Source organism: Xenopus tropicalis, chromosome 2 (assembly GCF_000004195.4).
Source record: "Xenopus tropicalis strain Nigerian chromosome 2, UCB_Xtro_10.0, whole genome shotgun sequence".
NCBI classification, from domain to species: domain Eukaryota; kingdom Metazoa; phylum Chordata; class Amphibia; order Anura; family Pipidae; genus Xenopus; species Xenopus tropicalis.
In genome coordinates this window covers 137,767,251-137,830,684 of record NC_030678.2, presented here as the reverse complement: position 1 = coordinate 137,830,684, position 63,434 = coordinate 137,767,251, and the positions used below count along the sequence as shown (strand labels likewise).

At 41.1% G+C, this 63,434-nt stretch overlaps 2 protein-coding genes across 2 annotated transcripts; both read left to right on the top strand.

Moving 5' to 3' along the window:
* Nucleotides 1-10,438: 10,438 nt before the first annotated feature.
* Nucleotides 10,439-23,747, top strand: suox (sulfite oxidase). The gene is given in 4 exon segments (NM_001127099.1): nt 10,439-10,462; nt 17,490-17,556; nt 20,618-20,807; nt 22,028-23,747. Coding segments are annotated over 3 exon segments (1,707 nt in total). The 5' UTR covers nt 10,439-10,462; nt 17,490-17,500; the 3' UTR covers nt 23,489-23,747.
* Nucleotides 23,748-40,476: 16,729 nt separating this feature from the next.
* ikzf4 (IKAROS family zinc finger 4) lies at nt 40,477-62,109 on the top strand. Its single transcript, XM_002934532.5, is given in 9 exon segments — nt 40,477-40,771; nt 45,813-45,867; nt 46,952-47,035; nt 47,486-47,587; nt 50,973-51,233; nt 51,998-52,165; nt 53,795-53,944; nt 56,865-56,996; nt 58,086-62,109. Coding segments are annotated over 9 exon segments (1,686 nt in total). The 5' UTR covers nt 40,477-40,741; the 3' UTR covers nt 58,790-62,109.
* The last annotated feature ends 1,325 nt before the right edge of the window (nt 62,110-63,434 follow it).

Sequence of the window (63,434 nt, the reverse complement as noted above, 5' to 3'; positions counted from 1 at the left end):
GTCTTCATTTTTTGTTTTGTACAGGTTTTGAATTATTTGCCTTTTGACTCTCTCCAGCTTTCAAAGAGGGGTCACTGACCCCAGAAGCCAAAAAACTATTGCTCTGTGAGTTTACAATTTTATGGTTACTTTTAATAATCTTTCTATTTAGGCCCTCCTCTATTCATATTCCTGTCTTTCTTTCAAATCTCTGCCTAGTTGCTAGGTTAAATTGGAACAAAAAGCTAAATAATTTAAAAACTGCAAATAATACAAAATAAAGACCAATTGCAAATTGTCTCAGAATCACATTCTCTATATCATACTAAAGGTTATTGTAAAGGTGAACAACCCCTTTAAGATTAATTTTCAAGGCCAGGTGCAGGGAGTTATGTGAGAGATTGTGGCAGTTATCCCTTGTGCAGGCTTTTCAGCTGAAGATGCGCGCAGCTGGTATTGTATATTTTAGACAGTGACACAAAACACGAGTGTTCTTGCGACTGCATTATAAACTGTTTAGCATACTACACAAAACTGCCCATTTCATATGGAACCCTGAGTCACCGACTCCTAAAGATTAGTGATGAACAAATTTTTTCGCCAGGCATGGATTTCCAGCAAATTTCCACATTTCACCATTGGCGCATAGCTTTGCAAAACTCCAGCCAAAATCCGTCGCGAAAAAAAATTGTTGCACATCACAAAAATTTACGCAACAAACGTGTTTTGTGGATTTTTCACCAAAACGGGACAGATTCCATTATCACTATTAAAGATCAGTTCCTTGCTTTTTCCCTATTTAGGGGTATGTTGCTTTAAAAAAACCAAAAAAAAACCCCAGTCTTTACTTACGTTGTCAACAGACTACAAGATTTTGAGGCAAATAACGGGCATTGTCATAGAGTAGTCCATCATTGCCTCATTCCGCTCTGGTTATATGGATGATACCTGGACCAAGGTAGTATATTGCCACTCTACACATGAAAGTGCCCTTGTTTTTATCTGTTTGTATTTCTTTCTTTTTTTTTCCTGCATTGGATTAACAACTTCAGTTATGATCATATTGGACCTTCTACCGATCTACCATTGTATTTAATGTAAGTAAAACAAAACCTGCGTATGTATATTAAATTAACTTTGCTTCTTAATTATTGTTCTGTTCATTTTTTAAAAGTCAAAGGGGTCTGGCTAGAGTCATGGTTAGGTTTGTTTTCCTACTTGTTTCATGTAGTGGGTGATTTACCTGCCTAACTACCTACCTGTCATTGGACTAGATCAAGTTAAAATGCTGATGGTAAGAAAGACAAATGGAGCTGGGGGGGCCTCAAGGCTGGAGGCACATGGTGAGATTAGTCGCCCATGATAAACCTTTACTACCATTTGTGACTATCCCAACGGCCATTCACATTCTTGCTGGTGGGAAGGCTTTTTGGGGAGATTAGTCCCATGCAGTAGCGAAGATTTATCGCGGGAGACTATTCTCCCTGTCTGCCACCAGCCTAAATGTGTATGGAGATCCTTTGCTTAGGGGATTTTTATATGCCTTTGTAAGATGCCTTTACTGGGGGAAAGCAAAACAGTGCAAAAAATGGCCAGGATAAACTCAGCCTGTTCCAATTCCTTTTTCAAAGGAGAGAATAAACATGAATGTGGGGCTTTCAGTGGAGTTGTATTCAGTCGTAAAAACATTCCATTGTCTTGGAAGTCACGGCAATAAACATGGTTATAACTAAACTTCCCATTAATGTGGTAATTATTTATTTGCACTTGGTTTATTTATTTGCATTTGGTTCTGTGTTTTATATATTCTGAACATTCCATGTTAGAAAGCAGACGTAAGCCCTGCCTGGCTAGTTAGAAATCATATTGATGAATCATTGCTATAGGACTTTTCCAAAGTGCTAGTACAGATATAGGACCTGTTATCCAGAATGCTTGGGGCCTGGGGTTTTCCGGATAAGAGATCTTTCCATAATTTTGATCTCCATACCATAAGTCTGCTAAAAATCATTTAAATATTGAATAAACCCAATAGGCTTGTTTTGCCTCCAGTAAGGAATAATTATATCTCAGTTGGGATCAAGTACAGGTACTGTTTTATTATTACAGAGAAAAAGGAAATCATTTAAAAAAAATTAGAATTATTTGCTTATAATGGAGTCTATGGGAGATAGTCTTTCTGTAATTCGGAAATTTCTGGATAACGGGTTTGCAGATAAGGGATCCTATACCTGTACTTGCCTCACTCAGCAGCAGCAAACATGTCCCAGTGACACCTTGAATCTTATCAGCTGTTTCTGTTCTACGATGTGCGTGGGTCCTGAAATCAGCAATACTGAACCCTATTGATGTGTTACCATCCCAAGGTTTGCAGGTACTGAAGCTAGCAGCACCAACCTAAAGAATTATCCTTGGGTTATTTCTCCTCCACAGTGATCAGCTGTAAAAATTAGAAGGGCCTCCTACTGTACAGCGAGTTTCTACTACCAGATCATGTGCAGGAACAGACGGTACCATTTGTAAAGGGGGTGGATAAGGTAACGGCACAAAGTTTGAGCAGATCTAATCAAACAAAGCAGTGCAGCCTGGGCATGAAGTTTATGGATAATGCCTAAATAGTTTAGTTATTTATTATAAAAAATATTTACACAAAGTGAAAAATTATAGTTTCCCTTTAATTAAACTATTCACTGTCTGTATGTTAGTTTTTTCATTTTCATTGCTAGTCAAAAACTGCTAGTGATCTTGACATGTCAACACATCCTGTTGTATTGCCTTTACACAGCAGCTGGGAGGTTAGGCAATTGCCTAGATATAGATAAGGGTTTACATGTGAATATGACTTTTGTCTGATCACAAGAAATTTGGCTGCAAATGCAGCAGGCCTTGTTGCTCTGGTCTCACTTAGCCACCAGGATAAATCAATGATGTGCATAATGAGTAGTATTATGGTGCAGCCCCGGTGCTGGGCCAAAAAGTACCTGCCCCCAAGGCAAGCACCTCTTGACTTGACTCCCACTTGCCCATACCACCGCCACCCCTGCTCCCCCTGTGCAGTGCTCCTGCTGGGGCAGGTAGGAACAGAGCCTATTACACTAAAATCTTGTTCCCCCTGACAGCTGTGCCCTAGGCAGCTGCCGATCCTGCCTTCCCCTAGTTTTGGCCCTGGCAGCCCCTGTCACATTTGATTGGTTCATCACTGGCCACACTCACCAATGGAAGATATTAATATTTTACTAGTTTTTTTTAAGGTTATGTATCTCTCCCTTCAGGTTTGCAGTTAAATTGCTAGCCCTGGGTTCTGGCAAAAGTAATAATAAAGAAATTGCAAAAATTAAGTATTTTATTCTTTTTTTTATTCTAAGTCCCTGTGTGTGCAGCACTCTGCTACTTTAAAAAAATAAATAAATAAAATATATATATATTATAAAATACATATCAGTGATTTATCTAGCTTATTGCAATTATAAAATAGGAATATAGTTATATATTTTTAAAGGGAACATGACACCCTATGGGAAATGGTTTCTGTAAGTCATGATAAACATCATGGTTTCCTTTCAGTCTGTGGAGTCGAGTCTGCACAAAAAAAAAAAAAAAAAATTATATATATATATATATAACAGTCCACACGACAGCACCACACTCCAAAATCTGCTGCTCTGCAGCTGCCCCTGTGCACGGGATATCATATCAATATCAAAATAAAACAGCCAGCACCAAGGGTCTTTGTGTTTCAAAAAATCTCTCGTGTATTATAATTGCATGTACAACCGACGTTTCGGTCCCTTTGGGACCTTTTTCAAAAGGGACCGAAACGTCGTTTGTACATGCAATTATAATACACGAGAGATTTTTTGAAACACAAAGACCCTTGGTGCTGGCTGTTTTATTTTGAGATATATATATATATATATATATATATATATATATATATATATATATATATATATATATATATATATATATATATATATATATATATATATATATATATATATATATATATATATATATATATATATATATATATATATATATATATATATATATATATATATATATATATATATATATATATATATATATATATATATATATATATATATATATATATTCAAAAAGTTAAAATAAAGTTTTCTATTCATACGTAACCACAAAAGCATTAGTGAAGATATAATATTATCGTTTTCTTGTTCTTGGTATGTTGTGCAATTAAAAATGACAAACCTGCAACAGGCATATGGCCCAGCATGGCCACCCGCATCATGAGTGGGTGCAGAACTTGTCAGAGTGGTGCATCTTTGAACTTATATTATTGGTTCTTCCATCGAGGGTGCGGCTGCAGGAGTTGGAAACGATTTTCTCGGCAAGAGTTGCCCTTTAAGCTCCTAACTACAAGTTTTTTGCTTCCAGTGGCCTACTACTTTGCCATCAACTGTTGTTGCCCTTAGTTGTTTCCACTTTACTTACAGTAGACCAGGGAAAATGTAGAAGGGCAGAAAGTGGACGCACCAATTTGTTGGAAAGGTGGCATTCTCTCAGGCTGGGCAGGTGGATACTGGCAAATGCCAGGGGGGCTGCTGTAAGATGCCACAGACAATGACTATTGGGCTGGTGGGGGCTGTTTGGGACTCTGTGTACTTAAAATGCCAGGGCCTATTTTGAATCCCAGTCTGGGCCTGCATCTTATGATTTTTACAATGGTGGAATTCACTAGGGGCCAGATTCATGAAATCACGAGTTTGAATCCCAAATGGGATAAATTCGGATTGGATACGATAATTTCTTAAGATCGCAAATATCACAAATATGCTTACGAAAAAATCATATTAGTCATGATAATATCTTATTGGCGATCCAAAAGTCACAAAATTTTCGTACCGAACGATCGTAAAATGCAGGAAAACCTTTCTGACTTTGATCCTTCTGTGCATGATTTTGGAAGCCTCCCATAGGGCTCAATGGCACTCTGCAGCTCCAACCCGCCCCAAGGAAAGTCTCCCATAGGGCTCAATGGCACTCTGCAGCTCCAACCCGGCCCAAGGAAAGTCTCCCAAGGGTCAAGGCACTCTGCAGCTCCAACCGGCCAAGGAAAGTCTCCATAGGCTCATGGCACTCTGCAGCTCCAACCCGGCCCAAGGAAAGTCTCCCATAGGGGCTCAATGGCACTCTGCAGCTCCAACCCGGCCCAAGGAAAAGTCTCCCATAGGCTCAATGGCACTCTGCAGCTCCAACCTGGCCAAGGAAGTCTCCCATAGGGCTCAATGGCACTCTGCAGCTCCAACCCTGGCCCAAGGAAAGTCTCCCATAGGGCTCAATGGCACTCTTGCAGCTCCAACCTCGGCCCAAGGAAAGTCTCCCATAGGGCTCAATGGCACTCTGCAGCTCCAACCCGGCCCAAGGAAAGTCTCCCATAGGTCTCAATGGCACTCTGCAGCTCCAACCCGGCCCAAGGAAAGTCTCCCAATGGCACTCTGCAGCTCCAACCCGCCCAAGAAAGTCTCCCATAGGGCTCAATGGCACTCTGCAGGGCCCAAGGAAAGTCTCCCATAGGGCTCAATGGCACTCTGCAGCTCCAACCCGGCCCAAGGAAAGTCTCCCATAGGGCTCAATGGCACTCTGCAGCTCCAACCCGGCCCAAGGAAAGTCTCCCATAGGGCTCAATGGCACTCTGCAGCTCCAACCTCCAAGGAAAGTCTCCCATAGGGCTCAATGGCACTCTGCAGCTCCAACAAGGGCCGTCTCCCATAGGGCTCAATGGCACCCTGCAGCTCCAACCCGGCCCAAGGAAAGTCTCCCATAGGCTCAATGGCACTCTGCAGCTCCAACCCGGCCCAAGGAAAGTCTCCCATAGGGCTCAATGGCACTCTGCAGCTCCAACCTGGCCCAAGGAAAGTCTCCCATAGGGCTCAATGGCACTCTGCAGCTCCAACCCGGCCCAAGGAAAGTCTCCCATAGGGCTCAATGGCACTCTGCAGCTCCAACCTGGCCCAAGGAAAGTCACGATACCGAAGCTTGAATGAATCCAAAACTTTCGTACTCTGCGCAACAATATGATTTTGTCGCACAAATTTTGTCGCAAGGTATGAAAAAGTTGCGGAAAATACGCTTGGAGCATTCATGGATTAGTAAATGTGCCCCTAGGTGTGAGTCGGTGCCTCCATTGTACTGTGTTTGTTGCTGGGCTGTGTCCTTAACTGGATATCTGTGTCAGTACTCGGTGTGGCTTAAATGAACTATTCCACCAATTCCAGTACCACTAGGAGTGTCAGGATACTTTTTGCCCATAAATTGTATGTGGTTAATGAATTGGGCAATGTGTCAGTAAAATAGGGATAGTGTATGCATGATAAACATTCCGCACTAATTAACTTGTTTTTGGTAAAACAAAGGTTGTGTTTTTATATCAGTGTGTTATGTGTGTGCAGTGATAATACTTCTCAATGTGCAACTGCCACTTATATGAATTATATTCATATAGTTTCATTAAAAAGTTAATACACCTTGTGATACTGACACGTTCCTGTGAAAATCCATAGTTGTGACATGCAATACTTACCAGCGATACTTACCGAGGAACGTGTCGTTATTACTTTAATAAGTTTTTATATACTTATGCACATATTGTACAGAGGGAGCAGAGGCACAAAAGATAAAATCAAGAGGCATAATTTGGAGGTGTGTAATGTAATAGCAAAGACTTTTTCTTAAATTAAGAATATACCCCCTTTCTGACATGAGCTCATACAGTTTATACTTCAAAAAATAAATAAATAAATAAAAAAAAATAAAAATATATATATATATAAATATCTAGCTCTCTAATTTTTTTGTTTTGTGCACAGATTCCACAGATTGAAAGGAAACCTCGATGGAGTGACACTATTTCCCAACTGACAGTGTAATACAACCTCCCTCAACTTGTTTCACTGTGAAGCAATGGATTCTGGGACTTGCAGTCCCTCTGCTTTCCATCCATCACTTCACAATGTAACAAGGTGCATTACACTATAAATATAATTCCAACACAAAGTCCCAAATTCAGTGTTATTACCACTCCATGGACATGTCAGGTTCTCTTTGACCTCCAAAGTTCCAAAATTCAAATTGTCACTGGAAAAAACTCCAAAAATGGGAAACAGGAAAAACACAGAATATAGTGTAGCGTTCAAATAAAATACACATGCCCTTATGTTATACACTCGCACCAAGTCAGCATTAAAGATCGTCAACCTCAAAAATAACTTTTTGCCTAAAATAAAAAAAACACAATTCTAAGCAACCTTCCAATATCAATTTGTTTAGTGCTTTAAAAGTTATGTGTAAATGTAATTGCTATTGAAACCAGTATTTGCTGAACTCCTGGTTGTTTCTTTTTAAACAATGTTGCAAAGGTCAGTCTCCTCCAGCGAGTCAGGTCTGTCACTCTGCTGCTTGTGTTACGTTATTTCTACAATCAGAGCCACCAGACAGAGAAAAGGAAAAGTAGACACTGCTTTTGATAGCAATTATTTACACAAATAACTTAAAAATCATTACAAATTTGTAATGAATGTATATTGCAAAGTTGCTTACAATTTTTTTTTTTTTTTTTAACAAATTTAAGTTAACTTGTCCTTCAAAGCTGACATATTGTGTGAAAAACAATATTGGGCCAATGAATTGCACTCATCTAAATAATAGAAGGAATGTGCTTTTAAAAGTAGTGTATTGGGCTGATTTATTGAAATTTTCTCCCAAAACCCTACTAGTCCCTCCCACCTATTCCACTTCCCACTGCCTCCTTTCCCTGGCTGGCGTCCCACTGCACTGTAGGATAAGAACCAATTGGCAGCTAGGCTAACCTGATAAGGAACTGAAGCCTGCCATTGGTTATCCCCCCCCAATGTGCTTCTGGCAGGGACTGTTCGGACACGCCCACCCCTCATTTGAAACACAGACAGAAACTTAAAAGGATCTATAGGGAGCTCCAATAAAGGAGCCATTTTTACAGAGGATTCATTTTTAGCCCAGAGTGAAACCAGCACCGTATATTATTCATAACTGCCTACAAGGTGAAAGGTTTTTTCATTTATCCCAGGGGTCCCCAACCACCGGGCTGCGGTCCAGTGATGGGCCACCCGGCACTCCTTACACAGCGGCACACGGGCGCGTATATTGCGCATAACTCCACAGCAGTGCGTCATACATGTCGAACAGTGATCGTCTGCATGGTCTGCTAATTACTACCCCCCCCCCCGGTATTTGAAATGCACCCCCACTTATCCGTTGAAAAATTCTTAATTGTAAACTGGTCTCTGGTGGTTAAATTTCCCAAGAACATTATTCCAAGAATCCAAACCTTATAAAAAAAAAACAGTGATGTTGTAATGTATTAGAGAGAAGGCTAAATTGTACTGGATATTGATGCTGTTCTTTTCATCAACTATAATAGTTGATTATACTCACAGCTATATATATGGGATTGCCCTTATAATTTCCAGTGGGCAATAAATGTATCTGCAGAAACATTTTAAATCCTCATCATTTGTTTTTGTAAGGTTTGGGTTATTGGAATAATGTTCTTGGGAAACTTATAACACAAGGGTGTGTGTATTTATTCTCCCCTCCCCTATTTTCCATTTTTGGAGTTTGTTTTTTTTTTTCCAATGATACATTTTGGCATTACACTGTGAGCCTCAGGCAAATGCCACACAGAGTGGATTCTGGGCCTGTGGATAAGTGCAAGCCAGGAATCCACCCCTACACTTCTGATCTGTTGTGTCTGTACCTGGAGCAATTGATTTGGCCTGGGCGCAGGTACACTAAATGGAATTTGAGAATTGCAGCAGTACCATTACTCCTATTTACTCCTATCAAAGACCCCAGCTTTAACATATCATATCCAAAGTGGTGACTCTCCCATTGAGACCTTATTCTCTATGCCAATATCTTCATAATTATGTCCCATTCCAACTTAGCCTGTTGTTTGAGCCTTCCAGCCCAGCCCTGGAGCTCCCTTCTGCCCTTAGACATGAGTGGGATTGCAATCAAGGATCTAAAAAAATTCCCCATCCTTATATACTCTCCAGGCTTTACATGTTCATGTCTTCCAAATGGGATGTGTGTATACTGTATAAACTCTCAGTGGGCCCGGTGTCAGTGGGCCCTCCAGCTTCTGACCATTTGGCCTACTTCATAGTCATTCCCTATTTCTGAATGGGAACAAAGAGGGAAAATAGATGGAAGGCTAGTTGCTAGCATGTAACTAAGAAAAGGAGGAAAAATATTTTGGAGAGAGGGCCCATAGTATAAGGTTTACTGGTGGGCCCCTGGGGTTCCACTCTGACACTTGGGCTGTGGCTGCCATATGATTTACCTAAACTACTGCTCAGGGAAATCTAATTCTACCTTCATCTACAGGTACCTATATAATTCTGGCTTTACCATATCTTAAAGCAAGTTTGAGTTGGGTAATGATGCTTCTTACAATTGCTCTTTAATACACCCTACCTCCCCTCATTGCACTGTGGTAGCCCAGCATTCTGTGAGTGTCAGTGCTGCAAGGTTGGCAGAAGGATTATACAAGCAAAGAGAACACTATCGCACACCAGCGCAACTGGGTAATGTAACTGGGCCCAGAGGAATGCAAGGAAAGAATTAAAGGACAATCACAGAAGTTGGTGCTTCCAGGCCGTCTCACTGTCAGCAAGGGCTGCAGTTATGTTTGTAGCCATTATATCTATGCTACTAGCCATTCTGTGCAGTGAGTTACATAACACAGCTACCGTTTGGGTCTGCCCCCTGCTTTCTCTATAGAAAGTCATGTCAGTACAATACATTTGGGGTATTCTAAGGCCAATGGAAGCAGCACTGGCTGGTACTTGGCACCGCGCCTGCGCACTGTACGTTCTGCGTGTTTTCTCCGAGGGGAAGGACGGGCTGCATGGCTGCACAAGACTCACAAGCAGTTTTGTACATAACTATGGAGACAAACAAATATTAACACATCATTTGTTTTAAGAAACTCGCAGCCTGAAACGTCGAGGTCTGGGGTGTAAAACTCGATACACGACAATTTGTTATACTCCCGGCAAAGAAGCTGCTTCTCTTTATATCCAGTAGCAACATGCCGACTTTGGAAGGAAAGCGCTTTGCCGTGCGATTTTTATTGATTGCACTGCTTCTAATGCAACTTCATAAACTATAGCCGCCTAAATCATGTGAGGGAGAGTGGGCCCTGCCCTAAACTTGTACATGAGCAGCAAGAACAGAATCCCTCCGCCCTCACAGTCACAGCGCCCGGCTCTCTATCAGCTTCACGGCTCCGTCTGTGCCGGGTCCTAGCGGAGCGCATAGGGTTAACGCTCACTGTTTCAGGTGGGCGTGCTCCTGACGTCACCAGCCTGTTACATCACAGCTCGGAATAGTATAAGGAGCTGGATTCCAGCAAAGTAAGTAGCTGATTTGGCAGCATCTCCTGAAAGAGCAGAAGCACAGGGTAAGTTCATCATCTCCTCATCGGCAGGTCAGAGCGCTATAGCTGTAGGCAGGCAGCCCGGCCACACTCCCTCACACTGGCCAATAAGGAGCTTGCACTTCGAATGGGACACGCGTTAGGTAGAGTGACGTATACACTGTATAATATCCCCTGCCCTCTGATTGGTATTAAGCCCCCAACTACCTTCCCCCTCCCTGTACAACTTCATGTTACCCCCCATACCCCATGGTTTGTCCCATTTAATAGCTACCTAATCCGCCAATTGGCAAAATGCAATGTCTCCTACCCGTCGTGCCCTGCAAGTCTCCAGCCTTTCTCCTCTCGCTTAAGCCTGTGTCTGCAGCTGGCACGGAACTTTCCTCTTCCCTCCAGCCTCCCCTGCCCTCCAGCCTCCCCTTCCCTCCAGCCTCCCCTGCCCTCCAGCCTCCCCGCCTCCCCTGCCCTCCAGCCTCCCCTGCCCTCCAGCCTCCCCGCCTCCCCTGCCCTCCAGCACTACGTGACTCAGTGTGAGCCTCCTGCTTCAGCCCCCATGCCCACACAGGGTGAAGGGGCAGCACACAGGCGGGAGGTGGGTGGGTGTTGAGGTGGGTGAGAGGAGGCAGGCTGTAGGAGACAAAGGGCTAAGTTCTGCCACTTTGAACAGTACAGCTTTCCCTGCCCTGACACTCAGTGTTGCTGTTTCCATTCCTCACCTGCCCCCAGCATTCCCTGACACCCAAGTACTGTGTATCTGCCATATGCCCAGATCCCCTAACTGCAATGTGTTCTGCACATCAGTCAGTGCTGCCCTCCTCATCCCTTTAGTACTGTGGGAACAGCATATGCCCTTATCTCTCTACAACAACTCCAACAACTGCCATTGTGCTACTCCTTACCATCTGGTTCTGTAACTCTCCCCCATTCTGTTAGTACTGTGGCCGGTATTTCATCTGCCTTCACCTCAAAGGCAACGTGCTTTCCCTCCACCTGCCACCCCCTAGTACTGTTCCATCAACCCAGAATTCTGTCCCTAGAGACTTGTTATTGCTAGTTTCTCAGTAAGCTGGCACTGCAGTATTCAAAATAATCATGATTAACCAGATACCTCTTGTACAGTTTAATTAAGCCAGCGGTTCTTAACCTGTGGGTTGACCCTTTCACGGGGGTCGCCTAAGACCATCAGAAAACACATATATCCTATGGTCATAGGAATAATTTTATGGTTGGGGGTCACCACAACATAAGGAACTGTATTAAAGGGTTACGGCATAAGGAGAGTTGAGAACCACTGGTTTAAGCAATTCATTTGCACTGAAACTTTGTATCTGTACACTTCAGGTGGCACTGTTTAGCATCCTGTGATTGGCACTCTAACACTTGCCTTCATCCTACTTTAAAGAAGTGCAACAAACTCATAACATGGCAGTTTCAACTGTAACCTGCTCCCTCCAGCTGGCACTCAGAACTTATCCTCTATCTCAGATTGGCACTGTAGTACTGTGTAACAAGCCCATACATTTTTGGAATGTATGCTGTAACCGTCACTTCCAGCTGGCACTCTGCAACAAACCCTGCCTCTCTGACTGGTACTGGGAGGCTGCAGCCCCCACCAATTAGCAAGTTATACAGCCCATCCCTAAAGTTGGCTTAGGTTTCCTGTCTTGTGCATCTAGAAATGCACTCAGATTGTGCTACTTGGTGCTGATTCTCAGCCTGCAGATAAACGCAAAAAATAAGAATATGCATTTCATAATCATCTCCTTGTGCTTACGCCTGAACCAGTGCATTGGCTCTGGATGCAGACACATGGAAAAAGCTGTTCGTAAGTGTGAGTGTAGGGGCTTACTCAGCCCCATGTGGCCATAGCCCAACCAGAACTAAATGCATTTTTTGGGACATCAAAATGCATCTGTCTTCATTTGCACCTTAAAAATGCAGCTTGTTGTGTTTAAAAATGACAATATGATACAGTACAATAAAGCAGAATAAAATGGTTCCTGTTTAGGTGTGCTAAGACCTGTGTCCCAAATGTACCCCAAAGGCACACAGACAAAAAGCCCACGTGTAAGAGTCTTCATTTACCAAAATAACTTTCTGTATTTCTATATTTTCTGAGAAAACTCTGAGTGACTGCAGGTGTACTGGCTGATAAGTGCCTCTCAGACTCCCTGTGTGCTTATCAGTACGTGCTTCTGTCTGTTTATACGAAAGATACTTTTACTTGCTTGCTTTTTGCTTTTATAACTCCCCGTGTGTAGGCTTATCAGACTAAGTATTGCAAGTTTAATGACCTGTAAGATAAGCGGCTCTGTGTGCATATATATATATATATACCTGCATTCCAGAAAATAAACTGGTAGAAATACACTAGAAAGCAATATTAGTAAGGCTAATGGGACATGGATCGTTTTCTCCTCTGTCACCTTTATTTGTGTGCCCAAGCGGGTGCAGGATCTGCCTGTTGGCAAACACTGTGGATTTTGGTGCAGAAACACTAAAGTATGAATTTCCATGCCATGTTTCCAGATAATGAAGGCAGAATGAAAGGCAGTAGATTGCTGCATGATTGACCATAATAGGGGCAATAAATGTGTGCCAGCATGGTTTTACACACAGTAGATCTTGATAGATATATGTAATTGCCTTCTGTGAGGAGGTGAGCAGGAACTATGTTTTTAAATCATTTGATTCAGTACCACAGAAAAAAAAATATTGGCCTGGAACATAATATTTGTCTTGGATAGAGAACTGTCTAAAGCAGTGCTGTCCAACTTCTATGGTGCCGATGGCCGGAATTTCTCTAGCATACATGGTGGAGGGCCGCTAATGGAAGCCAGTTTTGACCACTCCCCTTTTTGAAACCACACCTATTTTATCACAATGGTGGTAGCACAGCAAAATCCCAAATGCTTGATCCTTACTGTGGGGATAACAACCATCATTCATATGTGAAAGAATTATGTCATATTAAGATATACCCTTAAATTCCATATGCCTCCTCCTCCCCTTTGGATAGCAGAGCAACCCCCAGTACATAATTACACACCTTAGGGACCATTTAATGGCTATTTCCAACTGCTAACAAACTCCCACAACAAACCCCTGACAGGTTCACCTCCCACAAGCAGCATAGGGCAAGCAGAGTATGGCACACACAGGCAGCACTCTGCCTGTCCTATGCTGTCTGTGTGTGCCATACTCTGCCTGCCCTACCCTGACTGTGTGTGTGCCATACTCTGCCTGCCCTACCCTGACTGTGTGTGTGCCATACTCTGCCTGCCCTACCCTGACTGTGTGTGTGCCATACTCTGCCTGTCCTATGCTGTCTGTGTGTGCCATACTCTGCCTTCCCTATGCTGCTTGTGTGTGCCATACTCTGCCTGCCCTACCCTGACTGTGTGTGCCATACGCTGCCTGCCCTACCCTTCCTGCGTGTGCCATACTCTGCCTGCCCTACCCTGACTGCGTGTGCCATACTCTGCCTGCCCTACCCTGCCTGCGTGTGCCATACTCTGCCTGCCCTACCCTGCCTGCGTGTGCCATACTCTGCCTGCCCTGCCCTGCCTGCGTGTGCCATACCCTCCCTGACCTATGTTGGCTGTATGTGCCATACTCTGCCTGCAGTGCAGTCTGAGGTGTGAAGAAGTGAACAATGCGGGTGATTACAGTCTGAGCCTGAGGTGTGAACACTGCAGGGGGTGAACAATGCAGGAATTAAAAGGTGTGAAAAACACAGGGGATTACATTTTTAAACAATACAGGGGATTACAGCCTGAATCTGAGGTGAGAACCATGCAGGGGGCCAGTTAATCTCAGTACTGATACCATTTAAAGCCATCAAAGCAGCCAGACAGGTGGGGGGCCACACAGAGGCCCGCGGGCCCGCCAGTTGGACAGCACTGGTCTAAAGGATAGATTACAAAGGATAGATACAAAGAATAGTGTCCCTGGCCCTTTGCTTTTACATTTGTTTGCTAAAGGGATTTTGTCACAGAAAACATGTTTTTTACAAAATGCATCAGTTGAGCACTTCTCCAACAGAATCCTGCATTGAAATAATTTTTCAAAAAAGCCCAAACCGTTTTTTCACATTTAATTTTGAGATTTAATGTGGGGCTAGATATATTCTTTTTCCCAATTACCCTCAGCCATGTGATTTGTGCTCTGATCAACTTCAGTCTCTCTTTACTGCTGCACTGCAAGTTGGAATTCTATAAACCACCCCCCCCCCCCCCCCACTTCCCAGAGAGGGATTGCCTCTTCTGCCTACCCCTAGTTCCGTCCCTGCCCCTTCCTTTTTCACCCAGCAACTGATCAGCAGAACAATGGAAGATACCAGCTCCCTAACACCGCATTGCTAAAAATCCCATGCCCCATCTAGTGGTACATATTAGATAGCACTTAATTGTAAAAATCCAAGCCTGGCCATGACCCCTCCAGTTACATTGAGTAGGATAAACAGTAGCTTGTTTGAAAGCAGTTCCATTGTGATGTACTGGCTCTTTCTGAAAGTTCAGAATCAGTATATACACACACACACTGGGAGGGTTTAAACATGATTGCTGTCTTTTTCCAGTCCAAACTCACTGTAGAGCAAAGGATGACCCAGGATGACCCATTTTTGTGGTACATTTTTGCCATAGTAACCTTAAAGGAGAAGGAAAGTCATTTTGGCATTTTACTGCCAACAGATCCTCCACAATAGTGCCACCTAGAACGCTATATTTATTCTGCAGAAAGCATTACTATACCTGAGTAAAGAGCCCTAGAAGCTCCCTCCAATAGCAGCTGTCATTTTGGCTTGGTCTTTGTAGTTTCCTGCTGCAGTTATAGCTGTTGGAAGCTCAGATCACACATTCCTAAGGGTGAGGGGAGTGAGATCTTATGCATTCTTATGGGAGGGGGGAGAAGGACAAGGGAGAGAGGAGAAAACTGAGCAGACTTGTGCCCCAAACCTGACAGAGTCCTAAAAGAGAGGAAGTCTGATACCAAACAACAAGTTCATAAAAAAGCGACAAAACATCCTGTGTTTCATTTGATAGAGGGCTCTGTGAGTGCTTATGGCTGTATTTACAGAGACCTTTCTGATTAAGCTTACTTAGTTTTTACCTTTCCTTCTCCTTTAGGGCTCTGGTACACGGGGAGATTAGTCGCCCGCGGCAAAACTCCCTGCTCGCGGGCGACTAATCTCCCCGAGTTGCCTTCCCCCTGCCATCCCACCAGCGGCGGGGCGATTTCGGGAAATCGCCGAAAAAGCCTCGCGAGTCTTTTTCGGCGATTTGCGCGAAATCGCGCCGCCACGTCTGCCATCCCGCCGGCGACTTACATGTTCGCCGGTGGGATGGCAGGGGGAAGGCAACTCGGGGAGATTAGTCACCCGCGAGCAGGGAGTTTTGCCGCGGGCGACTAATCTCCCCGTGTACCAGAGCCCTTAAGGGAGACCTAGGCATAAAGTTGTGCATCCTTATGCTCTTATTCCTGCAGCAATTATCTAAGCAGGCAAGAGTCACAGTTGTGTCCTACCTCCTGTGCATGCAAGTGTGGCTTCCCCATATTCAGGTAGTAATGTTCTGTACTCTGGCATGTGCATTATAGCTATGTAACAAAAGCTTCTGTGTTTCTGCTCACAGTTCTTTAGAAGTGCTGCTGGCTCTGTCCTGTTCTTTGTCCTGGTCGAACAATGTGCCTTTGTGTTGTCTTTCAGTTTTAGAGATCTCAATCCAGGCAGTTTTCTATTACTTCTCTAATGCCACACAGGGCTGATTCTTGGTCTGTGGAAAAGGGCAGACTGAGAATCAGCCCCCACTATGGCATCAGGCTTTTTCGTTGTCAAGTGCAGACAAATGCAGTGGATTTTGGCATGGAAAAGCATACTAATGTGTTTGCTTGCCCAAATCCTTTGCATATACCTGCACCTGACCCATGCCGTGCTGGCAAGGAAGAAGGCTGATGCCAGGGTAAAGCCTCATTATCATCCTGTGTGTTTCTGCAGGCCAAGAATCAGCCCTGTGTGGAATTAGCCTAACATAAGAAAACATTAATATTGCCTGCTAGCTATCCCTGTGTGTAGATGGTGATAGGGGTGGCCTCTGCCTGTCCATGCACATATGGAATATTTGGCCCAGAGACACTTTAGTTGCAAATTTGGTACTGTAGAGGGTTCTATTAAGACTTTCTTAGCTAAAAAAATATCCTAAACAGTAATGGCTTGACAGGGTACAACCTGTTGCTTCTGTATCACAGGCTAGCCATGTCTGTGTCTTCTCCTCCTGTTTATCTCAAACTCCCAGCATGGAAAGTGAAAACCTGCTTCAGCTACAGAACAACAAACTGGAAGTCACTTTAGTTGCATCTCTACTTTTCCAGGGAGTGACTAATGCTAATTTCCAGCAACTTGTGCTGTACTCTGTTTTGCTTGTAGCTGGCACATTTGGTTCTTCTGTTGGACCTTTGACATCATAATCACTATAATTCTTCGCGAAGTGTTGCTACATGCAATAAAACAATATATTCCGTCTTCGGAATTCTTAATTGCTCTGCACTCTGTTGAACTTCATTATCTGGAACCATCAGAGCATCATTGATACCTGCTTTTTATCGGAAAGAACTGCATTTTCATGGATGGGAAAAAATTGCTGCTGTTTTTGTAATTGCAGAGTAGCATAAAGAAGAAACTAAAGAATAATATACATAAATAATTAAGCCCTAAACCTATATAATTGTATACAAACCTGCACAATGACTAGTGTTCATGGCTTCCTTGTGACACTTTTTTTTGTTGGTATTTCACACCGTGGCACAGCATTTCTCATCTATTTAATGATCTGCCTGTGCCACTGTGTAGATCAAGAAAACATGCATCAGTGTGCTTTAAATTACCTATATCTTCTGGGATGTCAGAAGTAGCCATTTCTAATGCTATATAGATAGATTTTATGTGTTATATGTTCGTTTCAAAAGTAATATCTGTACCTTCACTTGCGTTACTAGATATTTGTCATATATAATCTGTATTCCACTAATTCTACTTCTTATTCCTTAATTTTAGAATAAAACAACATGCTGACCCATGGACATTTCTCCATGACCCTGCGCAGCCTGGCCAGATCTCACAGGTAAGTGTAACAAGTGTTATGTATAGCTTTGTGATTCATGCCTTACAGGGTGATTAAACATAAAATATTAATTTTTATAGAAGATATATCTATGAAAAAATAAATCTTTTTAGAGTTAATTCTACTAGATATAGAAGATATACATTAGTTGTTTTAACAAATCACAATTTAAAAAGTCTCTTAAAGGGACAATATATCCCCTTGTTTAACATGAGGGTTATTGTTTTAATTAAAACAAATCAACTAAATTATATTTGCTATTTCTTGAGCTTTACAGGGAAAAAAACAAATTAAACTACTCCTATTTCTAACCTATTGGATATTTAAAGGTAGTTAATACAATTACTAGTGCAAAATTAGCCCCCTGCATAATGGACTGTAACCAAAACAGTAGCAACAAAGGGGTTTGTTTATACAAAGCTTAGTATCTTTACTTCTGTACAGCTTCCAGACACCCTAAGGACTGATTATAAGCTGTGCCAGGCCAAGCTGGCCGTGCACTTTAGGCAACATGTCCAGCCAGCTCGCCCCCCTCCCCACACCCACGCTCGAATACAGTGACGCAGGGTAGTGGGGCCAGGAAACTACAAGTGGTTGCTGGGGGTTAATAAACTGGACATAGTGCATAGGTTTTCAGACCTTTTGGAGTCAAAACATCCGTGACTGCCTGTCTAACTCATATCTGGCTGAAAGTCAGGCAGATATCTGTTGGGGAGGTTTGAATTTCCTCTCAGGCAAGGACCACACTGATAGAGTATGATCTGATCATTTAAAACAAAAAATAATATTTCAAGCTACCCACTATGTAATTCAGTGCCTTGGGTTTTTCCTAAGGAAGAGCTGGGCAGTGTGCAATGAAGGCAGGGAAGGAGACCTTCTCTTTATGAACTTAAGTCAGGGAAGAAAAGCTGGGGTTAATGAACAAAGTGCAGGAAAGGAAGGGTGGAAAAATGAACTAAGGGCTGCCAGGGTATTTGGTGGGTTAATGAACTGAGGGCAGGTAGATAGAACTGGGATCAATTAACTGAGAACAGGAAGATAGGGCTGGGGTTAATGAACTGAAGGTTAGTAAACTGAGGGCAGGGAAGCAGGAGGAAAAGCATGAGTTAAAGATCTAATATTGAATCAATCAACTAAGGAGCCAATGAGTGGAAGACAGGGAAACCTGACAAATGAACAGTGGGCAGTCGGTGAGAGTTGGAGTTGGCCCTCAGGACAGATTTAATTCTGTCCACTAGCTGTATTGCCTTTGGTCAGGGCTAAACCCATTCACTTAAATTTTATACAGCAATTTTCATTAAAAATGCCAGAACCAAAGAATGCAAGAAAGGAAAATTGGTACAAGTGACTCCATTGTGGGAATGTAGAGCACTGATATAAGCTGGCAGTGTTGTACTCCTAGAGGGGCAGGCGAAGGGAGGAGTGCCAGATCTACAAATTCATCTTTTGGCTGTAGCAGTTGGGGTCATGGTGTAATTGAGAAGGAACTTTAGCAGACATAGCAAATTTGGGAAGGGACTGTGGGACACATGGAAGTATATTTATCAATGAGTGAAAGCGTTAATATGATAATACAATTCTAAAAATTCCATAGGAATTAATAAAAAGTGGATGAATTTTTCTGTGGTGAGCTCTAATCTCAGATTTTAATAAATCTGCCCCATGGTGTCTAGCAATACCATAACATTAAGGCAAGGTGAACCCAACAGGAACATAGGGGGTGCTGGGGAGTTGTAGTTCTGCAACATACAATAAAAAATCATATTTTGGGCAGTAAACGGGTAATAGGCTGCTTCAAAGCTATTATAAACTGGACACCACAATAAATAAATGCAGCTGAAGAGAACTGCAAACGGATTTGGACTGATTAAAGATAATAAGTGTTTAAAGAATTCTAGGTGTTCTATGCAGCTATGATGGAAATTGACCTAAGCTGGGGCCCTCTGCATTGACTATAATTCTAATGGCACACTGGCCATTACCTCAGCTTCTCTCCACCTTTGTTTTCACTCCAAGTGGAACGAACCCAATTTGCTCTCACCCACCTAATGCTTCTTGGCACAGCATCGGCCTGTGTGTAGACACATAGTAGGGGATAGATAGATAGTGGAGATAGATTTGTCAGCTTTTCCACCTTATTCAAAAGCCACTATCTCTACTTTGGTGAATTTGTCTTTTAAACAGTTTAAGACAGTTTTTAAGTTTTGTCTTCTAGATGTTATTTTGCTTTTTTTTTTTTATTATTATGAATTCGTATTTAGCTCTTAGTAAATCTGTCAGTGCCATCAAACCCAGTCCTACATCTACCTGAGCCTTGCAATAATGATTTTGCCAGCAGGGATTTGCATTTTATTTGCTGGTTTTTTCACTTCATGGGCATATATTTTTGGAAAGTACATATGAGGAATCCAGAATGGGTAAATATGGCTTTCTATTCCAAACTAGCAAACTACAAAGCTTTCCTTCATTTGAGGTCTCGAAATGCCAACATGGATTTCAACTAGAAATGTCAAACTAATGTGTATTTAGGGGCTCATGGAAAGGAGTGAATCATGGGCACATCCCCTACACTATTCTGCCACTACACTACATCCTTATCTGTAGTCACAAGTGTCTTTCTCTGACCAAAAATTAAAGTGGCGGTTCAGTCGGAATTTAGGGGAATTTCTGTAAATATGAGAGTGTTTTACACCAGTTTTACCACCACTCTTACTCCAATAGAGCACATAAAGGTACACAAATTTGCATTTGCACAGCAATATGGGCCCAATGTGTCTGTACAGAGGCTGGCACCATGCTTATCAGTACAGAGACACAGAAGTGAGGATGGGAATGCCTTGGCTTTGCTCCACCTGTGGAGAAAATGCGAGCAGACAGAATCCAAGGCACAGCCCAGCCTGAATGTTTGTTTATATTCCATTGGTTTACTGATAACATGTTTAATAAATATCTGAATTAAGCAAATGAAGTTTGGGGCCTAAGATCCCCCGTTCAAGTAAATGTTTGTCCAGTCACACAGTGATCTCTTCAGGTGTAATGACTCCTTGCTTCTGATTGGCAGGTTACAGAGGCACATGTTAAACTTATATTTGCGAAGCTGCACAGTGGAATCCGTATTTGACAGGAAGCACAGCACAGAGGCCAGACTGAAAGCAGGCAATGGAAAGGAAACCACAAAATGGGGCATTGCCTTAACCGGGGCCTTACTGGGCATTGGAACAGTCTTGATTTATGGAGTGCCAAAGAAAAGGGTGAGTAGCTGCAATGTATAACAATTAGGGATGCACCGAATCCAGGATTCCGTTCGGTATTCGGCCAGGATTTAGCTTTTTCGGCAGGGTTTGGCTTCTAGAGTCTAAATCCTGGCACAAAGTGGAGAACATAGTGAAAACTAAAGCTATACATACTTAACATACAGAATAATTTGTTTGCTTGGCAAGGTCACTAAGTGAGCAGATCTTTGCCAGTGGCAGATAGTTGTCTTTGCTCAATGACAGGTCGCTACTGCAAACCGCCAGTGTAGAATATGCAATGTGTGCCACTGCCCTTAAGTCATTGGCCTTAAAGGAATACTGTGATGGGAAAACCATGTTTTTTAAAACCCATTAATTAATAGAGCTTCTCCAGCGGAATACTGCATTAAAATCTGTTTTTCAAAAAACACAAACATATTTTTTATATTCAATTTTGAAGTTTCAAATGGGGCTAGCCATATTCTTAATTTCCCAGGGTGCTACATCCATGTGACCTGTGCTCAGATAAACTTCACACTTTACTGCTGAGCTGTAACTGGGAGTGATATCACCTCCCCCCAGCAGCCGATCAGCAGAACAATGGGAAGGTAGCAAGATAGCAGCTCCCAGTAGATTTCAGAATAGCACTCAATAGTAAGGAATCCAACTCCTCCAGTTACATGGGAGTAGGAGAAATAATAGGTTACCTGAAAGCAGTTCTAAGGTGTAACTCTGGCTCCTTATGAAAGCTCAGACTAGGCTGCCTACACACCATTATTACAACTAAGAAAAAAAAATAGAGTAGAGTAGAGTGAACTATTTGTAAACAGTGTAATTTAGAAATAAAGTAGACCATAAAAATGACTTACCTAGGCAAGTCCAAGGCCACAGTCTCCAGTTGGACCATCCCTGGATAGAAAGTGACCAAAATGCAGAAATATTATTATTTAAGCCTTAAGGTGGATACAACCTAAGATCTGCTTGTTTGGCGAGTATACTGTTCAAACTGGCAATGAAGAGGACAGGGAGGGAAGACCCCACAAAATCACTGTACTCATCAACAAGTAGAATGGGGTCTGTGCCCCCTCCCCAACCCAGAAATCATGGTTTTATGTCTCTTAAAGGGGCCCCTCTGCCTTGGAGCCTTTGACTGTAGTACCCCCTGTACCCACCGATGGTGGTCCTGAATACATTCACCACTGGGTCTGATAATATATATATATATATTTTTCTTATAGGTGGCGCAAGCAGAGCTTACAACACATACTGTTGCTACGTCAACCTTTCCTCTATACAGTAAGAAAGATGTAAGCAAACATGCCTCAATGGAGAGCAGAGTCTGGGTGACCTATGAAGGAGAGGTCTTTGACATCACAGAATTTATTGAATTGCACCCTGGTGGCAGCCGAATCATGCTAGCTGCAGGAGGTGCTCTGGAGCCTTTCTGGGCTCTCTATGGAGTGCACAAGAATGAGCATGTGTTAGAGATTCTGAAGGAATACAAAGTAGGAGAACTTAATTCTGCTGAGAAAGATGAGCCAGTGGATGAATCCGATCCTTATTCCCAAGAGCCCAGTAGGCACCCTGTTCTTAAGGTGAACAGCATGAAGCCTTTTAATGCAGAGCCTCCACCCTATATGCTGACAGAGAATTTCATCACTCCAACTGATCTGTTTTTCAAAAGGAACCACTTGCCTGTGCCACGGATCAACCCTAATGACTACAAACTTGAAATTGAAAGACCAAATGGCAAAACGCAAGACAAACCACTTAATTTGACTTTGTCTGATCTGAAAACAAAATTTCCTAAACATGAGATTACAGTCACATTGCAATGTGCTGGAAACAGGCGTTCCGAAATGAGTGCAGTGAAGCCAGTAAAAGGGCTAGACTGGAACAGTGGAGCAATCAGTACAGCGCACTGGGCAGGAGCTCGCCTAAGGGATGTACTGCTGGAAGCAGGGTACACTGAGGACTGTTCCCAGGCTCAGCATGTACATTTTGAAGGATTGGATCGGGATATGACTGGAACAAACTATGGTGCCTCTATCTCATTTCAGCAAGCAATGGCCAGAGAGAATGAAGTTATTTTAGCCTATGAGATGAATGGGCAGGAACTACCTCAAGACCATGGTTTTCCCTTGCGAGTAATTGTGCCAGGCGTGGTTGGTGCCCGGAATGTGAAGTGGTTGGGTAAAATCATAGTAAGCAAAGAAGAGAGTGGGAGTCACTGGCAACAGAATGATTACAAGGGTTTCAACCCATGTGTCGATTGGGACAATGTGGACTTTGCATCTTCTCCATCCATACAAGATTTACCAGTGCAGTCTGCCATTACAGAGCCACATCCAGGACAGAAGGTCACTCCTAATTTTGAAGGAGAATTGACAGTAAAAGGGTATGCATGGAGTGGAGGAGGGAGGGAAATAGTGCGGGTGGATGTGTCTGTGGATGGAGGAAAGACATGGAAAGTAGCAGAATTAACTGGAGAGAAACAAAAGACTGGGCAGGCCTGGGCATGGAAACTATGGCAGCTAAATGTCCCATTTCCTTCCAACATCAGTGATTTCACGATTATTTGCAAGGCTGTGGACAGCAGTTATAATGTACAGCCGGACACTGTGGCCCCTATCTGGAACTTGCGTGGTGTACTGAACAATGCGTGGCACAGAGTCCATGTTACAGTGGACACAGAGTAGCCATGGCAGAATGGACCTTTTCATTGGTGTGGGCTGCATTTATGCATGGCCACCTTCTGAAGCTCTTTGGGTTATAAATTCCCATCCCTGAGGTGTGGTGTCTGGAATCATTTCAAGGGCAAGCTGAATTTGCTTAGCAACGCATTTTTAGCTGCTTTTATTGGATACTGAAATATTCATTCTAGAGCAGCAGAGACATGTTGCTAATGGGGAATGTACAGTATTGGGCAAATCTATGGAGTCTGTGTCCCACTCACAGCTTTGTCTGCTGTGAGTAAAAATAACTGGATTTGAATTTTAGGAGAATGGATCATCTTCAGTGTATTTATTATAATTTTTTTTTCAAATAAGCCATAGCTTTTTCTTTCATAGTCTTTTCGCATGGACACAAACAGTACAGTGTTTATGTGCAGGGTTACTCCTGTCTCTTCAGACGGCAGTGTTGCACATTACTGGGACAGTGAAAAGCTGTCTATGTTAAGTTTAAAGGAACAGTAACACCAAAAAATGAAAGTGTATAAAAATAATTAATATATTATGTACTATTGCCCTGCACTGGTAAAAGTTGTGTGTTTGCTTCATAAACACTACTGCAGTTTATATAAATACCCTGCTGTGTTGCCATGGGGGCAGCCATTTAAATTGAAAAAAGGAGAAAAGGCACAGGTTACTAAGCAGATAACAGATAAGTAGCATAGATTCCCATTGTATTCTTCACTGTTATCTGTTATCTTCTTATGTAACCTGTGCCTTTTCTCCTTTTTTCAATTTAAATGGCTGCCCCCGTGGCTACAAAGCAGCTATTTCTATTAACTACAGTAGTCTTTCTGAAGCAAACACACAACTTTTACCAGTGCAGGGCAACAGTACATTATATTTTAATTATTTTAAAACATTTTTATTTTTTAGTGTTACTGTTCCTTTAAGAACCACTTTTTTTTTTCACAATGAAAATTAGTCTCTTCTAGTTAGGGATGTACCGAATCCCGGATTCGGATCGGGATCCCAGCGTTTTGTTTTTAAGGATTCGGTTTCAGACGGATCAGCTGTCACTGCCGAACCAAATCATAATGTAGCATAAAATAGGCAGTGAAAATGTTTTTTTCGCTGCATGTTGATTTTTAACCCCCTTACAATTCTAATCAGCATGTGCTAATTCGGCCGAATCCTGCTAGGTGGGTTCGGAGGTTCGGCCGAACCCAAAAAAGTAGGTTCGGTGCATCCCTACTTCTAGTGCAAAGAGCTTTGCACTAATGATGTGCCACCTCCCCCACTCTGATCCACAAGACGTTAAATGTGAGGGGGTTAAATCGGGGATGCCTCCTTGGGAGACAGCAGGCCCTGAAGTACCCCTGTATTTACAACATAGTTGAAGTTATAGTGGGTATATGAAGAACAGTGGTGTAACTATTGCGGCCTGGCCCTTCCCCGCAAATGGTTTTTTTTTTTTCCCTGGCCAAAACCACAGGCCAACCCCAACACTAAAAAAAAATTGTAGCCTGCAATTTCATGTGCGCCATCCATGGGCCCCTCCTACAGAGGAAGCAGACCCGGCCCCTGCAGCTGTGGGGTGTGCTTGTTCTGTTACGCCACTGATGTAGAATATCTCTGAAAGAAGCAATAAAGCATTTTTACATATAAGTAGGAAATGCTAATGTGCAGAACAATTCTTATCTGTCTATTAACAATGCCAACATTTTGCCCTATTCCTGAGAAATAGGCCCTTTTTTGTCCATTTACAATGCCAACGTATTGCCCTATTCCTGAGAAACTCTTGATATCCTGTGACGTTCCAGAACACCATGCTATCTGAGGCAGCCAATCCTATCCTGACCCCTTATGCACAATTGTGCTCTTTGTCTTTGCACTAGTAGTCAAAGTTCCCTTATTTTTTGTTTGTTTTAGTTTTGCTGCCCCTGGTATTATGCCACCTGAGGGAATTTTGTCAGCTTTTCTGAAAATGAATGAAGTGAAACATGGTGTGCAGCTTTGGAAGAAACTATTTGTGTTTAGGTTATCTTTAGTTATATACATATCTTTCCCTGTGCAATTATTCCATCTAGTTTGTAATGCCATGTTTTTTTAAAGGAGAACAAAAGTACAATCATGCACCCCTAGTGATTCCAGTTGACATTGCGTAGTACTTTTGAGCATTGTGCGCTGCAGCTATTTTGCTCCTTCCCAAGCATTCTATGAGCAGTAGTGCCAGGCCTAGGGTTGGGGGGGTGCCCAAGGCTAGTGCCTCTGCTCCTGCCCACTCCTCTCTTTGCATACTTGAGACACACATTAAAATGCACAAGGAATGCAGACTTCAGCTAGGCCAAAAACAAGAAGGCAAGCAAAAAGTGTATGCCCAGCCTGCCCCCCCACCCCTCCAGTGAACCCTAGACACGTACCCCTTCTGCCTACCCCTAGTTCCAGCCCTGGCAAGCAGAAGAGATCTTCACCGATTTCTGCACATGTGCCCAGCTTTGGTAGGCACAGCGAATGCTATGGAACAGAGCAGATTATAGCAGCTGCACACTGTGCTATAAAGGACCCGTCCCAGAGCATTTTTTAAAGAAGAGAAGTGCCAGACCAGGAAAACACCTTGGCTACTGATACTAAATAAAATGTCTTAGAGCTGCTGATACTCTGGCTTGTTTGCAGCAAGTGGGACATTTTAGTTTATAGTTTATTTCCTTTATGAAAGCTTATCTTTGTAAAATATGCAAATAATTAATAGAAAGGTTGAGTAAATCTTATTTGAGAAATTAAAGCCACTGATCTGCTTGTGCCCCTGAAAGCATAGGCATTAAAGGACTTCTTATCTCTAAACCAATTCAGTTTTTTCCCATAAATAAAAGGAAAGTGTTTTTTTTTTTCAAGCAGCAAAGAATATAATATAGCATGACATGGTGCCCAGGTACGCTGCTCTGCTTCTTTAGATAGGGTTTTTCTATGGGACTTTTAAAGTTACAGGCTATGCGAGAAGGGAGAGGTGAGGGGGGTCGATGCAGGCCAGTTAAAGGGGGCTTTTGTACCTGGGGGGGTGTAGTTCTCCTTTTAAAACTTTGACTTTGCATCCCCTTTACGTTTACTAAAAATAGTTTAAATATTAAACCCAATAGGATTGTTTTGCTTCCAATAAGAATTCATTATATCTTAAGCTGGCCATCGGTCACACGAAACATCGTCAGATCCGCCACACACCATTCAGGGCTGAAACAGCAGGTAAGGAGGTAGAAACAATAGGATTTCTACCTCCTTCTGCCGATTCAGCGCTGAAGGGAGATTTTGGTCAGGCGCCTTCTATGGCGCCCGATCAAAATTTTCCAACTGGTCCGATCGGCGAGTCGTCCGATATCAGCAGCTTCCTGCGATATCGGTCAACTCACCGACATACCATACACGCACCGAATAACGTACAAAACGAGGTTTCGTACAATATTATCGGTGCGTGTATGGCCACCTTTAGTTGGGAACAAGTACAAGGTACTGTTTTATTATTACAGAGAAAAGGGAATCATTTAACCATTAAATAAACCCAATAGGGCTGTTCTGCCCCCAATAAGGGGTAATTATATTTTAGTTGGGATCAAGTACAGGTACTGTTTTATTATTACAGAGAAAGAGGAAGTCATTTTTAAAACTGTAAATTATTTGGGTAAAACAAAGTGTCTTAGCTGAATTAAACTGCAATAAAGATCTATAGATTTTAACAACAATTTGCATTTTGTGTGTTCTTTGATATGGGATGAGCAAATGTGCTGTGGTTAGGGTTATTATACAAACTGAATGTGTACTTACTACATCTTCCAGTGACAACTACACACATACACAGTGCTGCTGAATAAAGTATCTAATTTGTACTAAATAAACCCAGTCAATACCATAGCAATTTGACAAATGAGGTTAAATGTTAGTAAGTGCAAGGTTATGCACTTTGGTAGAAATATCAAAAATGTGAGAATTACACTAAATGGTAGTGTGTTGGGGGTATCCTTAATGGAGAAGGATCTGGGGATTTATGTAGATAACAAGTTGTCTAATTCCAGGCAGTGTCATTCTGTGGCTACTAAAGCAAATAAAAGTGCTGTCTTGTATAAAAAATGGCATTGACTCATAGGGTTGAAAACATAATTTTTTCACTATCCCCCTCTGAGCAATCTGTCTCTCTGCATTCAGCTTTGCATGTGTTTTTTACTAACAATTACATATTGTCTGGGTAAAGGGAGCACACACCAATGTATTTGATCTGTCAGTCAAAATCTGATTCTGACTCCTACATAACAATAGATAGCTGAAAAAGGGGTACTGAAGAGCAACTTGATTATTTTAGAATCAGTACAGACAAAATTAGCTAGGTTTATTTCCATGAGATAAAGCTCATATTACAGGAGAAATATTGTGTGAAAATTAAGAATTTGCTCCTCTAAATATGGAAGGAATGTGCTAAGAATGTGCTTTTTTTTTCTCCAAAATTCAACTCACCCCTCCATCTTATCCAGGGGGGCTGGCATCTCAGCACACTGCACTGTAGGATAGGAACCAATCAGAAGCTAAGCAGATCTGATAGGGAACTGAAGTCTGTCTTTGCTTGTGTGACTGCAGGGCTGTGATTGGCTACTCCCCTGCTACTGTGCTTCTGGCAGAGACTATTAGGACATGGCCACCGTTCATTTGAAACATGGACAGGGACCAGGGAGGATCTATAGGGAGCTCCAATGAACTGGTCTTTTTAAAAAAAAAAAATCGTTTTTAGTAATGCTATATGTCTCCTTTATATTGTAATGTTTACAATACTTCCCCTTTAAGTCAATAGAAGCTGCTGAAAATGGAGACATTTGGCTGGTGGAGAATCTGCTCTGTCTGCCTTAAGCTGGCCATACACGCACCGATAATATCGTACGAAACCTCGTGCCAGCATGGAGACCCACCCTAAACAGGCCTTGAAGAGAAGCCAGTAAGGCTGCAGTCACACCATCATGCAGTCCAACACTCATTGACATTCTGCTTGTTTGTACTGTGACTAATACTCTAATTACTGATAAAGACAGTTCATTACCACTTCATTTATGACAGGCTTGGCCGGTGCTAGATATGAACCTGCCAATAAGATATCGTATTGACCTTTAAGGGCTATGGCACACAGGTTGCTTTCTCTGTCAGCGAAGAAGCAACAATGTAACTAATGGTAGAAAATGGTAAAATGTGGGGTGCAGGTCAAGGTCTAGTGCGGGATGTGGGATAGCTGTAGCCAAGAGATATTTTTGCCCCCCTCACTAAATGATAATGTCCACATAGTACAAGTAATGGGTTATGGTGGGATAAGCTTCTTGCAGCATTCATAGGCAGGAGATATCTACCGCAATGAAATGCCCCTTTATGAGTAAAGGTGGCCATACACGCACTGATATTATCCTGTGAAACCTAGTTTCGTACGAAATTCGTTGCATGTATGGCAGATCGATGAGATGACTGATACTGCAAAAGCTTCGGGTATATCGTTCATCTCGTTGATCGGGCAGGAGGAAAGATTTGGAGATTTGGTGGGCAAGCAAAATCTGCGTTTAGGGCTGAATTGTTTCTACCCCCATATCTGATGATTCAGGTCTGAACGTCAGTGCAGGGTCGCAGGAAAGGTCATTGATGTAAGGTGTATGGCCACCTTAAAGGTGCTCATACACGGGCAGATTTTAGCTGTTGATCTGGGTCCTTTAACCGATTTGGCAGCTTATCTGCCTAGTGTATGGATACCCCTGACTAAGACCAGGCCTAAAATCGGGCAGGTTTGATTTTCCAAGAAATTGGGGGCCGGGGTCTGATGGCGCCTGTGCCCGCCAGTTTAATTGGATCATCAATTGAGCAGATCTTACTGTGTATGGCCACCTTTAGGGCTGTGACAGATGGGGATATTAGTCACCGCACAACAAATCTCCCCGATATGCCATCCCACCGGTGATTTACATTCTAGCCGGTGGGATGGCATATCAGGGAGATAAGTCGCACACGACAAGGGAGATTTGTCATGCGGCGACTAATCTCCCCATCTGTCACAGCCCTTACAGTTGCTCTTCCCAGATGAGACATTGCTGAATGATTTTTGGTGGGTGCAATATTTTGCCGAGCCTGCATTTTCCCACATAACTGGATCAGCCCCTATGAGTGTGTGCTTATGTGGAGTCACAGGATTTTAGTATTTGCTCCCTGTTTAGTAAGAAATCAACATGGAGTCACTTTCCCCCCCCAAAAAAGTACAGTGCTCCTCATATTCATTTAAGCATAAAATGCCAATATTAAGGTGGAACTTTAAAAAAAAAATAATTTAAATTAAGAATCATCCTACGGAAATAAAAATGTTCTAAATATAAAAAATTCTGTGCCCTTTTTGAAACAATTCAGTTATTTTTCACTATCACTCTCTCAGCAATTCTTCCTTCATGCTGCTCTGTGTCAATTATTTGGAAACCATTAGCTGTAATATTGTCAAGGCAAAGGGAGCACACACCAGTGTGTTACACCCAACTGCCAAACAACATCTAAAGGTGGCCATACACGGGCCGACTATAGCTGCCGATATCGGTCCCTTGGACCGATTCGGCAGCTAATCGGCCTGTGTATGGGCAGGGCAGAGCGGCCTGGCCGACCGATATCTGGCCTGAAATTGGCCAGATCTGGATCGGCCAGGTTAGAAAATCCGGTCGGATCGGGGACCGCATCGGCTCGTTGATGCGGTCCCCGATCCGACTGCCCCATTGCCGCCCACGTAATCCGATCGTTTGGCCCCAGGGCCAAACGATCGGATTATTTATTTTTTTACCTAAATGCTCCCCGATATCGCCCACCCGTAGGTGGGGATATCGGGGGAAGATCCGCTCGCTTGGCGACATCGCCAAGCGAGCGGATCTGCTGGTGTATGGCCACCTTTACTCCTGACTCCTGCATGAAGAAAGAATAGAGACAGCTTGTGAGGGGGGAATAGTGAAGAGTAACTTAATTACTTCAGAAACGGTACAGAATTTATACATTGTATATTTAGAATTGTTTTTATTTTCATGGGATAATAAAGCTGATATTAAATTGTAATTTTTTTTGTTACAGATCAGTTATCCAGATTATTTTCTGTTCAGAAGTTGTTTCCCTGTGCCGGCCAGGAGACCCACCCTAAACAGATCTTGAGGAGAAGCCAGCAAGGCTGCAGTCCAGCATTCTGTTTGGTTACATGATGAATAATACTCTAATTGCTGCCATTTCATTAAATACAGGTGTAATTGAGATGCTAGATATTAATCTGCCAATGAGATAATATATTGACTTTAAGGGCTATGACTGGCTGATTTCTCTGCCAGTGTATTTTTACTAGGAGGAAAGTGCCTGCAACTGCCGCTTCCCATTCATGCAATCAATTGGTTATAAAAACTGTAATGAAACAAATGTTTTACAGGCTGCAGTGTAAATTTTGCACTGCCTGGGGCCACAGCAGCTTCCCCAATATGCACTGGCCCTGGTGCAGTCATGCTCCCCTTCATCCCAGGTACTTCAGACACTGCATAAAAAGAACACTTGGTTTAATGACAGCAAAGTTGTTATTGTATATACTGTGTACGCGTATTGTAGGGTACAAGGGTTGCAAGACTGCAGGCTAGCTGAGGAAGCTGGGAGTTGTAGTACAACAAGAGCCATAATGTTACATACCTGTTCAACACATTCAAGCTGTTCTGTAAATACTAATTCTTTTCTAAAAGCCAGAGGTGCAACTGAATTGTTACATATATCACAGCCATAAACCAGTTTGACGTCTTTGTTTTCTGTAAGAACTCCTGGGAGGAGTGTATCCTGTTTTGGAGAAATGGAATCTGTTCAGTTCTTTGGCCCAAATACAAACTTTGCTTGCTGGGAAGTGTATTTGTCATCAGGTAATGTAAGTACATTAGTTAAAAGCAGCTGTAACTGAAACAGAACCTGTTGATCAAAAGTTGCAGAAGGAAGAATTTGTATCCAGAAAAGATTCTCTACCACGTTTTGGTTGCTGGGAGTCAGTGACCCTAAAAGATAGCATTTTTAGTTGCAGGCTGACAATAGCTAGAAAGAACACTGTTCATATACATACATTATCATAGATAAGACAAATTAAAAAGTGGATTAGAATAGGGACATCTACTTCTACAAGATAATACATAAGTGTACATCTCTTTAAAGGGGAACTCTGGCTTCCAAACCAAAATTTGTTTAAGAGCCCCACACAACACAGAAACCCATAATACACCTATCACTGTAACCTGTTCCCTGTAACCCTGTATAAATAAATAACCATTTATATATACTGAAATCGAGGTACAAAACAGTTCTTCTCTTCCCGCATCATTTGAAATCCTGGCAGGGGAGGAGGGACTAAAACATTGATGTTACAAATTGTAATAACTTTTCCACAGCTTAAAGACAGCATGCAGGAATGACATAGCCCACAAAGAATTGCACTGCAATGTTCCTTTCCTTATTGACATCACACGTGCAGGAATTGTGGGATTTGGAGGATGCAGGCTGAGGGCAGTCGACTACTGTTACATTTTATTTTTTGAGTCTTTAAGTAGTCAGTCAGATCAGCAGGAGAACAGGGGGCAGCCTTAGGGAACTTTTCGAAACCATAATATATTAAAAATCATAAAAAGGCTGCATATTTTTTAATTGATGTACATTGCAAAGTTGCTTCAGATTATATTTACTTTTAAAAATAAAAGCTGTGTTTGGAATTCCCTTTTAATTGTGAAAACTAGTGCAGTACAATACCAGGCTGCAGTTCTTTCTCAAAGTTATGTTATCCAGGGGCATACTGGTCCACTTAATACATTACCTTTAGTGTCCAGCTGATCCCAGTGTAATGCCTGTGCACCTTTTAAATGTGCGTCACTGCATTCCTAAGGTTAACCAGTTCCTTTACAGTATTTGCTGAGGTTGTAACACATAAGGTTACAAGCTTAATAAATTGCTGACCTTCAGACATCTGGCCTGAACTGGTTGATCTGAGATTTTTCCAGATTTTGTTGGTCAAAAACGACAATTTTTTACTAATCAAACTCATTACTTAACATGCAGAATCCCATGATAAGCAGCAGACCAAGCTCCATAAAGCTGGCCATACACGTGGCGATCTGACGATGTTTCGTTTGACCAACGGTCGCACGAAACATCGTCAGATCCGCCACACACCATTTAGGGCTGAATCGGCAGGTAAGGAGGTAGAAACAATAGGATTTCTACCTCCTTCTGCTGATTCAGCGCTGAAGGGAGATTTTAGTTAGGCGCCTTCTATGGCGCCCGATCAAAATTTTCAAACTGGTCCGATCGGCGAGTCGGCCGATATCAGCAGCTTCCTGCGATATCGGTCGACTCGCCGACATACCATACACACACCGAATATCGTACGAAACGAGGTTTTGTACGATATTATCGGTGCGTGTATGGCCACCTTTATTAGACTGACTCCTACTCAGATTAGGGATGGGCAATTCTCATTTATGTTCCATAGCATTGTTGCCACACTCTCACAGTAAAACTGAAAATGTAATGCACAGATTGCATGTCGGCTGCTAATTTCCTGCATTATTCATTTTGCTTGTGCAAAATGCATTTTGCTCTGTTTTAATGCAGAAGGCAGTGTTTTCCCCTATAATTCCAGCATATTTGAAGGTGTGCCAAGTTCAGGGAGGCAGTAGTGTGAAGCTTGCCTCTGGGGCATAAGTTGGGCTGCCACGTTTTCTGGTAAAAAAAAATACCAGCCTTCCTATATTTTTATGTTTTAAAAATATTAATAACACTGGCATCAGGCAACATTTTTACGGGCTGGGCTGGTAAAATACCAACAAGGTGGCAACCCTTTGTATAAGTAGAATGCATGCAAAGAGATTACTAAGAGATGGTGTGAGTTTGGAGGGACAATGCAATGACAAAACAGGCACTAAGGATCTGAAAAGCGGTATAACAATAAAGAAAGAAAACCAGAGTGACTTCTGGGAAACTAGGTTTGCCACCTAATTAAAACAATAATACCAGTCGCGCAGTGCACTGTATGATAATATATGATGTTTACTTTTGCTTGGTGCATGTATTATCCAGGGCGGCCCATCTGAGGGCAGGTACCCAGAACACGTCCTCTCAGTCCTGCCTTAAAGATCTTGTTCACTGCACAATTAACTATTAGGTACGGATTTATGAAAATGTGAGCTTAGATCTTAATACATACAAACTCACCCACATTCTATTCATTCCTATGGGACTTTTAGCAGCATATTTATAATTGAGTGAAAGTTCAAAGCAAGTGAGTTTTTATAAACTTTTTTATAAATCTGCACCATAGTACTCTGACAGCAGGATTTAAAGACAATTTGCACTTGAGCTGCTTTGTCTGTGGCTTTCAGTTATTTACATGTATTACATATTACATTTGTTCTGCATCTCTCAAGCTTGAAATTAAAACCGTTACCTTGGGGATGAACAGTAGAATCTGCAACACAAAAATAACAGGAAAATTGTAGTTTAACAGTCAATCTATTAGTTTTCCAGAGTCAGTGACAACGACAACCAGACAGCATTTTCAGCAGGACTGTGGGAAGAACCAGAACAGGAAGGCTAATAATTACAAAAATAGATAAATCATGATGACCAGCTGAAAGTTGCTTAGCAAAGGTACATCTATAACACACTAAAAGCTAATGTAAATGTTTTTCCCTAAAAAAACCCAACAACTATTAAGGAGCCATAATCAGGATCCACAAATGGAAGTATGTTCATGTGTAAGAACCTGAGTCTCTCTGGTTTGTGCCAATCCTGTTGCAAAGCAGCAGTGGGTAGAAATGTCTTACTTGAGTGACTGCTGCACTGCTACAGGTTAGCCATTGCTGGTCTCTGCCCAAATTCTCAGGAACACACCAGTACTGCTGAACCTTTCATGAGTTGCAGTTGTCTCCCAGATGGTTCTTCCCTATGCTGGCCATACACCTTAAGTTCCTCTAATTTTTGCTTAAACAGGTTTGTTCTGAGGAAAGTTTGTTCTGAGGAAGGTTTGTTCTGAGGAAGGTTTGTTCTGAAAAAGGTTTGTTCTGAAAAAGGTTTGTTCTGAGGAAGGTTTGTTCTGAGGAAGGTTTGTTCTGAGGAAGGTTTGTTCTGAAAAAGGTTTGTTCTGAGGAAAGATGTCTCTTCGTGAAGTTGAAACATTGAGTAATAAAGTAAAGATACATAATTTATATATTAAATCCATTGTGTGTCAGTATATTTTTGGAGACTTGCAGTTGCCGAATTTTGGGAAATGTTGTGATTTCCTATCTGACTTGCACCTGGTAAATTAACCTAAGGAGTGCATGCCAATCTCATTATTCTTGCACAAAAAACTAGAATAAAACTTTGGCATTTAAAAGCTAACAAGTTAAGTCAATAGAAACTGTCCTAGGCAAAATATAAGACATTTTTTTAGGCATTCAAGTTTTTTCCATGATTTTATTCAATTCAGTTGTTTTATTTTTAGATTTTTTTAATACATTTTCCATTTACCGAATGGCACTCACCAGCTTCTCATGGAGTCTATACGCCAGGTCTATCGCTTGCATTAAACTTCTCACCAGCACTAACAGCAACTTGTCAACTTTATTCAGATTGATATAACAATAATTTGAAGATGGGAAATCAGTTTGTGTAGGTGGTCTAGGTACATAAGCCCCAAACCTGTAGCTAGAGGATGTCAATTCAAACACACAATCCACTGAACCTTCTATGATTAAGTGCCAACCACACAAAACATGTTAGACAATGGACTTTATATTTTAAATTGACCTAATAAAATTTGGTTTTAATTAAATCAAAATCTCCTGCCTGGAGTGGGAAGGTTTGGTGGATTGTGTATAGTAAGTAGCCGCTCATCACTTCCCAGGACAAGAGATTCAAAGTTAAAGAAAGGGCCACTGGCAATAAAGTACAGGCTTTCCTATGTGTGGGGTGCACAGAGTTATATGCATTAAAGATTCCATACCTTTTGTCCCTCTGCTGTGGTTAAATTCTAGCTAGCTACAGCTAGAACTGCAGACTACCTTACATTTAATTGTCAGGACTGTCCGGGTGGCGGTGTTCAAATATGAGGAAAGTCTATGTGCATATAACGAGAATATGGGTTACTCACAGTCTGAAGTAGGCTGAAGGCAGGGGAATAGAGTTCAGGCAAGTCTGTTAAACAGGCAAGGGTTGGTCCAGGCAGAGTTCAGGCAAGTCTGTTAAACAGGCAAGGGTCGGTCCAGGCAGAGTTCAGGAAAGTCCGTTAAACAGGCAAGGGTCGGTCCAGGCAGAGTTCAGGAAAGTCCGTTAAACAGGCAAGGGTCGGTCCAGGCAGAGTTCAGGCAAGTCCGTTAAACAGGCAAGGGTCGGTCCAGGCAGAGTTCAGGCAAGTCCGTTAAACAGGCAAGGGTCAATCCAGGCAGAGTTCAGGCAAGTCCGTTAAACAGGCAAGGGTCAGTCCAGGCAGAGTTCAGGAAAGTCCGTTAAACAGGCAAGGGTCGGTCCAGGCAGAGTTCAGGCAAATCCGTTAAACAGGCAAGGGTCGGTCCAGGCAGAGTTCAAGCAAATCCGGGAGTCAGGCAAATACAGCAGGAGTCAAATCATGAAAACAGGAAACCAGGAGCTAGGCTGATAACCAAGCAATGATTGTATCCTTCAGCGTTCTTTTAAACTAAACTTTTGGCGCCAATTTGTGCACTGTGGCGTGTGTACGTACGCGTAGACGTGCGCACGGATTCACAGCATGCACCCACACAAATGGGCCAGGTGGTGCCTCACATCCAGGATGGCACATCAATGTGAGCTGTGGCAAGAAGGTTTGCTGTGTCTGTCAGCGTAGTGTCCAGAGCATGGAGGCGCTACCAGGAGACAGGCCAGTACATCAGGAGGACGTAGGAGGGCAACAACCCAGCAGCGGGACCGCTACCTCCGCCTTTGTGCAAGGAGGAACAGGAGGAGCACTGCTAGAACCCTGCAAAATGACCTCCAGCGGGCCACTAATGTGCATGTGTCTGCTTAAATGGTCAGAAACAGACTCCATGAAAGTGGTATGAGGGCCTGACGTCCACAGGTGGGGGGTTGTGCTTACAGCCCAACACCGTGGAGGACGTTTGCCATTTGCCAGAGAACACTACTGGCGCCCTGTGCTCTTCACAGATGAAAGCAGGTTCACAATGAGCACATGTGACAGACGTGACAGAGTCTGGAGATGCCGTGGAGAACGTTCTGCTGCCTGAAACATCCTCCAGCATGACCGGTTTGGCAGTGGGTCACTAATGGTGTGGGGTGGCATTTCTTTGGGGGGCCACACAGCCCTCCATGTGCTCACCAGAGGTAGCCATTAGGTATCGAGATGAGATCCTCAGACCCCTTGTGAGACCATATGCTGGTGCGTTTGGCCCTGGGTTCCTCCTAATGAAAGACCTCATGTGGCTGGAGTGTGTCAGCAGTTCCTGCAAGATGAAGGCATTGATGCTATGGACTGGCCCACCCATTCCCCAGACCTGAATCCAATTAAGCACATCTGGGACATCATGCCTCGCTCCATCCACCAACGCCACGTTGCACCACAGACTGTCCAGGAGTTGGTGGATGCTTTAGTCCAGGTCTGGGAGGAGATCCCTAAGGAGACCATCTGCCACCTCATCAAGAGCATGCCCAGGCATTGTAGGGAGGTCACACAGGCACGTGGCCGCACACACTACTGAGCCTCGTTTTGACTTGTTTTAAGGACATTACATCAAAGTTGGATCAGCCTGTAGTGTTTTTTTCCACTTTAATTTTGAGTGTGACTTCAAATCCAGACCTCCATGGGTTAATAAATTTGATTTCCATTGATAATTTTTGTGTGATTTTGCTGTCAGCACATTCAACTATGTAAAGAACGAAGTATTTAATAATATTTAATTCATTCAGATCTAGGATGTCTTAGTTTTGTGTTCCCTTTATTTTTTTTAGCAGTGTACTTTCTTATTTAGCTGATGAGAACAGATCTGCTATTCTCTGTCTGCATACAAAACACAGTAGAAGATAAGTGGATCCCGTGCCCAGTGTTGCATTAACCATAATGGTGGCCATACACGCACCGATATTATCGTACGAAACCTCGTTTCGTACGATAATCGGTGCGTGTATGGTATGTCAGCGAGCCGACCGATGTCGCAGGAAGCTGCTGAAATCGGTCGGCTCGTCGATCGGCCAGGTTAGAAAATTTTGATCGGGCGCCATAGAAGGCGCCTGACCAAAATTCTCCCTTCAGAGCTGAATCGGCAGAAGGAGGTAGAAATCCTATTGTTTCTACCTCCTTACCTGCCGATTCAGCCCTGAATGGTGTGTGGCGGATCTGACGATGTTTCGTGCGACCGATGGTCGTACGAAACATCATCAGATCGCCACGTGTATGGCCAGCTTAAGTCTTCCCCTATAGGGTAGACAGGTTGGGCCTAACTGTTGCTGAGGTCCATTTTATGCCTGTGCTTGTACCTAGGGTTGCTACTGGCCAGTAAAAAATTTGTTTTATGCCAATGTTATTATTTCCTTTTTGTTTTGTTTTAATTAATTGCAGTTTTGTTAGCTTCTCAAGTTATTCTTATTTCCTTTATACCAAATGTAAAATGATTTTAAAAACACATATTAAAATAAAAAATATAGTTTTCCCAGTTAAATTTAAGAACAATAAAATGAGTTACTTGAATTTAACTGCACTAGATATAGAGGCAAGCTGCTGACTGGTGTATTTGAACAAAGCAAACACTAAGGGGCTGATTTACTAAGACATGAATTCGAATCCGAATTGGAAAAATTCCGATTGGAAAACGAACATTTTGCGACTTTTTCGTATTTTTTGCGATTTTTTCGGCGCCTTTACGAATTTTCGGAAATTATCGCGACTTTTTCGTTACCAATACGATTTGCGCGAAAAAACGCGAGTTTTTCGTAGCCATTCCGAAAGTTGCGCAAAATCTGGCGATTTTTTCGTAGCGTTAAAACTTGCGTGAAAAGTCGCGCCTTTTTTGTAGCGTTAAAACTTAAAAGGCGCAACGTTTCATGCAAGTTTTAACTCTACGAAAAAATCGCGACTTTTCGCGCAAGTTTTAACGCTACGAAAAAATCGCCAGATTTTGCGCAACTTTCGGAATGGCTACGAAAAACTCGCGTTTTTTCGCACAAATCGTATTGGTAACGAAAAAGTCGCGATAATTTCTGAAAAAATCGCAAAATACCGATCATTACGAAAAAAACGCAATCGGACGCATTCGGCCCGTTCGTGAGTTAGTAAATGTGCCCCTAACTGTGCTTTTTGGTAATTTTACCCATTCAGATTTCTGTAATGTGATTAAGGGAATCCTTCTAATCTAAGAGTATGTATAGAGATGTGTGTGGGGTCTGGAATTTTCTTAGCACCTGACAAAGGGTGCATGTGCTTAATGAAAGCAGGGGATTAATGATCCCTAATTCCATCACTTAATAGTGCCTGCCTCTTTTTTCTTCTTCAGGGAACAGGAACCAGGAACCAAACAGTATTACAGAAAATACAGAAAACCTCTTGCCTTTTGGGATTGATCCCAAGGTAAAAAAAAAAATATAAAACAGTCAGCACAGCAATGCAACAAGCTGTCTTCAAACATGGACTGGCAAGTGAACTGTAACTAGTTAGTGACATAAAAAAAATTATTAACGATGACTGTGGCAACAATTCAGTTCCTTAACGTATTTAACAAAAAATGTCCAGTTGCTAGTGTACTATGGGAATCACACAATTTGAAGGAAATAAATGTCTTGCTGATCAGCAGATAGTGACAATAGAAGAGGAAGGGGTGGCCTGGTGGTTGACCAGACAAAGCAATAATTACAATAACCTAGGAGTGTCTGCCTGGTCACGGTGAGCCACCTTGTGGCCAAGTCTGGATTTACTAAAAACTTTTCTGTGAATTTTACTATATCACCTTTATTATTTGCTAATGTAGATATTAATTTAATGTTATTTCTCAATGTATGTATTCATTTAAAAGTGTTATTTATTAATGCTTTCACTGGACAAACAACAGCACTTACTCCTAAGCTACAAATCAGCCTCTGCGTTGGGCATGTTTGGATTCCACGACTACTTGGGTCTCTACAGGTAAAGCTGTACTGAGGTCTTCTGTGGCCTGCCACTAATTTATATTAGATGTTTCTATATTATCTTACAAATTATGGTATATGCTGTAATGGTCATTATCATTGTTTTTTCCTTCATATTATTGCCAAGATACATCCCTTTTTTTCTCAAGCAACTGCTAAAACACTTCCCACATCCTTATCCTATGCCACATAAGGTGGCCACAGACGTGGCGATCTGACGATCTTTGGTCGCACGAAACATCGTCAGATCCGCCACACACCGTTCAGGGCTGAAACAGCAGATAAGGAGGTAGAAATCCTATTGTTTCTACCTCCATATCTGCTGTTTCAGCCCTGACGGTGTGTGACGGATCTGACGATGTTTCATGCGACTGATGGTCGTACAAAACATCGTCAGATTGCCACGTGTGTGGCCACCTTAAGATCCGAGGTCGCCAAACAAGCGGGTCTTCTCCCGATATGCCCACCTTAGGAGCACTAGAATAGTATCTGATCTAGGCTTGGCACTTTACATTTACCAGTATGGGGCAATATTGCACACGGGTAGTAACCTATAGCAACTAGTTTTTAGCTTTGTTAAAAATGGAAGTAGAACAATGAAATGGAAAATGTGATTGGTTGCCACGGGTTACTGCCCAGTAAATGTAACTAGTTAAAGTTAAAAGAGGAATTGGTACAAGAAAAAGAGTGTAGTGTAAGTTTCCAAGTCCCTTGTACTCACGGAGCAGACATGGTACTACTACATGGCTCTATTCTGCTTACACTTATTATAACATGATGAGCCCCTACATTGCGATTGTTTGGCGCATATTTCGCGGGGCATTGTGGGGCTCCAGGACCAGTGATTTGGATACGAGATGATTTGAGGCAGTTTGAGAGAAGGAGCCTGATACCGCTGTACTCGATTCACCAGCAGCTCGATTGCACTTCCTGGCTGCATTCATCGCTCTACATTCTCATTGTTATCCTGTCGCTTGGCAGCTGCCCCGGAAGTTGTCTCCGGGGCCGGTTCAGCTCCGGTGAAGTCTACGCCGGATTCCGCGGCCCCGCGGTGGGCTAAAGGGACTGAGTGTCGGGGTGGGGGGAGAGGCGCAGGGTTGCACAGCGTGGATGAGGCTCCCTGTGGAGGAGCCGCAAAAGGTGAGATACGTGTGGGGGTGAGAGTGCTCACCTGAGAAACAATGGGGCCACATTAGGGCCCCCAGGGGTGGGTTACACTAAGGTGAATAATAACAGCAGAACCTGGCACACACTTTAGTGGTACAGTCCTTTACAGTAGTGAGTTGCGGCTCTCCTCTTTCGTCTTAACTGTAAATCCCAGCATCCTTAGCCAGGCAAGCTGTTGGTCATTGCCACATATGTATCCATGGCATTTCTGTCCGTGACGTGTCGCCCTACTTGCTGTGAGCCTGGGGCATCCCTGTGGGTCAGATAATGGGTGCACTCCGCTAGCGAGGGGGAGAGGGCTGCGATCTGAAGTCTGTGGCACCGACTTTACTGGGAGTCATTATTTCAGCAGCTGCTTAACATCCTGCAAGCCCATATTCCAAGACGATTCATAATTACACTTCATTCATTATGTTTTGTTTTAAAATATCAATATCATTTCTTCTTAATACTTTATGGTTTGGAATTTCAGCTGATGTCTGATACTGGTAGCAGTTTGAAAGTCACACTTTAAGATCAATAACAGAGAATAAAAGTACAAATACCAGTGTCATTGAACCCTTAGATCTGTTTTTGGTTGCTGGGAGTCAGCATTTTCAGTTGCAGGTTGAAAATAGCCAGAATAAAAACACTTTTAATACATACAAAATCAATAATTGAGAAGTTGATTAGAATAGGGACATCTGCTTCTAGAACATAATACAAATGTGTACATCCCCTTTTATGAATAAGAGAGGGTGCTTGTGTTGAATCTTGCACAAGTTAGCTTGGTTTGTTTAAACTGGCTGGGGTGATCCCACAACCAGTGGCTCGGGGGCAATATGTTGCTCCCAGTGGCCTCAAAGCAGGTGCTTATTTCTGAATTCCTTGCTTGGAAGCAAGTTTTGGTTGCATAAAAACCAGGTGTACTGCCAGAGTCTCTTGTAGGCTGCCAGTCCACATATGGGCTACCAATAACCAATGACAGCCCATATTGGACACCCCAGGAACTTTTTGCATGCTTGTTTATTTGTTTATTATTATTTGTTTATTAACTTTTTTATTTTTGAATGTGGCTCATGGGTTAAAAAGGTTGGAGGTCCCTGATTTAAAGGAACAGCAATGCCATGGGAATCGCAGAATGGATATAGGGCTATTAAAATTCCATGATTCTTAAAAAACGTACATTGATGATATAAGAACATGAAAAGAGTCACTTGCCAGACTAACTGATCTTGCCTAAATTTGGCCCATATTGACTGAGCTGGTCATTCATCTCTCAGGCCAACAATCAGATCATATATCCATTTGGGTCTAGATCTCACTGCAGACCTGTTGAAAGGGCACCACATGCACTGCTCTATGCATTCCTTATCCAGTAAAAGTTAAAAATAAGAAAAAAAAGATCTTTATTTGCTCTTTATTATGACATAGCTGGACAACACGGAATCTGCCATTTTCATTATTGTGAAAATGTTAATTTGAATTTAGATATTACTTTGGTTACCTTTTTTCTGTTTTTGTGTGTAAATAATTCAGTATTTATCCAAATCAAAAAAATATAGATTTGTTTGATTCCTACTTTTTTTGGATACTAAGAAAGATTTATTTAGATTTACTTTCCAAGAATTGGATTTTAGCTCTGTGTATAGCAGAATAATTGACATGGTCATTGGTCCTTTGCTACATATTGTAGATTGTAAGTTGTAGTGAGCAGGACCCTCCATACCTTCTGTTTTGGTTAGTATTTGTGTCTATATAATATGGGGGATACCTTCTGTTTTGGTTTGTATTTGTGTCTATATAATACACAGGGGCCTTATAAATAATTGTTAATAATCACTAGTTATTTCCTTTGAAAAGTGGTCCCCAAAATGTGGGATGTTCCCGTGGAAGTTAGATGATTGATCTTGAAACAATATTGGGGTGTCATTTATGATCATGTTTTCATAAATCTGTATGACTCTGTTTTGAGCTAAGGGAGACTGATCAAATATTAGGCCATGGCGATTTGTTCTGTACGGCATATCTCACACAAGGTGACTTGTACATATAGGTATGGAATTAGTCGTTACGACTGTGTTTCTAAAAAACACGCAAAATAATCATCCCATTTGTCTTCGCCTGAAAAGTTTGAATACCTCTGCCTTAGGCTGTTGGCACAGGGTTTTCAGCTAGAGGTAGAGCATCCAAAACAGACTCTTCAGTTGAATGTGTAATGAGTGGTAGTGGGTACTGGCACTTTCATTCTGAAAATGCATTTGAGACTGTAAAGCGCAGGTGCCATTATCTTCATGCAATTCTGATCCAAAGTGAATGGGAGTCGGCAGTGGTGGTTTTGGTGCTTCTGTTCCAGCACAGAATATGATCTATGTGCCATACTCCTTTTTACTCTGGACAAAAAGAAAACCTAAAGGCATGCTTATATGAAATGTTTTGTTTTCTACCCAAATTTTCATAGGTGCAAATCACAGTCCATGTGTACTAGTATTTATGCCTGCAGAAAACTGTCAAAAGTTAACAATATTATTGAATATTAGCAATGCTATTTTAAGCATTCTGCCATCTAGCTCGGCTCCGAATAACACAAAGAAAGCACAAACATGAGAGTTAGAGGCATTTAATTCAGTGAAATTCTCCGCTTCAACAAAAAAGGCCCTGCCAACTAAGCAGAATGGAAAATCATGTAAAAATTAATAAGTCGTTTTAATAGGTCAAATCTGGCCATAGCCCTGCTACATTCAGGCTATGCCACATTTCCATCCCAAAACCCTGGCCATTCTTAGCTAAGTCCTGCCCACTTTTTGCTCTGCTATTGAGGCACATCTTTCCAGGACCCTGTTATGATGGGGCTCCAATTGGACTTCCGCCTATCCCCACCAATATAGCAGCCCTGACAAAAAAAAAGTGAATATTAGACAAATAATTTGTTTCAAGCCCAGTACAATATAGAGAATCTAATGGCTCAAAAAACCCAGAGACTGATTTTTTTTTTTTTTGTAAACTCTATTAAGTTAAAAAAAGAAGAGCAATATGAATGTGCTTTTGTCCTCGTATGTACAGCTTATCCATGATTATTATCTGTGTGGTATATGCCTTTAAATACTGTTGCATTGTGTATTGTTACTGAGACAAGTCCTCTGCCTAAGTTCTCTGGCATAATCAGAGAGAGAAAGTTCTAGGAGCATTGTATAATGGCTATCTGGTCTCTTGTTAGTTTGACAGTTTCCTCACCTAGAACCTATCCTTTTCTCATGTAATAGTATGCCAGTCTGGGTTGTGGAATAGTATCAAATGCTTTAGCAATATTTAAATACAGTGTATCACATCAGCAGTTGTGCTCTGACTCAGTTTACCACTGCACCTTATGGGAGTTCTTGTAGTAAGGATAATATGTTTAAAAGTTACAAGTATTTTTTTTTTAGACTGCTGATCTTGCATGCTTGTGGGATCTAGAGACACCCGGGATCAGTAAATTTGCACTTCACATATTTGTAATGTAAAGGCCATTGGCACACCTAGGGGGTTATGTAATAAAAGGCACTAAATTAGCCTAGGTGCAGTAACCCATAGCCATAGAATTTACTGGTCTCTTTTTAAATTGTGTAATATTGGTTACTATGGGTTACTGCTACTGAGCAAAAGTAGGGCCTTTTCAAAACATCCTGCCCTTGCTGTCATCAATTCCAATTCAAAGGAATGACAGCTTGTGATTTTGCTGTATATGGATATGAAGGAAATCTAGAAAAGCCCCTGGGGTAGAGCCTTACATTCTTGGGTTCAAGATCCCTCTTTTTGATCCTCTTTAACCTAAACAAGGTTACAGATACATTGTGGAACAGTCGGTCTGTTACAGAAATTAATAAATTCTAAACCTTGCCATAATTGACCATCATTCCGGTCCATTCCAATGCTTTAGGTCCCACTGGGTTCTGCACCACTTTTAGGGATCTTTGATTTTGTGTGCAATGCCTTCAGATATTTCCCAGCCAGAAATTATTAAAAATATTTCTTCTTTCAGTTACACATTGCTAACCTGTTATATTGCTTCAGGCTTCTAGCCCTAAAGAACTGACACAAGATAATAAAATTCTGTTTAATTTGAAATACTTTGCCGTGGTGGGTTGCTCAGGTGTTCAACTTGTCTTGTCCATCCCCAGTCATTCAACATGATTTATTTATTAATAATCTACTTCTCTGTACTAAAAACTGTAATGGAGTCCATGCCCATTTCTCAGTTTACTGACGTAAAAACCTTTTAACCTCTAAGAAGGGGACATATTTTAGGCAGTTAACGCCACAATTCCTATTTTTTAAGCTGTGTTCCAGTTAACTTCATGGGGGGCATTATACATTTTTGGTGGTATTAATGTTATTTGTTAGTGTAATTGCTATTTAAAGCAGTATTTGTCTGAATGCTTACATTCTCTGCACTGCTAGATCTGACTCCTGAAACAATGGCAGAAGTACATTAAAAGACCCAAAAGATTTTAGCTACATTATTTAAAGAGTCAGAACTGGAGAACATAAATGGAATAATAATTGCAGTAACATTTGCAAATAAACATTCCAATAAGCTTGAAAACGTTGGCACTTTGTGAAGCGGTCTTGCAGTTGACATTTTGCATTTGAATAAGAGACTGGAACACTGACAGGAGTTAACATGCCCCATATTCTTTATCTAAGTCTCACTTGTGTGCTCGCCCCCAAAAACACAATTTACCAAAATGTGAGATTAGAACTTAACGCATAAAAACTCATTCTGTTTATTCCTATGGAATTTGTAGAAGCGTATTTATAAAATGGTGAGCTCTAACTTTCACCCCTTGATAAATACGCTTCTAAAAATCTAAATAGAACATAGGTGAGTTTTTATGTATGAAGCTCTAAACTCACATTTTGATAAATCTGCCCCTAACAGTCATATTTTGGATATCACATTACATTTATTCATTCCATTCCAAATACATGTATTTTGTTTGGGAATAAAAATGATATGAGAGTGATAGTGCTAAAGCTCTTTTTTTTTTTCCAGAAAAGCAACTCAAGGATGGAAATTGAGGACTACAATGGGCGCTCTTACATGTCCGGTATGTTGAACAGTAAACATTTTTATAACTATATTGATATTTATCTGTGAAAACATTCTGATCTGCTTGTTACTGCTGCAGGATTTGTGATTAAGCTACAGATGGCTTTGTAGCTCCTTCATAGACATGGAGTCACCTCTGCAGATTTTATTCATTGTATCCCAGGGGCTAAGGTCACAATATCTAATAACAGATTTGTATCTCATCCATGCTGGTCTTACATAGATATATATATCTTGAATTTCCCTTTCAGAAAATCTAACTTCCTACATAAAGGAACAGTAACATCAAAAATTGGAGCTTTTAAAGTAATTAAAATATAATTTACTGCTGCCCTGCACTAGTAAAACTGGTGTGTTTGCTTCAAAACCACTCCTATAGTTTTTATAAATAAGCTACTGTGTAGCCATGGGGGCAGCCATTCAAGCTGGAAAAAAGGCACAGGTTACATAGCTGAAAACAGAAAAGTTCTCTAGAATACAATGATTTTTTACAGAGCTTATCTGTTATCTGCTATGTAACCTGTTCCAATCAGCCTTATTTCAGCAACCCCCATGGCTACACAGCAGTTTTGTTTATATAAGCTCTATATAGTAGGGTTTCTGAGGCAAACACACAACTTGTAACAGTACATTATATCTTAATTACTTTGATACACTTTATTTTTTGATGTTACTGGATATGACATAGTTGAAGGGAAGTGAATGACGGAAAGATTCAGTTCTACAGGTCATAGGTACATTGGGCATATTCTCTGGTGTGCATTTCAGCTGGTAGAAAAGCATCTGAATCCATGGCTGTATTGCCTACATTTGAAAGGGAAACCCATGATCACACCAGTACTTTTACTTTTTTGTGCCATCCACTTAGTCTCCTAGTAAGGTGGAAGCACTTATCTGTACTGTGTAAAAAGCTTTACAATCTCTTCCCATAAACCAGCAGAGGACTAATTCATCATTTATCCCTGTTACATGGCTTGGAGTACAGCACAGATGCAAGGCTTAAACTTAGCCTGATCATTATTATTGAATCAAAACCCCTCCTGAGACTGCAATGAAATGCTCTTATGCTTAAAACATTGCAGGAAGCACCTTTTCTACTGTGGTCGGTCATAAGCTGGACTCCATATTCTACTCATCAACTGTGGCAGCTCTTGATCGACCAAAAGGTAAACCTGTCTGAACAATGACTTGATTTGCTGCTTGCATGCAGCCATTAGCCAACCCATAATTGCATGAGCTTTCACCCCCATGAAGCAAGTTGTCTGACCCACCAATGACTAGTGACCAAATTGTTAGTCGGTCAGATATTGCTAAATTCAGTGACCAGAAGAACCTGTGACTTAATAAAATCACTCCAGGGTATTAGTATATTATATTTAAAGGAAAAGGAAAGTCTAATTCGCTGGGGTGATCCCTTGCACCAAGCTAGACTTCACTAGTCGACTGGCTTTTATATGTCTACTATTCATATTTTGATGTTACTTGCCCTTACCGTGTTTGGTTTAGAGCACAAATTCTTATGCTTAATAGGAACAATGTGAAAAGCCCATTTGAAGGTTAGCCTCTTCAGCCAGAATTGTACCCATTTACATTTAGTGTGTTTCCTTTGGCTGCAGGTGGAGATTCATCTCTGGAAAAGGAATTTTCAGATGCGCTGATTGGACCCACTGTGAGCACCCCAAATAGCCGGCATTCATCCCCAAGTCGCTCACTAAGTGGTAAGTCAATTTTCCTGGCAAAAACTTCATTTTTTTTTGTGTCCTGTCATAACTAAAATGTTTTCCCGCTGCCATTTAATGGGATTTTTCCACCCACCACCTTCCATCTGTTCAGATATTACACTACATCTTGCTGGGATGCTCTAGTTGCAGTTTATAATTATTATCTGTTATTTATATAGCACCATCACATTTACACAGCACTTTACATAGATTATACATTACTGCATATGTGAGCAGTTTTGCGTCAGATTCTGCTTAGTGTGGCTGCAGCTGGGCAACATAGGGGCGTATTCTCGGTCCGCCCACTCTGGCACTAGCCTAAGACACAAGTAGCAATTAAGGGAATGGAGAGGCCTATGGGTAGTGTGTTTATCACTCAACTAATCTGCTCTTTCACATTTGCTCTAAAGGCAAAGTCACATAAAGCACTGTGTGTGCTTTTCTCCACCTGTTTTGTAGGCAGGTGGAGAGAAGCACATCTGCTTTCTTCTGCAGCTCTGTTTACCTGGACTCAGGTGGAAGCTGTGTTTGTTGGTGCAGCTACATGTAGATGCAAAAGAGAACGGGTCCGCTTCTCTCCGCCTGCTTACAAAACGCAAGTGGAGGGAAGCACACCCAGTGCTTCATATGACTTTGCCTTTAAGAATCAAAAGAGGTACTATAAAAGTAAAGTGAAAGTTGCTTAAATGTTGCTCTTTCTGTTTTTGTTTTTAGTGTCAGAAATAACAAATACTGATAAATTTTGAAAAACACAGTAGGTAGAAAGCAGGTTCACTACATGCCCAATTTATTAAGCTCATGTTAAATATAGATGTACACTACCCCTAAAAACCTTTGAAGATTTTCACACCATTAAAATAAATGGTTTTCACTTAAAATAATATCATACATCAGTAATAACTTGCCTGCTTCTTTAAAATAGACCCAGTTATCTTCCAAAAGCTGTGCCATGTAGCTCTTGATTGTATGTATGGTTTTGAAAATTTAGATTTTTTGAACATAGTAGGGGTGTCTGTAAGCTCTACTGGGGCAGGCAGCCTCAACAAGACTCAAAAAGATTTGCTATAGCAAGCAATGTGCATACATAGCTCTGTATTCCTGCAGAAAGTGTCTCTGGTTAAATGTAACTTCTCCAATTAGTTACTTTCCAGCCAGGTAAGATACTGATTTCTCTAATTTTTTTATCTAGCTCAGCAAGTTATTGAACTTTTCGGCTACCTTGGGAGCTAGGGATTATTCTAGGCATGATTGACAGACATGGCCTAAAGTGCTGGATTATAACTGAATGATTTTTCCCTATCTAGGATCATCGTCTCTTCTATGTTCTGCATTATTACGATGAACAGCCAAATTGGCCATTGTTGTGCAAAGATACTCTTTCAGACACTTACTAGTTTCATATTTAGAACTTGGAAATATTCATAGCCAACTGAAATAAAGCACATCAGCTTTCAGGCAAAATTCTTAAATAAAATAGGTAAAGAATGGAATAAAGTGCAATTTATTGCAGTGTTTAGCCAACCAGGCCAAGCTCAGGGATTGATTTCTCACACTGATTATATTCAGTATCAGCAGCAGTGAGAAAGCAGGGGACAGGGACAGAGATGCTGGGGTTTAAAAAACAAATAAAAATAAATAAATTCTGCTATGTGACATCAGGTGAGCCTCCCTGGTACCACTGTGTGCATTACTGCTCATGCATCTTACTAGCTCTGCACCTTATACAGATGGGCAATGATGGGCCATGGCCAAGAATACACTGTTTGTTTAGGAGGTGAAAGCACAGAGGAGGGAGCCCTAATGGTGCGGCTGAGCTATCCCTCACATCAGGAAATTGGATAGGGGAATGTAAGGAAGACTTTACTGCTGCTGCTTATGTCATGTCCTTTCACAATGCAGAGTTAACCCAATGGTGTCTGCAGGAACAGGAAATGTAGGGATTAACAAATGGTGTTTGGTCCCTGTTTGTCAATTATTAGAGCACTAAAACCATTTTATTTTAAATAGCTTTATTTTTTATCCTTAATGAAGAATGCACTGTAAAGTCCATGGCATGCAAGGCATTTCAGGTAACAAGGTGCTTTTAGGCTATTCCTTCAGCACAACCTCTTTACGCTCCACAACAAATTCAAGGATACCCTTAGACTTCGGACAAAGTTGGCCCCTAATACTAATTGGAAGAATAAATTTCTGTAAAATGATTATTTTTTTTTACCAGAATGTCTATACATTTTAGGTAATACCTCTAGCCACAAACTCAAAAAAGTCCTACAAAATATTGATTGAACACAATCCAAATTAATTTGGGGAAACAAAACCCCTACCCTTTCCAGACCTATACTCCATGCCCTTCAGGACCAGTTAGGATTAGTATTCCCCAATTATGAACTATACTATCTGGCCTCATGGAACTCCCATATTGTCAACTGGAAAACATTTGACACTGAAAACCCAGCATCTATGCTAGAAGCTTTATACTTCAATTGAAGCCTGTGCATTGCGCTATACAGAAGTTGGAAGGATATTAGTCCCCTATTACCTGTCCTGAAAGCCACTAAAAGAGTTTGGCCCACATCTTGCCAATACACTGGGGTCGCTGTCGCCCAATACTCCACTACAACAATCTCTCAAACTTTGCAACATTTCCCGAAGCTGAAACCTGGGCCAAGTTAGGGGTCAAACGAGTTGACCACTTATACACAAAGGGCACTTTACACACATTTCCCCAACTCCAGCAAGCCATTTCCTGACCCGACCTGTCAGTTTAGGTATGCACAAATTACACATCTTTGCTCAATTCTCATCCTCGCCACCACAAATTCAGCACTCAGACCTGGAGTTATTAATAGCTCATCCTACTAGACCAAAGTCTTACAAACATTTGATTTCTAAGCAATACGACCCATACAAATCATTGATTCCAGCAGCCAAAAAAATGTTCTGCGATCTTACAATTTTATTGTAAAAATTATCTTTCTATTCAGTCCCCCTCCTATCCACATTCCAGTCTCTCATATAAACCATTGCCTGGTTGCTAAAGTGAATAAGACCCTAGCAATGAGATAGATGATGAAATCACAAACTGGAGAGCTGCTAAACAAAAAGCAAAATAACTAAAAAAAAACAAAAAAAAAAAAACATAGAAATTTGAAGCCAACTGCAAATTGTCTCAGAATATCAATGTCATACTAAAAGTAAATTTAAAGGCGAACAACCACTTTAATTTTATTTGTTTCTTCTTTTCTTTTTCTGTCCCAGTGTGCATTGTATTTGTGTACAGTTCTTACATCCTTCATAAATAGGGTCACTATTTATAATGTTGTTTTTAATTAATTGTATGTAAGTCATTAACTGAAAGGAAGTTATTTCATTTTTTCTGCAGCAAACTCTATTAAAGTAGAGATGTATAGTGATGATGAGTCTGGGCGCCTGCTTTCCCATGAAGACCGACTGAGCGAGAAAGAAGATGGGATTATGGGTGATGACTCGCTGGTTGAGCCGCTGGGCTACTGCGATGGTCCGGGACAAGACCCTCACTCTCCAGGTGGCATTCGCCTCCCTAATGGCAAACTCAAATGTGATATTTGTGGAATGGTATGCATTGGACCTAATGTGTTGATGGTGCACAAAAGAAGTCACACAGGTGAGCCAGTAATATAGCAAAGTAGATTGGAAAAAGACACATTTTCATTAAGATACTTTTTATAATTAAGATTAAGACAAAAGATTGTAATATAGTCCAATGAGTACGCACGCCTCATAAATGAGAAAATGAGGTGCAAACTTCAAATTATACACACACAAGTCGTTTTTTAAAAATAAGAATTATAAACATAAAATGAAGTTTATGGGAGATGGCCTTCCTGTAATTGAAAGTTTTCTGGATAATGGGTTTCCAGATCCATACATCTATTTTCACAAACCCGGGTTTTATTGCCTTTTCTGTACTAAGGAAGAAATATACATTTTTACAGCAGTGTCCTATTTTAGTTACTGTTTGGTTTGTGTGAAGCATGTATAAATGTATATATTGATGACTAAAGGTAGGTGGGGAAAATATGAAACATATTGGGGTCATTTATCAACAATGGGCAAAATTGCCTGTGGGGAGTAATCCATGGCAACCAATTGGAGTATTGAATTCATTGTTCTACCTGCAGCTGATTGAAAAAAAACCAATCACTGATTGGTTGCTATGGGTTGCTTCCCACAGGCAAATTTGCCCAGTGTTGATAGATGATCCCTATTAACTTCACTTTTTGTGCAGCTTTTTTTCTCTTTCTGCAGCGGCAAATCATTTTGACATTTATTTCATGGTGTGTTTTGGAGTACAGCATAGATGTGCATTCCTTATATCTTGCTGTTGGGATGCAGCACTCAGCAAGGACTTCGTTGATTCTGTTTTAGGTGAGCGTCCTTTCCACTGTAACCAGTGTGGTGCCTCATTTACTCAGAAGGGGAATCTCCTACGGCACATAAAACTGCACTCGGGTGAGAAGCCTTTCAAGTGCCCATTCTGTAACTACGCTTGTCGTCGTCGGGATGCACTAACTGGTCACCTGCGCACACACGCTGGTGAGTCTGAGTGACATTTCCATTCTCCACATTCCATTGGTATCCTGAAGTGCATTATTGGTATTGTACACCTTATTGTATAAAGCAAACTGTATTATGTCCTGTCCTTAAAGTGAATTAAGATTAGGGGGCTGATTTACTAAGACACGAATTCGAATTGGAAAAATTCCAATTGTAAAACGAACATTTTGCGACTTTTTCGTATTTTTTGCGATTTTTTTCGTCGCCGTTACGACTTTTCGTAAATTGTCGCGACTTTATCGTAACCATTACGACTTGCGCGAAAAGTCGCGACTTTTTCGTAGCCGTTACGATATGCTCATATCTTGTTGCGACTTTTTCGTATTGAGCGCTCGTAAACTGCGGGCAAAACTTTCAGACTTAGCATGATTTTGGAAGCCTCCCATAGGACTCAATGGCACTCTGCAGCTCCAACCTGGCCCAAGAAAAGTCACCCTACTGAAGCTTGAATGAATCCGAATCTTTCGTACTCGGCGCGAAAGCTGCGAAAAAGTCGCGACTTTTTGCGCAAGTCGTAACGCTACGAAAAAGTCGCGACATTTTGCAAAACAGTCGTAACAACTACGAAAAAGTCGTGACAATTTTCCGAAAAATTGCAAAATACCGATCATTATGAAAAAAACGCATTCGGACGCATTCGGCCAGTTTGTGCATTAGTAAATGTTCCCCTAGGTTTTAGAAAAAAATTGTAACTTAAGAATAAAAAAAAAAAAATCACTTATTATCTACTTTTAGTTTTGTATATTAAAAGCTAAACAACTGCAGGATTTCTGCATACAGGTAAGCTCAAATGAGAGCACTGGCAATTGAAGACACAGAAACCATTTTTTCTCTTCCTATTTCTATTTATACCTATGAGTGTGAGCTACAGTATAGTTTCACTCAGCCAAGCCTTACATACTCCTTAACACCAAGGGTAAAGGCACACAGCTACAAAAACAGATAATGTTTAACATTTACTGATAATTGTCTCTGTCTGTTTTAGCAGAGGCAATGTTCAGTGTTGTGTGTATGTATTTTCTGGTGTTCAGTAGCCATGACAAGAAAGAATTGTATCAAACAGTAACTAAATATATTTAATATTACTTGTGTGTGTATGTAATGTGGACTTTTTATGTTTAAAGAGCATTTTTGACTCTTGTAATATTCTTGTTAAATATATATTTTGTTGTGTTGTTAATTTGAGTTAAAAAAAAGAAAACAGTTCTTCCAGTTCAAATCCTCAAAGTGATCGCAAGAACATAACTTTATCGTATGACATGACATCCCACAAAAACAGTGATTTGCTCTAGAGTTGATTTATTGAGAAAGGCTATACAGCATACTGGGAGTTCCAAAATGGTCCCTTGCTTTTGTTTATTCAAAATAAAATCACATTGCAAGTTCAGCACATGAAAATGATCAAGCTTGCTAGTGTGGTGTTCTACCACAGTGTTGTGAATATTACACTGTTGCTATAAAAGTGGATCTTTTGGTACTTTTGCAAATGTCAGTCTGTAAGACTGCATGGTCCCACGTTACAGTATGCTGCATACTCCTTTCTGCAAACTGCTTTTTAGGAGACATATCGGTGTTTTATGGGCAGGCTCTGTTTTTCATTTTTTCCAGTCTCCTCCCCCACAGTCGGCAAGCCTTACAAATGCAACTACTGCGGTCGTAGCTACAAGCAGCAGAACACACTGGAAGAACACAAGGAGCGCTGCCACAACTATTTGCAGAGCCTCAGCAATGAAGCCCAGCACTTACCTGCACATCCAGGTGAATGGGAACCACAGGGAGGGGACAGCATGTATGTATGTGTGTGTATTTGGCTTGGATGTAAGTGGCTATTTTATTGATATTTCTGTCTGACATTTGCCTTATTCTATATTTTTTTTCTAATTTTCCTAAAATGAATTAACCCCTCCAGTTAAGAACTGAAGTCCTGAAACCATAAGCCAGTTTTATGGCTCCTTTTAGTTAAAGGGGTTTAATTTCATTGCACCTTCAGTTCTATAAAGTAGGTAAGCCAAATTTAATTAGAAGATTAAAGAGAGTCACCATTAATAATCTTGCTTATCATTCCCTACATCAATCTTTGTATTACCAGACATATTAAGATTGGTAAACCATTTTGGCTTCTTTTAACCAGTCTCACCAGTTCTTTCCTATTCAGGAGCCATTTTCCAATATCTTGCAATGATTTGATCAAATAAGATAGAAACAGCTGTCTGCAAGTATAGATTTATGGCTCCAGACATATCATTTTCTCTGTATTTGTTAAAAGGATTCTGTCATGATATTTATGGTGGTCTTTTTATTAGTAAATTGCACTGTTTACATTACCAATAATTTATTCTACCATTTAAAATTGTATTATCGAGCCAAAGGTTTTTTTTTTTTTTTGTAATATTGGTGTGTAGGTGCTTCTCAGTGCATTTGTGCCTGAGTCTGAGCTTTCAGAAGGAGCCAGCGCTACACATTAGAACTGGATTGTTTCTCATACTCCCATGTAACTGAAGGAGTCCCAAGCCGGACTTGGATTTCTTACTATCGAGTGCTATTCTGATATCTACCACTTTTAGCAATACAGGTGTCGGCTACCTGCTATTTTGCTACCTTTCCACTGTTCTGCCGATCTGCTGCATTGAAGTTTCTCAGAGTGTGAGTCACATGGCTGTGGCACCCTGGGAAATGAAGAATATAGGCTAGACCTATGTGAAATTTTAAAATTTAAATATAAAAAAAAAAAAAAGATGTTAGCACTTTTAAAAACAGATTTCAATGCAGGATTCTGCTGGAGAAGTTCTATTAACTGATGTGTTTTGTTTTTATTTAAAAAAAAAACAGGTTTCCCATGACAGTTTTCTCCCTGATTTAAGCCTCTCTTACCAGGTAACCAGAGTAACAGGTCTGTCCTCCAATGTCAGTAATTTGCACCCAAACATACATTAACAGCTCCATTAAAATCCATAGGCAATGTCATTTTCAATCAAAGTCCTCCAATATTGTCTGAAGCAGTTGAGCAGGGAGGACAGCAAGGGCAGCCACCAAATTACTTTGGTTCTGGGTTAGCATGTCTTTGGCTCTAAATTTTAAAGATGTATCTGTTCTGTAAAACAACTGGCTCTGATGTATAGTTGCCTTCAAGATCATATAGGTGGAGACATGCAAATGACTCCTGACACATAATCGGTTACATTTAAATCTGCAAACAGCATACATACACACAGACCCTTATTCAGCATAAATTTAATGCAGGCTTACACAGGCAGAACTTACTTTGATAAAAAGTTCTGCTTTGTTTAAGCACTGTAATAATTAAGCTGAGCTCAGGAGAGAAGGTTAGGAGAAAAAAAATAAGAACAGACAGCTCAGGGGGAACCAGCAATGCCACGCCTTCATTAGAAGGTGTGTTTACTAATCTAAGCTGAGTAAAACTGAGCATGCCAGGTAGCCAACAGCAAAAGCAAATTCTTAAGGGAGGGGGCAGAGTGTGGTACAGGAGGAGAAGGAATCCCAAGGAGATGCTGCAGCCTTACTATTAACCTCTGGACAACTAGTGTGGCAGGTATTGAAAGATTTCAAAGAGGCTGTTCACCAATTACATTTTTGTGTGTGGGTTTACATGTCCTTTAACAGCCCCCGGAATAACATACTTTTCTCCCTGCACAAGCTGAAAACTGCAGCTTATTTCAGCTACTTCCTGGTCTAGCAGGAAACTCCACCCCCTTATCCTTTCTGCGCATGCTTGATTGATTTCCATTGGTGCAGGAGACAGATGGAGAGCTCAGAAAAGGTGGTAGATCTTGATGCTAGACCAGGAAGTAGCTAAAATGAGCTGCAGTTTTCAGCTTATTAAGACAAGATATGAGACTGAATGCAGGGACAAAGGTGTGTTATTTTGGGCACTATTTACTGATTAGCTTGGTTTCTTTATGCAATGTCTTCTAGTTCTTATTTTGGTTAAAAGGCAGTGGTACTTGTGTTGAATTAGATGCATATGCTTTAAGAGGGTTTTTAGTGTATTGAATGCACGTGCCAGGTAACTTTTATATGACCTACATCTTAATTAAAAAATTTTTTTAATGTATGCTGTACTATGTACACAACACATAGTTTACATAGTAGTTGTTATAATTCTGTGTTACGGTATTTGGAGGTTGTATCTTCCTAGCTTGTATGGATTCTTGATGTCAGCCTTGTTATTTTTCTATACTAGCGATCGGTTTATTACTAAGGTGTGTGGGTGAAAGTACTGAATTATGCGTGCTTACCAAATTTTATATGAGCTGCACTGTTTCTTGTGAGTGCTGGTGTAATCTTCTGACTATTTAACTTGAGTGTTAGTGTGCAACTTAGTGGGAACATTGGATTAGGTATTTTTATTGCTGTGTCTCCTCCAGTACAATCACATCTCAGTGATGACCAAATGACAATCCTGCTCCTTGGTTTATACCTGCAGGGAACTCTGATGCTGAGCAATCTTTCATAAGCCCTGCTGTTAGCATGTATTTGTATGTCTGCAGCTGAGCTGACAAGTAGAAAGTAAAGACTGATAAAGATGGCTGTTAGCATATAGCTCCCATCATCTTCACATCGCTAGCTTGTTGATATTGGATTATGTCTACAATTGTGAATGCTATGTTGTGCCTCGGTTTGCTACATAGCATTGACAACTCAATCTCTTTCCTTCCAGGTGAGGAGATTCGAGACCTGGAGCTGGGACCAGATGCCATGATGCACCCCTCCTCTGACCCGCCGTCTTTTATGGACAGGCTGGCATGCAACCTCACAAAACGCAAGCGCTCCACTCCTCAAAAATTTATGGGTAAGAGCACATGCGCATGGGTGCAGGAGGGGGCACTGGTAATGGTACATATTGTCAGGCTACAGGTTGCACTTGGATGGCAAACTTGTCTTATGTTATTATCACCTTCGGCACTGCCAGCACTATTTGCACTTTTATTTCTAATTCTATCCAACTTAAACATTTTAGTACCTTCCTTTGTCAGTTTGTTGTTTGACTTAGACCTTAAGCACTTCTGTGTGCCTGTTGTCTGTGGATTTCTGCACTGTTTTATTATTAATTGAACTTACACCAATTACAAATTGTAATAAGTTGTACTAAGAACTAAACTGAAAAACTGACCTATGGGTAGGCCTTGAACTTAGTTGCTTAGTTGTTTGCAATATCTTTGTCAGTAGAGAGTTGTGACAGGCCGCCTTCATTCTGTGCATCTTACGCCGAGCTCCTGTTATTGGTTATCCGCTAGGAGGCAACCCTTTATATTGTTACATTGGTCATTAAAGGGGTTTATCACCTTTCAAAATACTTTTTAGTATGATGTAGAGAATGATATTCGGAGACAATATGCAATTGGTTTTTATTTTGATTCAAGAATTATTTTCAAGTTATTTAGAATTTTATTCAGTAGGGATTCCAGTTCAGAATTTCAACAGCTATCTGGTTGTTAGGGTGAAAATTAACCTAGCAACCAGGCATTGATTTGGAAAAGAGCCTGGAATATGAATATGGGAGAGTCTGAAAGATGGGTAATAAAAAGTTGTGATAAAGTTGTAACCTTACTGAACATTTGTTTTTTGGTTGATGGGGTCAGTTACCGTTATTTGAAAGCGGGAAAAAAGATCAGAAGTAGAAGGCAAACTATAAAAAAGAAAAAAAAAAAGGCCATTTGAAAAGTTGGTTAGAATTATCCATTTTATAACGTACTAAAAGTTAACTTAAAGGTGAACCACCCCTTTAAAAGTTTGTCCTATGTGACACTGCCAACCAACACTTTTTTCTTTCTCTCTCCTTGCTCTCCTCAGCCACAGTACAAACTATACAAATATGTGTGTGTATGTATATTGCAGGACAAAAAAGTTTTTTTTTTTGTTTTTTTTTTTATCCTTTCAGGGGAGAAGCAGATGCGACTCGGACTTGCTGATCTCCCATATTAAATGAACTCCAGCTTTGAAAAGGATGTGGAGATAGTGTCCCACCACCCTTTGGACTCTGCTTATAGCAATTCTTTGGCATTTGTGGGAGGCCCTATGCGCTTACCACCAACAAACTGCATTTCAGAAATCACTCCAGTCATTAGCTCGGTATATACCCAACTCCAGCCGATGCAAGGACGGCCAGACATGCCAGGAAACCGAGAAGCAGCGGAGGGCCATGAGGACATCCCAGATGGAACACAGATACATTACAGAGGACGTAGCGAACATGGGGCTTCCCCCACTAATGGCTGCCAGGACTCAACTACAGACACAGAAAGCAACCATGAAGAGAGGGTATCCCAGGCTACCAGCAGCCGGCAGAGCCCGGCCTACGCCAAAGAGGACCAGAGACCATCTGATGGAGGGTTGGTTTTACCATCACGATCTATGCCTGGCACAGCCAAAGAATCCCTGAGGGTACTGGGAGAGAATGGGGAGCAAGTGAAGGTATTTAAATGTGAACACTGCCGGGTACTTTTTCTAGACCATGTCATGTTTACTATCCACATGGGTTGCCATGGTTTCAGAGACCCTTTTGAGTGCAATATCTGTGGTTACCACAGTCAGGACCGGTACGAGTTTTCATCTCATATTGTGAGAGGCGAGCACAAGGTTTAACAGTGGAGCCGGATGTGCGGAAAAAAAAGCACATTGATGTCAGTTGAAAGATGAAGTTTTCTGTACGGGCCTTGAAAAATGCAGCCCTGTTTCCAATTTTGTTTGTCTTTTTGTGAGAGACAAATTCTAAGCACTTTCAATTGTTTTAAATCTGTTAACTCATATTTAGCACTAACATTATCTACAGAAACATTCTACCATAGAGAACCACAACATTTCTTAAATAGCTACAAATAGGATTCATGCTAGGATTATTATATCTGTACAGAACATAAAAGGGAAAGCAGAGCCAAAAATAAATCCAGCTTAAATACACTAATTATGTTGTATCCTGTGACACTACATATTTATCATCCTTCTTAGTTTTTCTGTTCAGTAGATATTCAACATTTTTTAAAAAAAATGTATTTCCCATGATGCCCCATGAGTGAAAGAGAGTACATGTATGCCACACAGGTGCTTGCTTTGCATTTATAGACAGAGCTACATTGCAGGTAAGATACATTTACTATACTGCCCTCACAAGTCTTTTTCCTCAAATTTATTTAAGCTTAATTTATTTTTGGTAACACTTTCCCTTTAATATAAAGGCACATGAGCAGAGCTGAAAGAACACTGTCAGAAGTTCTGCTGAATTTATTTTTAATCAGAAGGTGACAAGGCACTCTTGGAGTGCTTGTCGAGTAACACTGTTGCAGGAACACACAAGCTTGGCTTAAGCCTTACTTTGATTGGTTCATTCAATTAAAGTGCCTTTTTGTCTTTAAGGGGTGCACATGTGGTTGCAGAAGAGCATAGTATTTACTAACAGATTCTTTCGGTTGAACTTCCCGATGCTCAGCAGAGGAGGAGTTATCATTATACTACTTAAGGTTGCAAAATAGCTCAGAGTTACCCCCTACTAACAGATACACACACATCTCACCAGATGTCTCCAGCATGGTCCAGTGAAAAGGAGGGCAGCCAATATTTAATGTAGAGTATGGGAAAATGGTGCCCTTTCATAGTGTACTCTGGGAAAAAAATGGAAAACTCTATACAAAATAAAACCTCTTTTCTCCTCAGCACTCAGACCAGTGGTGCTGTAAACCTCCTCTCTATCCTGCCCTTTTTCTCTTTTGCACTGACTGTAAACAAAAATAAGAGAGAAAAAGCTAGAGACTGCTTACCTATCAAGGGGTGTTGTTTTAACAAGACAAAAAATCTTCCTTTTTTTATATCTGGCAATTGATTTTCCATATTTACTTTTATTTCCCCTTAGCTGCCTGATTAACGTCTAGTTTGCTGCAGCGTTACACTACCTCTTGCAGTAAAACACCATGAATTCTAGGGGGTTTACCTTTTAATTTGTTCCCTTCCCCCATGCTGACTTTTATACTGGTATTTTTTTTTCTGTTGCATGTCGGAACGCACACAGCCTGATTTTTATCAGGTACCTCCGATTTCCATTTCAAGGCTTTGGAGTGAAATCTGTCCAGAGCATGATAATCACTGTAATACCAGCTATGCATTAAACGTTGCTGTACAATTATGCTTTGCTCTTCTCCTAGGAAACAAAAGTCTTATGGTGAGTTGGCAATTCATATTTCTGATTGCTCCGTTATTGCTACATTGGATTTTATTTTGTCAACTTGCGCTACAATATACTGAAGCAATTCACAACCCTACTAAAAAAGGCAGATGTGCATGTTACATTGCATTTTTTTCCATTATTATTTTATGTCCTTCTATAGCATAAATGGTCATGATTATTTCCTCCAGAATTTCTAAATTGATGCCTCAAATCCCGGAAACAACGAGTCTATTATGTTCTTATTTTCCTGAACTGCACTTCAAGTAAATGATACCCCTGCTTTATAGCATTCATGATTCTAAGTTTTCCCGCTGTGCAAAAATGACATGTATGGCAGCATCACTGTGCTTCCTTGTGATTATTTTTGGACTTTATCTCTCTGGCTTCACAGCCCTTTGCATATTTAATAGTATTTGCCATCTCCCAAAATGTCTTCTTCACTACTATAATTAAGTACCTTAAGTAGATAACCTTTACTTAAACTACTTTTAAATGAAGTGTCCTATTAATCAAGAAGTCATGTAATAACACACAGACTCTTTCTTTTACATGCGCAGTGGGTGAATTGTGTTTAACTGTCACTTCTGCTTCCTAAACAGATACATTTTATCCTTCTGTCTGCAGAATTTTATCTAGTGGTTATATATTAAAGAAACTGTCAGTTTAAACCTATCCATTGCAGATTGCAGCTTTTGGACACTTCCCTTAAATACTGTTTTCTTTCTACAAACTCCATTAGAAGCATGTTATCCTAATGTACGTTCAGGATGCACAGAACTAATCATTCTCTCTGCAGCTTTAAACCAAAGGTGGTTGAGTATTTTTTTCTATGTTTTAATCAAAGCAACACAAAACACCTCTGACATTTCTGTTCTTCACAGGTAATTTGTCTTGTAAGGCTATGTATAAAAAGTATTGGCACCTCTAATAGATAAATATATATGGTGGCTGAATGAGAAAGCAATTATAAGTGTTGTCTTTCTCCCTGAATGTAACTTTGCTCATCTGCAGATGTAATTGCACTAATATATTTTATTTCCCCAGCAAATGTTTAAACAAGGGGGCACTAACATTAAAGGGGTTCCTGCAAGCATGTAACTCTGACTGAAAGGCTAAAGGCAACCAAAGGCAACGATGTACTGATTTTGCTGTGATTTATTCTATACTTCAATTTGTTAGCAACACTAATGTCCTGCACCAGCAAATTAACTGTAATTATCTGGGGTTTTTACACAAGGTTCAACTGTGAAATTGTCATGTGATATTTTTAATGGTTTACAAAAATTGTCAACATTCTGAAAGTAATATATGTTATGGAATGTTTATCTTTGTGTGTAGGTGTTACCAGTACATATTAAGGGGAGACCTTAGAATTTACTTAGTATTTATCAGTATTCCTATACATCTTAATGGAATACTAAATACACCTCCAATATAATTGCTTTCTTGTTCAGACCATATATTTTCAGATTGAGAAATATGTCTATTTATTCATTAGCTTTTCTATAGTGATTAATGCAAACACAAGAAATACTACACCTTCCAAGTTTATATATATATGTGAAGGGATGTTTAAATAGAAAAAACAAAGAAGAAATTATATTTATAGGGTAGGTTTCCCCTTGGAGTGAAAATATACTTTGTTTGTAACCAGTATTAATCTTCCATTTATGTTCTTTTAGGGCAATGGCAGTCAAAAGCCTTGATACCCTATTGAGGGATAAAGTGAGTCCATCTACATGGACAGTTATCTAAAAAAAGGAAGGAGTGCATGGGTTTGGGTGAGAACTGCCCATGCATAACAGCAGCAGGTAGCAAGCAGCAATGATTAAAACGGTCTGTGTCCCTTAACCCTTATGGCCAGTGCCACACTGGCAAATGTCACCTTGTAATTCACATGTGAATTAGCTTGCTCCAGTGTAATGAGGAGCTCCACCCAAACTATTTCACATCAGTGAATTTCTTAGGGAAAAGCTTTTGAGTTGGTTTTAATGTTTGGTACAGTTTCTTTACATTAAATATGCTTTATAAAGCAAGACATATATCTCTTATAGGTCTTGCTGATGGAGCTTCCAGTCCCAATTTAAAAAATTAAAAGTAGTTGGTCCTGCCCACCCATCTTGCCTCATAAATCCAGTTTTCAGTGGGGGGTTACCCTTTAAAGAGTAATCAACATGAAAACAATAACTGAATATAAACGTCCCATGGATATATGAAACTTTCTAAATATAGACAATTAGAAATGTGCATAAGTGTACTAGTTCTTAAATAGTCAGTGTAATCTTCACTAAAGGTGGCCATACACGTAAAGATCCGTTCTCTTGGCGAGGTCGCCAAGGGAGCGCATCTTCTCCCGATATCCCCACTTACGGGTGGGCGATATCAGGCAAATGTAGGCTAATTCGATCATTTGGCCCCGTGGCCAATCAGATCAACAAGCTGATGCGGTCCCAGATCTGACTAAATCTTTTAACCTGCCCATTCAATATCTGGCCAATTTCAGGCCAGATATCGGCCGGGCATGCCCATCGTTCCTGCCCCTACACAGGCCGATAGACCGTTTCAGCAGCTTAAGGGACCGATATCGGCAGCTGCAATCGGCCCGTGTATGGCCACCTTAAGTCCCACTCAGCAATCTGTCTCTACATCAAGAGTAATTGATTCAATAATATAATGCATTTTGGTTTTCATAATACTATATATGTCCTTTTAAAGTAACAGGCTTCACTGCATATTGTTGTGATGCCCATTGCTTGTCTAACCAATGCCCAGCCCTGGTAAATGGATAGCAACTGATACTGAAAGGCCATTGTTTCACATGGTGCTGCTTAGAAAACACAGCTTGCAATTTAGACACTTGTTCATCTTATTGTAGTTTTAATTGCAGGAGCCTGTGATGTAACTGGCCTAGTCGAAGTCTATATTATATACAGAGTAGTGCATAGCTTATTGAATGTGCAGAACAATCCCCATTTGCATGTTAAAATAGATAAACCTGTAGGAGCTGCCATCAGTTCTTGCCTTAGCAAAAGCAATTCCCTCAGATCCCAGGGAATGTGCAGTTTATTTATT